Source organism: Pangasianodon hypophthalmus, chromosome 27 (assembly GCF_027358585.1).
Source record: "Pangasianodon hypophthalmus isolate fPanHyp1 chromosome 27, fPanHyp1.pri, whole genome shotgun sequence".
Classification (NCBI taxonomy): Eukaryota; Metazoa; Chordata; class Actinopteri; order Siluriformes; family Pangasiidae; genus Pangasianodon; species Pangasianodon hypophthalmus.
The window spans coordinates 10229959-10299810 of record NC_069736.1 but is presented as its reverse complement, the minus strand read 5'-3'; the positions used below and the strand labels follow the sequence as shown (position 1 = coordinate 10299810).

Sequence of the window (69852 nt, the reverse complement as noted above, 5' to 3'; positions counted from 1 at the left end):
CTGAAATTGTAAAAACAGTAGAACTTTATTTCTGAAAATATGTGCAGATGTAACTTTGTAAATTTTGCTTGTTTTTCGTTAACTCACATGGGAATGGATGGGATTGTATGGAGGAATTTCCTGTTATCTATATCAATATCATTTGTTAATCAGTATTATATCAATCAGTATCTATGCAACAGTATTGAAAAGTGACTTTAAATCACCTCCCGTATTAACTTTCAGAGCATCATTTATATACTACACTGTACCATTTCTGGTGCATTTGGAAGGGTGACTTTGGGCCTGTGATCCTGCAGGGATGTTTCTGTGAGAACGGACTGGTGTGACCTTGTAGGTGGTGTTTTTAAGGTGAAGGCTAATGTTGTTTTTGACACATAAACTGACTGAACTCTCGCCACGGTTAAAACTAAGATAAGGGAATAGTGAAATAATTGTGGCGAGAGACAGGTGTGTGATTAAAAGACAGAAGAGAAAACTCCATCCGATGAGATCATTGTTTTAGAACTGTATAAAAGCATGGGCCACGATTATGTAAATCAGACGCTCTGCAGACCATCTCGGCTTTGTTGTCTGATTCAATAAAGTCTATTGATTTCTGGCATCCAGAACCCCTTGTCTTTGTAACTCATTTCCTTATTCTGATTTGCAGAAGTATTTGCTCCGACAGTTACAAATTAAAATTGTACTGCAGCCAGCCACTAGAGGGCCTCAGTCACATTTTGGCTTCAGTTCTCAACCCCTGATATGATGTACACCCATTTATGAGAATTAGACCACACACACACAGTACATGTTATACTTTCTGTAGTAGATCTTTCCCGTGGCTGGAGCGTCCTGACTGAAGACTGTTGAGAGCAGCTAGAGATTCTGGGTAAATATTCAGTTGTGATTTGCAGGAATCCATAATATTGTTGAGTTAAATATTGTTAATCTTCCCTATTTATGACAAACTCATTTTCTGAAGATCTCTTTTCATTATACAGTTAAATCAATGTCAGGAAATGGGAAAAAACGATGGCATTAATTTTGTCCTAGAGGCAGAAAAAAGGACTTACTGGAAGTAGAGAGTACCTTGGACTTTTTGGCCAATTTTTTCCTGCCTCTGAGTACCCCAGCCATCCACAACCTCATAATTTGTGAGTTAATCTCTTCACTGACGCTTTGAAAATGTCTTGGTTTCCTTCCACCTTCCAGAAGAGTGCTAGTATGTGGATTGGCTATGAAATTAGAATTCAAATCTATAATAACAGCAAAAAGCAATACTGTCACTGCTGTCAAGGCCTGTGAAGGCACGTGGAAAAACAGTGTACTGAAATGTAAATGTGCAAGTTGTAATTGCCAATTTGATACCAAGTCACATGACATTTGAGTAACAGTAATTGCAAATAAAATAATTAGCAGTAAATTGACATTACTAATTGCAGCTGCAAGCCCAGCAGTGGAAGCAGAAAAAGTGGCAAGTAGTCTCCTTGCCTAAAATACTACTGTCTTCTTTGTCTGATTCCTTAACCTATGACAATGTGTTATGGTGATATTTTTACAGGTAACAGGAAAAAGAATGAAACAAACTGGTGGTGGGATCCACCCACCTGAAGAACTGACCCTGAGCAAAAATCAGGCCTGTACTTCAATAGAGGGCATAGCTGGGAGTACCTCTACTGACCCAGGTGGTTCCAGTATATCAGTCTTTTGTAGAAGGTGCTTACATGAGGACTGAAATGAAATGTTATTTAAATAGCTGAATATGCATTAAATTTTTTTCCCCTCATAAGATGACTATTGTGTACTGAGTCCAGTGTATTCAATATATTGAGGTCTTAAGTGTAAAAGTGAAACATGCTGTCACTAGTGTTTTAAAAAAAATCTGTATACTAAAAATTATTTTCCCTGCTTTATCCATAGGAATACAGTCACAGCCTTCCTTCCAACCTGGGACTTCCATCAGTAGGTGTACCTAGGTGACCACAGAGGTAAAATATTATTAATAAAATCTGAATTGGTGAACACTTTTTAACATCTCCCACTAGTGTCTAATTGTTATTTTTTAGATAACATACAGGCTCTAAACAAAAGAACCCTAGAACAGGACATATTATACAAACTCTTGCAAATAAAAAAAATTCAACTTTAAAATTGAACAGCTGGAGTAAGAAAAATTGTATTGCTGTGTTGAAATGAGCTTCAATGTACTTCTCACATAATCTTAATGTCTTAATGTAGCTTTTCTCTTCTCCTTTGCAGAAAAGACAAGGTCAGTGAAATAAAAATAATTGTACAAATGAAGATTGTGTTCACTGATTAATATGGTGTTTGAATATAACATAAATTAATTAGCAACGAAAGATTTTTTTCAGATACACTGGTGGGACTAATCATGCCTACTGTACAAGCCATGGTTATGTCACATGCCTTGGCTGGTTCTACTCTAGTCTTACACAGTTGAACTGTGACATGTGAATCCCAAAGTTAATTTCTACCCTGTTTTTGCTTGAGCCACATTAAATCAACTCTGAGGTCCAGGCAGTAGGTCTGGATATGGATTCATCAGGTACTGTCTCTGTCTCCAAGGAGCAGCACATTAAAATGACTTACAATGCAGAATATACAGGAACATTTTAAGGAGATCTTTTTAATGCAAGACCTTAAACAATAATCAAGGAACTACCTCAAGTTGACTCGATTTTGCAACTTGTAATTAACAACCTCCACCCAGTAAAAGCCAAAGAAAACGCCTCTCAGCTTGAAATTCCTACTCATCAACGTGGGGTCGTCTTCTCAACTATGAGTTCCTTCCCTGATTACAGAGTGCTGTCAAATCAACATGGCTGCTCATAGCATCAGAAATAAACAAAGTACACTTCTTACCTTAAAATAGAGTTATACTGTATGTACAAGTATTTGCTTTAGATCAATCAACACACAGACACATTAGCTTGTTAAATCTATAACACTGACAATACAGTTCACTGTTTGAGGAGGACAATATACATCACTCATTACAGTTAGCTGGCTAGCTTGTTGCTAACAAAAGACGAATGTGGAGGCTTCCATGTTTTTTTCCCACCTCGTCTGTCGAATGCGCCAAAGAAAAAAATTTACGTCATTTCGACCTGTGAATTGTCACTTATGAGGTAATTTGAATGCAGCAATATGCTTTATGCCAAACCTGCTCCGTGCCTGGTTAGTTTTGAAGTTAACTCGCTTCATGCAATACCACCCGCAGATACCAGAGCAATTATTTTCCCTCAAAAAATACCTTGTGTTGTGTGTAAATGTTGACTGCTGTTTACCAGTATGTTTTCACTTGGTACATTACATTAGCTACTTTTCCTTATATTGTTTTGATTAACCTGATGGATTAGCCAATGTCAGCTAGCTAGGAAATGGTAGCTCAGTCCGCCATTACAATATAACATCTTGTACCTTGAGGCATAGTGAGTCAAGTAGAGACATGCTAGAGGGTTGAAGAGTGCATGGTTCAGAGTAAGTGCCTTCAGGTAGTTAGGGGCCGGTCTGTTTTTGGCTTTGCAGGTAAGCATCAGTGTTTAAAATCTGATGCAGGCAGCAACAGGAAGCTAGAGGAGGGGATGCAGAAATGGGATGATACAAATCTTGCAATAGGCAATATTAAAAATAAATTAAATTTGCTTGATTGTGGGTTTAGTGTAGTAGGACTCGGTCAAATGTAGACTTCACTATATAAATGCAGACAAATAGCCAAATTTGATTAATTATTTAGTATGGTGACTTACAGTAATCAAAAAGTGACTTAAAGTTCATTAAGCAGTAGTTTTATATAGTTTTATAGCTAGATTTTTGACTTCTTTTCTGGTTCGGTTCTAGTTCAGTTTCTAAAAGTGTCCACATGATGGCAGCAAAACCTGCCTCTTCCTATACTCAAGGTCCTTCCCAGTATCCTAACATTCAGGATACAATAATAAGAACTGCCACTTGAAACTATTTCAATAGTAAAAAAAAAAAGGTTTAGAAGTGTGAGAAATTGTAATATTTATTGTTCTTATTGTTATACACAATTTAAAAAAAGGGTAGTTTATATAATCAAATCTCAGTGCATTAAGTGGCCTATGTCCTAAGAGAATATTCGTAGATGAAACTTATAATAATTATTCTATGAGAAATTAAGTGTTTTTTAAAAAATAATTTGATTAATTAATAGTAAAATTTGAGTAATTAAGTGTGCTTAATTATGTGTTTATTTTAAACAGAATGTTAGATGTCCATTGGGACAAATGCAAGTTCATAAAGATTTTAGAAGTGCACAGCTTGTTTATATTATGTAATCGCTGTGCATAATAAACAACCTGCTATTTTTAAGAAAATTAATCATTTAGTATGCACTCTTAAGGGAGCTGTGACTGTAACTACAACAGACCGTTTCCCTAAAGGTCCCAAGTAGAAGCATTTCGAAAGCTAAGAAACTTTTTAAATGGTTTTCGACTTTTCAGTACCTAATATACTGCCACAGTTTTACAGTAGTATCTTATGGTAAATGTGGCTGTTATGTTCTTGACTGTGACCTTTCTATAGTATTACTGTGGTTATGTTAATCTTATGACATTACCATAGCCTGTTATTTTTGGTTGAAAGACATGATTTGATATTGAGTTTATATTTAATATGGAAGAAGGAACCATAGATTAGTTTTGTAGAAGAAGAAGCCTTTATTTATCACATATACAAAAATTACTTTAAAGAAACTTTAAAGTATGTAAGGCCTTGTTTAATTATTATGCAGTGTTATTTTGTTATAGAATTCAAATAGTATACTCCTTTTCAGTTGTGTTTATTAGAGGGATGACCTAGTGATCATAGGAGGAGTATAAATATAACAGATATACTGTACTATACCATACATAATCATGGTTATTATCATTTGTGGGGGAAAAAGTGGCTAATTTTTATAAGGCAGCATATTGATATAACTGCCGTCTATCCTGAAGAACCTAACTCTGACCTGTAGTTGAACTAGCAGTGAAACTACAGGTCAAAAGCACGAAATTACAGCACGAAATACAAGTGACATTCTTTATTCAGGAAAAAAGGAACCCATCCCTTGGCAGCACAGTGTCATGCTTTCAAAACACTCCTACCTTCATTTGCTCTGCCTTGCTAAATCTGTAGAGGGTCACCAAGGGGCAATGGAGCAGCTGTTCCAGAAACATCAGTGTGTGAACATGGACATGAGCTTAAATTCAAGGCTGTGGTGTCTTGGGACACCACAAGACTCAAGTAATTTAAATTGAATTTTAGTAGTCATGCACAAAACTGCCTTGTTCTCTTTTTTACTAAAACCTGGCAGCACATTTTATTGTCTGAACAAAAATAGCATTTAAAATTTCCTCTGAATATACAGTCTTCTGTGCCATACTAATAAAGCTTATAATATTTAGAATATATATTCTATTATCTTGTAATGATGTTATCTGTTAACGTTTTAGCTTATTGTGGCTAAACTTTCTAATGTACAAACCAATATCAAATCTAACAACGATTTCTTACATACAAAGCCATCTACCTGCTTTATGTATTCTATATTAATTCAGTAATTGCTATTAGTATATGGTCAATCTGCTTTTAAAGCCAAAAGCAGAGAAGATTACAAGATGAATGTAGTACTGAGAGTGTGAATGTCATAGAGTATTGGATATTGGATACTCTATTGGTTGCAAAATATATCTATTTATTGAACCTGGTTTATCTATATATAGTATAATGTATGCTGTAATTTTTTGTCCTTTAAAGATCTTGTAAACAAGGAACAGCATTCAAGTGATTTGAGATACCATACTTGATATACTTGTCAAGAGCGAACAACTCAGCAGGGAAAAGCAGCATGCCATGCAGTTAACACGCTGAGTGATAAAATGCTGGCAGTAATAAATTGTGGCTGTGGGGAAGCCTTGATGAGCTGCTGATCCAAAAGCATTCACATATGTAAAGCTATTCCACACTAGCAATAAACACATGATGTGTAGTAGGTGTGAGGTTGCTGACCTCAGAGATAGCAATGTCTTGTAGTTCATAAGTGTGCCAAGCCAAGTCTGACAAATTAGAAGCTTATATGGTTGCTCAGTTGGACTGGGTTATGGTGTTCTTGTTTATGACTCAAGCAGATGAACACCACAGATGCTGATTTACTATTTATTAAACTCTTTTTTTTTTTTTTTGCATGCAGTCTCTTTACATGCAAACTCTCAATGTCATAATATTAAAGGGAAATTCTGGCATAAAACTAGAATTGAATATATTATTTGTCATGGTATGTAGTGTTCTTTTGCCTGTATCACTTACTGTCCGTGTTTTAGCAAAATTTATGATTTTATGTTGTTTTCCTGTTTTCACCTGAACACTATAATACCCAGAATGCAATATGTTAATGTTACATTTTTTGCAAAGGTTTCATACTCTTAGTATTCTTTCTAACTCTCTGTGCTGCTGTAATATGTGAATTTCCCCCAGAATGAATAAAGTGATCTATCTGTCTATCTATCTATTGATCTATCAGTCAGTCAGTCAATCAATCAATCACCAATATTTTGCAACCATTTGCTAGTCTAATCTTGTCTTTTTCTGAACAGGTTTGAAATCTTTTTGTTTACAAACACCAAAGTGGTCTCTATTCCGCCAAACACTTATGGATATTTACAGGTGTTCAGCCAGCACTTCAAACCAGAGAACTATGAAGGAGATTTGAAAGTGGAGTTATTGGTACTTCCATCAAAGAAGATGCTAAATGGCGATTCTGTCTGTATTTAGTACTAAATAGATTACAGAGAAGCTCCAGGCCTGGAAAAAAGGAGCTGAGCTGAGGTAGGAGAACTAGCTAATCTCCACTAGCAAATACTTATCTTCACCCAAGTAACTACAAGTAAGATGGTTCATAAATAATCATGTAACATTGCTAGCTAACACTATGGTAGTATATTTGTTGTTGCTAACTTCAGTTATTTGCCTCAGTGCAATTTTGAAAGACCTAATTGCTTTCTGCTCTGCTTCCTGTGCAGTTCTTCTGTATATTCTGACTCAAACATTTATGGCTGGATGTCACTGTGTACCAGTAACTCTCAATCTCTCAACAGTAACAGTAATTCTCAACCTAATCTATTTACAAAGCAAATTCATTTCTTATTAACAGTAGCCAGCTAGCTATCTTCCCAGAATATACTATTATCTAGTGATCACCGCCTCCCATTTACCCTTCTCCCCTGATTCCCCTCCCACCCAAATATCCAACATAACCATTGTAGTTTTTTTTTCTTTTTAATTTTGCATCCATCTCCAAGATACGTAATCAGGAGGGCACTTTTCTGTATTTTTGAACACCGCTTAGCACAAACATGTCCATCAGTTCCCTTCTGTGTTTGTCTCTAAAATAAGATGAAAGCATGAAAAACTCAAGCAAAGTTTTTGCTGCACTTAGGCAGCCTTTCTCATTGATTCAACCTGGGCTAAAGAAATCACTTCTGTGATTGGGACATTCATATATTCAGAAACACCACTAAGGCTACAGAGAACCATGTGACTCAGACATCGCAGCTAGCTAATAGCAGAATGGGTAAAGCCCTATGCTTCAGACACGCCCCCTTGTGAGTCACGCCAGTGAAAGCTGGCCATGTTTCATTCTGTGGATTTTATTTAATTTAATTAAGCTAATTTAACTAGTTTTGCATGTAAATCCACATTGTTTACAGGCTATAGTTTAAATAGACAAATTAACTAGATTAAAATTAAAATAGATTTTCTCCACAACACAAAACTTTACATTTTCAAAGGGTGATTATACAAACGTTTGTGGATAAACTATACTACTGTACACTATAGCTGTATCTTTTTACTATGTATTTTTGCACATCTGTTTAAAATAGAATTATATTAATAGCTACAACTTATTAGTTATTAAGTATTATTAAGAATTAAGATTTATTGAGAGTATTTTAGAATTAATTTAATATAAGAAGCATGTATGTTAGTATGATATGGGTATGGGGACAGATATGTAAATAGCGTGTCATGGACTTGGCTTGGCTTTTGCAGACTTGGACTCAAGTTGATGGATTGAATTGCAGCCCACAGTGAGGTTGCCATATAAGTCATGCCTCTGAATTTGGCGACATGTATTATATGACACGCATTATATGTACGTGACAGAAGTACCCCAGCTATTTCAAATATGCCAAGCAGGTTTTCAGCATATCATGTTACTTCTAGATTCTTTTATTGAAATAATCTAGCTGTAACATGGATTATTGAAATATAATTTTAAAAGAATTTCATCAAGGACTATAAAGGAAGTCACACTGTCTTTTGTATACTATTTTTTTTTAATTAATGTAGCAATACAAACTATCATTGTCACTTTGGATTTCTCACCTAAATGTAAAAACAAAATCAACAAAACAAAATCTTACATAAAAAAGTTCATGAACACATGTATTTACAAAAAAGTAGCAGTGTAACAATACACAAAATTAAAATTCGATACCATACAATACATTACAGTAGTGTCTCAATATGATACATTTTTAATACAGCAAAAATAAGTATTGCCTGAATATGTTCCTTAGGTTTCCATTTGATACATAATGATACAGTGATTGTGTGGTCCATTCAGACTCTTAGCACCATATATGAAACAAAAGCTGTGCATTATAATATAACATAATTAAACATTGCCAGCTTTCACTGTCATGATTTCCCTAATCTGCTATTAGCTAGCTGCCCTGCCAGAGTCATGCAGTTCTCTGTAGCCCTAGTAGTGTTTCTGAATCCTGTGTTCTCCACTACCGAATATGAACGTCCCAGTCACAGCAGTGATTTCTTTAGCCCAGATTGAATCAGCGAGGAAAGGCTGCTTCAATGCAGCAGAGAGTTCTTCATGTGTGTCTTTTTCATGCTTTCATCTCATTTTAGAGACAAACACAGAAGGGAAATGTTGGATATGTTTGTGGTATTCTTGTGTGTTGTACGCGAATTTGGCTGATACGGCACACTGCAACCTTTTGGTCCACCACTCAGTGGCCATCAGCATCGTAACTTGGACTGTAGAGTAAAGTGACCCTACATAGGCACTTAATCTTTAATGTCACAGCACTGTTTCCTACCTTTTGTAGCATACAACTTTTATTTAACATCACTTTTGTAATGAAAGATTTTACTTTGATGGACTAAATCCTCCCTTGATGGGCTAAATTGACATGTGGCATACATCACTGACATACATTGCACTGAGAATTTTGACAGGGTGCTGACTATATACAGATAATATATAAATATATCACGATTAAACTAATTATAATTATAGGTAAATATCATATTAATTATTGTAAATGGAGAAGCATTTCTCCAGTTCATGCCTCATGAGCTCATTTTATAATTCAAATCACGAAGAATCACTTAAAAAAACAAGTGACTTAAAGTCACTTAAAAATAGTAAATTGTTTGGCTGTGGAGACGTGTCTCTTAGCAGCATTCAAACTGCACTGTAGAAGGTGCATTCAGTGACCAATGCCATCCAAAGCTGTGTTTTTTTCTTATATGATGGCATCCTGGATGGTGATTTTTAAATTTTCCAGATGAAACCAGCCATGTGAATAACAAACTGAATGGTTTTCACTGTAATGCTAAATTTCTAAAACCCTTGAACGAACTGACTACAATCAACGGTCTCTCTATCTCTCACAGAACAACCTCCAAGATCCCAACCAGTCTGACTTTAAACCGACACGCCCCACAGAGACTGCCCTTTTGGCCATCACTGAGAAGCTACATGCTGCTAGATCAGCCAAACTGTCTTCAGTCTTCATCCTCCTTGACCTTTCAGCGGCGTTTGACACAGTGAACCACAAGGCTCTCTTGTCCACCCTCATGAGCCTAGGAATTCACAGTGCAGCATGGCAATGGTTTGCTTCCTACCTGGAAGTTCGGTCATATTAGGTGACATGGAGGGGATCCACATCTGCTCCCCGCAGACTCTCCACTGGTGTCCCACAAGGCTCAGTACTTGGTCCTCTCCTGTTCTCTCTCTATACTCGATCTCTTGGTGCAGTCATATCCTCACATGGGTTTTCATACCACTGCTATACGGATGACACTCAACTCATTCTCTTCTTCCCTCAGACACTCATGTTTCTGCTCGGATATCAGCATGTCTGGCAGACATCTCATCATGGATGGCAGCTCATCAGCTGAAACTTAATCCCCGCAAAACTGAACTGCTGTTCATCCCAGATGATTCATCCCCATTTCAGGATCTTGCAATCTCCCTGGACAACTCTCTGATCTCGCCTTTGGTTACTGCACGCAACCTTGGGGTAACCATGGACAATCAACTGTCCTTTTCCTCTCACATTGCTAATCTGACATACTCATGTCAATTTCTCCTTTATAACATCAGAAGAATTCATCCATTTCTTTCCACACAGGTCACACAGGTGCTTGTTCAGTCCCTTGTCATTTCAAGACTGGACTACTGCAACTCACCTCTGGCAGGTCTGCCTCCGAGCACCATTAGACCTCTGCAACTGATCCAAAATGCAGCTGCATGACTGGTTTTCAACCTTCCTAAGTTCTCCCATGCCACCCCATTGCTACCCTCCCTCCACTGGCTTCCTGTAGCTGCCCGCATCAGATTTAAAACACTGATGCTTGCCTACAAAGCCAAAAAGGGACCAGCACCCACTTATCTCAAAGCACTTATCACATCCCGCACGGCACCACGCTCCCTCCGATCCTCTAGCACTGCCCGACTGGTCCCACCATCTGTCAGGGTACAAGGAAGACGTGCATCGAGACTCTTCTCTGTTCTAGCTCCAAGGTGGTGGAATGAACTTCCCCTAGATGTCCGAACAGCTGAGTCACTGGCAGTCTTCAAACGACGTCTAAAGACTTCGTTTAGACCTCGTCCTAAAGTAGTTAAATTAGCAATCTAAAAAAAAAAGTACTGTCTGAGCACTTGTCTATTAGTTTTTGGACTATTAGTGTTTGGACAAAGTTTTTGGACTGGTAGTATTCCTAGTTTGTGACCTAGCAAGCCAGTATCAGAATATATTTTTTGATAGACTTCAAAGCACTTTTGTAAGTCACTCTGGATAAGAGTGTCTGCCAAATGCCGTAAATGTAAATGTATTTTTTTCCACTGTCTCTATTTTTCCATTCACACACCTAAATGAAGCATCACATGTTCTTCTCAAGTGAACTTTATTTTAAATTTGAATCTACAAAGATTTTTCATAGAATATGTTTGTATGGTATCGAGGCTTATGGAAAAGAGATACAAAAAAGTCACTCTGCTTGTTCACTGTAGTGTATGAGGAACACAAGTGGTGTGGATTTGACTTATAGCATCTTGTAAAGAAAAGCTGACTACTTTTCTACTACTAAAATGCTCATTATAGTGGCTAGCAAAAGAGAAGGATTGCACTGTTTTAGAACAAGGAGTTTCCAAACATCCAAAGGTAGTTTTTGATATGTTCCACTATCCAGTAGCTCTTGGAACAGGTAATGCCTAGTACAATTGAGGAGATAAAGTTTGAGGAGGTTGTATGGCTACAATGACCAGTATAAGGGTAGTCCACAATGATTATTATATAGATTAAAAAGAAAGCTGTTTTTATATAATAAAATATACATCCAGAAAAGAATAATGGTATCTCAGCAATAATAAAGTAACAGTGTGATTTTCTGGCATTACTAGATATTAGGGGTGTAACAGAATGTTATTATCTGTTTTTATATCTGTATCTGTTTAGTGCTCAAAATATTAATATCTGGATGGGTATTTTTTTTTTTTATCTTAACCCTACCATTATGCCCTAGAAATACTGGAAAACATGAAAAAACATGGCTGTTAACTTGTTCCCTGAAAAGAATGAGAAAAAGAAGGAAAAATATTTGTACCAGTTCTCATGTCCAAACATTTTGGGCTAGTTTCAAGTCTTTTTAAAGTGTAGTTGGGGAGGGAATTTTGCTAAAAACCTGGCAACCCTCCCCACAAGCTTTAGGAAGCTGTTCTTTAAAGCTTAACATTAAAGTATAAACCTTTTTTTTATGTCGGTCGGTCCCTGTCCCTGAAGCTTTCTAACAAAAGCTTATTCCACTATTATCTGTTCAATCTGTTCAATCCCTATTCATGTTCAGTTACACCTGTACTAGCTGCCTAGCTTGTTCAGAAAAAAGAAGCTAAGGAAGGCAGCTGGCCCTGATTGTGTCTCTGCAGCAACACTAAGGGACTGTGCTGATCACTTTTGCTGATCACTTCATTCAGTTGCTGGCCCAGTACACTGTGTCTGCTTGCATTAAAATATCCATCATAAAGCCATATCTCAAGATGCAGAGAGTCTCCTGCCTGAAGGATTACAAACTGGTTGCCTTAACATCTGTCATCATGAAATAGAGAGAGACCACAACAGATGCACTCAAGGACCACCTGAAATTGCATACAGGGCTAACAGGTCTGTAAATTATGCCATTAATATGGATGTGCACCATATCATGCAGCATCTTGACAGCTCAATGGATTCACAATTTCCTTACCAATAGGAAACAGTATATCAAAGTGGGTGATCACATGTTAGATCCCCTCTTTCACAGCACCAGTGCTACAAAGGACTGTGTGCACTCTCCAATGCTCAATTAATTCTACAGCAATGACTGTACTTTTAGCAATCAGTCAAGCCTCTCAAGTTTTCTGATGACACCACCTTGGTTCATCTTATCTCAAATGGTGATGAGCCTACATACTACAAGGGTGTTAGCCAAGTAGTGTCATGATGTGAACCTGGAGATGTGGAGATGGAAATTGATAGGTTAAAGCACCCCCCATCCCGAAATACATCGCTTTGCAGTAGCAATGTAGAATTCCTAGGAACGGTCTTCCAACAGGACCTGAAGTAGGATAACAACATTACCACAATTATAAGGAAAGCCCAGCACATATACATTCTGTAACAGCTCAAGAAATTTCGACTGTCTCAAGCACTGCTGGGTCGGTTCTACTCAGTCATCATAAAATCAGTCATCTTCCCTCTGTGTTTGGTACAGCTTCACATCTGCTCACTCCAAGCAGAAATTATCATGCATTGTGAGATCTGCAGAGAAATTTCACTGGTTGCACTCCCCCAGAATCCTCCTCCTATTCAGGAGATGAAATGTTGCTATTTCTTCTGTAAATTGGCAGACAGAATGTTCTGCAGACTTCTGAACTCCTTCTCCTGCTACCATCATGAGTTACATCATCAATAAAGATTAGTGACCCCGTTTCAGAAGAAGCCTTGCAAGCCCAAGCCGTGACATTACCTCCACTGTGTTTGACCAATGAACTTGTATGTTTTAGATCACAAGTAGATCCTTTCTTCTTTCCTTCACTTTGGTAGAGGTTAATCTTGGTTCCAGAACTTTTCTGGATCATCTTTGTATTTCTTTGTCAATTCATATCAGACCTTCTGATTCTTACTGCAGACGAGTGGTTTGCATCTTGTGGTATGGCCTCTATATTCCTGCTCTCGAAGTCTTCTTCAAACGGTGGATTGTAATACTTTCATCCCTGCCCTGTGGATGTTGCTGGTGATGCCACTGACTGTGGTTTTTGGGTTTTTCTTCACAGCTCTCACAAAGATTCTGTCATCAGCTGCTGTTGTTTTCCTTGGCCAGCCTGTTTGATGTCTGGATGTTGGTACACCAGAGGTTTCTTTCTTTTTCATAGTATTCCAAATTATTGTATTGGCTATGCCCATTGCTTGTGGAATGGCTCTGATAGATTTTCTCTCTTTTCTCATCTTCAAAATGCCTTGCTTTCCTCCCATAGACAGCTCTCTGGTCTTCATGTTGGTTTATCTTTTTTAACAACAAATGCAGTCGTCACAGGTGAAACTCAGGGCTATTAATTATTCAGAGCTATTAATTGTTTAAACAATCACTCTAACAGGGCACACTTGGGTAAAAAGAAATGCCTGTCAGGCACATGTTCCAATATTTTTGATCACTTGAACAAATTGGTGGGTTCAAATAAAAGGTGCCATGTTCTAAGTTGTTTAAGACATCTAGATATAAATATCAGGAAATGAAAGCTGAAATTCTGATCTATCATCTCATATGTTTTGATCTCAAACCCAAATGTCTTCAGTATAGTAAAAACAAAAATTTGGTATTGCTGTTCGAATACCTTTGGAGGGAACTGTATAATCACTGATGTTCAGTGTAAATTATTGTATGTTTACTATAAATTACTGTCTATTATATAAATTATTGTATATTGGATATATTATGTATTAAGTTTTATTCATTGAGTATTGTATAGTGTGTGAATTGTGGTATATTGTGTGAATCTATTGCTGACTCCAGCACCAATACAAATTCTTTGTAGACTTTTATTTGACAATTAAAATATTCTGATTCTGATTCTATCCATAAGGAACAGAATTCAGAGCATGAGAAGCATAAGAAATCACTAGCTTGCTGAATAACTAGATAACTAAATAACTAGCTAGACATGTTCTCGTATGTTAGTTCAGATTTTATACTGGTATGATTGCTACTATCAAAGAATTTCACATTAATGGTACTCCATCCCACCAATTAAGGCCTAAGATATGGTAGCCAAGTCAACAATAATAGCTAAGCTATTATAAATAGCTATTATACTGCTAGTATAAATTGTATTCCAACTATTTAGATATGTATTCAGTACTAGTTTTTATGGGTTGACTCATAAGATATACATGTTTACATGGACAAATATGTAACAAAGATATAAAATGGAAGTTATTAATTTTATCTTTCACCCACTTTCATAGTTTCAGTTACCATTATTTACTAAGTGGGTGCTTTTAAGGAAATTATCAGTTGAAACCTGTGGCACATACTGTGCCTACAAAATGAGTTTACAATGCTATACCAAAATTTTATCTCAGAAAACAAAATCTGGTAATTAATTGTATTGGACGTAAATAAATAAAATGATTTGATTATTATGACTGCTGGCTAATAAATGCCTAATAAATGTCTGTATACCGGATCTGGAAATGGGTTTAAGATTTACTTATTTAGTGTAATCTCAGATAAAATGATAAAATATTTATTATTGGCATGAATAGCAAGAACAATTGATTGATTGTATACATTTTTATTTAACATTGAATGGAAAAATTTGCTCTGCTACACAGTCATATTTTATAACCACAGCAAAATCATGCTTCAGAGTTTTACTCTTCTTTGGCCTGTGGAGCAATAGAAGAAATAAAGCATTTGTTAATTCTTATATATTACTTAAAATATTGAGCACAAGTGAACTTGATAAATTTTTATTTTATGAAAAAAGTAAAAATTTACTTTTGCTTTCGTGAATAAGGAAATTCTTTACTGACCTTTCCACTATCACGACTCTTGGCCCTGAGCTTATTGACCTGAGACTCAGCGATGTCAGCACGCTCTTCAGCCTCCTCCAAATCATGCTGCACCTTCCTGAGCTTGGACAGGTGGGAATTGGCCTGTTCCTCCTGAATACAAACAGTTGTAGAAAGTTTGTGATATTGTTCAGACACTTATTCTTAAAAATGTCCAGCAAATTCATTAATATGCTTGGGCAGATTTGTCTCACCGCTTCCTCAGACTGTCTCTTATAGGCCTTGACCTTCAGCTGCAGCTTATCAACCAGATCTTGCAGCCTGGCAATGTTCTTCTTGTCCTCCTCAGTCTATAAATTTCACAATTATTTTATTAGTTTACATTTTAATGTGAATAGTGGTCTTATTATTTGACACGCTTTATACATACTTGGTAGGTGAGCTCCTTCACTCTCCTCTCATATTTGCGGACACCCTTAACAGCGTCAACTCCACGTCTCTGTTCAGCTTCAACTTCAGACTCCAGCTCACGTACCTGGAAGAGTTCATCCATAAAATATTGAGACATACCTTGCAAAACAAATCCTGCTCTGTATCAAAAACGGGGCACTGGGACATGAAAAGCTTGGAAAGCTTTTTAGTTAAAAAAAATAGCCTTCAAGACTTACCCTGGACTCCAGTTTCTGAAGTTGTTTCTTTCCTCCCTTCATGGCCAGATTCTCAGCCTCATCCAGGCGGTGCTGGAGGTCCTTGACTGTGACCTCCAGGTTTTTCTTCATCCTCTCCAGATGAGCACTAGTGTCCTGCTCCTTCTTCAACTCTTCAGCCATCATTGCAGCCTAAGGTAAAATTTCAAAATTATTTTTTTCTTGAACCTTTAGAACTGATTAGCTATGTGTAATCTAAATTGTACCAATACGCACATCAGTGATAGCTTTCTTGGCCTTCTCCTCTGCATTTCTTGCTTCCTGCACAGTGTCCTCAACCTCACTCTGGATTTGAGCAAGGTCACCCTCAAGCTTCTTCTTGGTGTTCAGCAGGCTTGTGTTCTGCAGAGAAAGTACAAATGATATTAATATCTTTCCTAAGCAGTCATACACATTTTTAAAAACAAGTTAGTTTTTAATACCTGAGAGTGCAGCAAACCAACACGCTCACTAGCATCAATCAGCTCCTGTTCAGCCACTTTGCGGCCTCTCTCTGTCTGCTCAAGGGCAGCTCTGAGCTCATCAATTTCAGCCAACATCAGAGTGTTTCTGCGCTCCACCATGGCCACTTGCTCCTTCATATCCTCTTGTCCTCTCAAAGCATCATCAAGGTGCAGTTGAGCATCCTGAAAGCAAAGATAAATAGATGTCATTTTTCCTATATGTTTCATTTATAGATGATTGGACACCTGTGGAGTCTTTATAAAGCACTGAATTGTACTAATCTGATGTCACCTTGAGTTGTCCCTGGACGTTCCTCAGCTGTTTCTGTGCCTCAGCAGCTTGGCGATTGGCATGGCTGAGCTGAATTTCCATCTCATTGAGATCTCCCTCCATCTTCTTCTTAATTCTCAGAGCATCATTCCTGCTCCTGACCTCAGAATCCAGAGTACTCTGCATAGACTCAATCACCCTCTGGCTGTTCCTCTTGATTTGTTCCATCTCCTCATCCTTCTCAGCAAGCTTCCTGTCAATCTCACTCTTAACCTGGTTAAGTTCAAGCTGGACACGAAGAATCTTTGACTCTTCATGCTCCAGTGTGCCCTGTGAATGAAATGAAACAGAATTTATTTGAAGTAAGATATAAGAGATTTGTTTCATTGTGACCATCAAAATCAAGTTGTTGACAAAAAAAATCTTTAAGTAGTATCAATTGTCCTCATATGTGCTATTTTCTGTATACCTCTGCCTCCTCCAGAGCAGTCTGGATCTCAGCCTTCTCAGTCTCTACTGCCTTCTTGGCCTTCTCAAGCTCATGAATGCTCTTTCCAGTATCACCAATTTGTTCAGTCAGGTCTGAGATCTCCTCTGTTGAAAGACAAAATTATGAAGCACAAAATTGTATACACAGGTGCTATTTGAGGGTGTGGGCATGACTAAGATAAAAGTCATGACAGGGATCAGATTGTTTTGACATACGCTGCAGATTCTTGTTCTCCCTCTTGAGTGTTTCCAGTTGATCAAGAGCTTCCTCATAGGAGTTCTTCATCTTGAACAGCTCAGTGCTCAGACCACGAGCCTCCTTCTGGGCTCCCTCCAGCTCAGCCTGACCCTCCTCATACTTCTGCTTCCATTCTGCCAGGACCTTTAATACAGATGCACCAGTTATTTTGTAAAAGCTTGTTTGAAGACATCCAATGGAAATGTGAAACCTCTCAATTACTTCTCAATAAATAAATTACACAGTTTACCTTATCAAAGTTCCTCTGCTTCTTGTCAAGGTTAGCAGCCAAGGCATTGGCTCTTTCCACATCAATCATGAGGTCCTCCACCTCACCCTGCAGTCTCTGCTTGGTCTTTTCCAGAGAGGCACACTTGGAGTTCACAGCCTCAATTTGTTCCTCAGCCTCCTGCAGACGCTGTGCCAACTTCTTCCTGTTAAGTGTTACATTTTGTTTTAGGTGGGATTTGGTGTGATAGTTCTAGCTGTTTTTTCAGTATTATGAATGTTTTGTGTTGAACATACTTGGCTTCCTCAAGTTCCTCAGTGCGCTGGATAGCATCAGTTTCATATTTATTTCTCCACTGAGCCACTTCGCTGTTGGCCTTGGACGTTGCACGTTGTAATTCAGCCTTTGCCTCCTGCTCCTCCTCAAACTGCTCCCTGAGGAGATCACAGTCATGACGGGCAGACTGCAAACCATGGGCCAGGGCATTCTTTGCCTGTGGAGAAAAAAATATATAATTTTTTCATTATTTCTTAATAGATACATATCACATGTGAGGTATGTAATATGGTAGAATTTCATTACATGTTTACCTTAACCTCCTCCTCCATCTGTCTCTTGAGCTCCTCAATTTGCTGAGTGAAAGCCTGCTTGCCTCTGGTCAGCTGAGAAATCAAAGCTTCCTTCTCTTCCAGTTGACGTGAAAACTCACCTGTTTGATTGTAGATCAAACTTTAAACTTTTTTTTTAGGTTCATGTTAATTAAATGTAATGAAAGGTTATTGTTCTGTGTAATGAATATTTATAATACACGTTTGAGAGTGGTTGGTTGATTCCCATGAATGTACTTTGACATTGGACTAAAGTAATATCTTGCCAACATATAAAAGAATATTACCATTTTCAGTTTGTAGTCTGGCTTTTTGAACACTGATGTCATTGACCTGGCGTGCATTCTCATCATTCTTGGTCTTCAGCTCGCTCAGTTGGTCCTCAAGGGTACGGCACATCTTTTCAAGATTTGCCTATAGAAAAAGATAGTTATAGTTTTCTGGATATTCCAATCTGTAACCTTGGTATTGCACATATTGAATAAAAGTATCAACCTTAGCTTTAGCAACAGCTTCCATATTGCTGGAGAGATCATCGATCTCCATTTTGTATTCACTCTTCTCCTTCTCAAGTTTCTGCTTGACTCGCTGCAGGTTGTCGATTTGTTCTCCCAGCTCTGCCACACTGTCAGCCTGCTTTTTGCGGAGGGCAGCAGCAGTTGCTTCATGCTGCAATGTGGCTTCTTCAAGATCACGACGCAGCTTCTGGAACTCAGCCTCTCGCTTCTTGTTCATCTCAATCTGAGCTGCAGTTGCTCCACCAGCCTCCTCAAGCCTCTCGCTGATCTCCTCAAGTTCCCTGGAGAGATCAGATCTTTGCTTCTCAACCTTGGCACGAGCGGCACGCTCAGCCTCAATCTCTTCCTCCAGCTCCTCAATACGGGCCTATTATTGACAGAAAACCACCCATTTGTAAAGAACCATATAATTAAGTAGAGGTAATTGAGGTGCCTCTTGCCAGCACACTTATTTCATTTGCTTCTGTATCAACTACATTTAGATACCTGAAGCTCCTTGATCTTCTTCTGATGCTGAGCACCAAGAGATTGCTCATCCTCAATCTTGCTAAGAAGCTGGCTTATTTCAAATTCTTTCCTGAGAGAAATAAACAATAACTTTGTTTCAGCATACAAAGCAGTATATACTATATATTTATATAGTATAGTATTTATATATAGCTGATGGAGCTATTTCTGTGTGTTTCTAATTTGCTATATAATTACTTTTTCAGCTTCTCTTCAGACTGCTGCTTGTCGTTCTCCAGGTCCATGATGGATTCCTGAGCCAGTTTCAAGTCACCCTCAAGCTTTCTCTTGGCTCTCTCTAGATCCATACGGAGTTTCTTCTCTTGCTCAAGAGAACCTTCCAGCTGTAAAAACACAAAATATCAATTTAAGTACTGTGTGCAGAATCAGCCTGCGAGTAACCAATTTTGCAATTCTGTATCACGTAACTCACATCATCCACTTGCTGTTCAAGCTTAGTCTTGGATTTTGTCAGAGTGTTGACTTTGTCCTCCTCTGCCTGAAGATCATCAAGGGTCTGCTGATGTGCCTCTTGGAGGGCTTTCTTCTCTTTTGTGAGTTTGGCAATGCTCTCATCTTGAGCTGTCATCTCCTCTGTGAGGTTCTTAACCTGCATTTTTGAGAACACAGTTACTGTATTTGCAGGAACTCATTTAATTAGAAAAACAGGGAAAGTGGGAATAGTTTATTGCTGTCTGTACAAACATAGTACAAACCTTATTTTCAGTGGCATGTTTCTCCTTTTCCACTTTAGCCAAGGTGAGCTCCAAGTCATCAATGTCCTTCTTTAGCTCAGAGCACTCATCTTCCAGTTTCCTCTTCTTGGCAGTCAGCTCAGCATTGATCTCCTCCTCATCTTCCAGTCTCTCAGTTGTCTCTTTGAGTTTAGCTTCAAGCTGGATTTTGCTTTTGATCAGACCCTCACATCTCTCCTCAGCATCTGAGAGATTCTCAGCTTCCTATTTATTGTGCAAAAAATCCTATTAGATACACCAATTTGGAAGTAAAATGGACCTAGACTTACATCACTTATTGTAAACTAAATTTGCAACATAATCAAAATTCTTACAGATGCAACTTGAAGCTGCAGGTCATTCTTCTCTTGGAGCAGTGCCACCATCTTTTCTTCCAGCTCCTTCTTTTTGGCCTCAGCCTTGGCGAGATCTTCCTTGCATTTTGCAAAGTCCTCTTTCATGGTGGCCAGCTCCTTCTCAGTTTCAGCACTCTTCAGCAGGGGCTTGATCTTGTAGTACACCTTCATCCATGGCCAATGTTTGACATTCATAAATGAGCGGATGTTGTACTGGATGGTGTCAATGGCCTCCCTGGAGAATAGAAATGGTTCTTTTCTACTTTTTTTCTGAATTTATATCTGATTTAAATAATTTAAGTCATGGGAATAAAAAAAGTGTCTGAGAAATAACTACATGGTTCATTCACAAACGTTCATGTGTGAACCTTTTTTACTTTCATAGTGTACAACAGTTTCTGGGGACAGTAATAGTACAATAAATAGTTATTGTTCAAAGTTATGGATAACATTATGAAATACCTCCTCTCCATCATCTTCACAAACTCTCGTCTCATGAGGAAACCACGGCAAACAGCCTGAGTCATTGTGACCAGAGCAGCCAGTTTCTCATCTCGCATCTCTTCAAGAGTACCCAGCAGACCAGCTTTGAAGAACACCTGAATTAAATGGCAAAATATTACATCATTTGGCCCTCAATTTGTTATTTTATATTTATGCAGAAAGAAAAAATGAAGAACTCTCTTTTTGAGCACTTAAGGATATTCACCTTAGTGTGTCCAAATCTATACTGGTCATGGTCAATGTCAATGGATCCCAGAAGCTTCTCACAGGCCTTCTTGTTGTCAATAAACTGGCCCTCAGGAATAACACTGGCATTCAGCACTTTGTATCTGTAAAAATATATCATCCAAACATTGTAAGACAAGAAAAAAAAACAACAGCTAGACACTAATAATATGGAGTTTTTTGTACCTTTGCTTGAAGTCACCATAGAGGATTCTGCTGGGGAATCCCTTTCTGCAGATTCTGATACCCTCCAGCACACCGTTACATCTCAGCTGGTGGATAACAAGGTGGTTCTCCATAAGACCTGACAAAGAGAATATGATTAACCACTCATCAAGGTAATCGTCAAGTCAACAGTGTTTGTTGTTTGCACAGCTCACGCTGGGTCCACTGACATTGAAATTCTTTGGAGTAGTTCTGTTGACTTTTAGTAACATAATGTAAACAATAAATATTTTTATATGCTTGTCAGGCCAGTTTTAGCTTTTAGACTTAAAAGCTTTAAACTTTACCTGGAGTCTTAGACTCATTGGGAATCAGGCAACGCACAAAGTGAGGATGAGTGCTCCTCAAGTTGGTCATCAGCTTGCCCAAGTTCTCCTGTGTAGTAAACAGTTTATTGGTACTCATATTTAAAATGGAATTGCCTTGATCTTAATTAACTATAAATGTAACAAACCCTGAACTGTGAGGACACGGTCTGCATGGAACCACCCTTCTTCTTGCCTCCCTTCTTGCCACCGGTCTCTGTGCACATTAAATTATAAGCACAGTTACATTTTTAAGCATACAACTAAGCAAGTAGCATAAGCATGTCTTTAAAATAAATGAATTTACCCTCAACAACAGGTGGGTAGAGGGTAGAAAGCAGTTTGACGGAAGACTTCTGGTAGAGCTGCACAACAGACTCATTCAGTGGGTCCTTGTTCTTGTCCAGCCAGCCAGAGATGTTGTAGTCCACAGTACCAGCATAGTGAACCAGGGAGAAGTGGGCCTCAGCTTTGCCTTTGGCAGGTCTGGGTTTCTGGAAAGCGTTGCACTTGCCAAGATGCTGTTCATACAGCTTGTTCTTGAAGCTGGTGTCTGTAGCTTTGGGGAACATGCACTCTTCTTCAAGGATGGAGAAGATACCCATGGGCTGTTACAGTACAGGAAAAGCAGTGGTGAGGAGACATTGTAGATATTGCAAATGTAGTACATAACATAATGACCTGCATAGAAACCACACCTTCTCAATAAGTTCAATGCAAGCAGCCAAGTCCATGCCGAAGTCAATGAACTCCCAAACAATGCCCTCCTTCTTGTACTCCTCTTGCTCCAGGACAAACATGTGGTGGTTGAAGAACTGTTGCAGTTTCTCATTGGTGAAGTTGATGCACAGCTGCTCCATGCTGTTGAACTGGAGAGATGGAAGAGTACACTCTGTAAGTATTGCACATTATTCAAACTAATTTTTAAGTGAACATTTAAAAAACGTTCACGTATCACGTACATCAAAGATTTCAAATCCAGCAATGTCCAGCACACCGATGAAGAACTGTCTGGCTTGTTTGGTGTCCAACATCTGGTTGATACGTATGACCATCCACAAGAACATCCTTTCATAGATGGATTTGGCCAATGCGCTGACTGCGTTATATACCTAAAAGTACAAGTTGTTCTTCAGTTTGGGTTTGCTTTCTTCTACTGTGCCATTTGCATGCTTTACGAAAGGCTTTTTAATACTTTTGATTGCATACCTGTGGCACAGTCTGACCCTTTGTCACAAATTCGTTTCCAACCTTTACTCTGGGGTAGCACAAGGCCTTCAGCATATCCGCTGAGTTCAAACCCAGAAGGTAGGCCACTTTGTCAGCCTCTGTTAACAGTAGCAAAATTATACACATTATACATACACTTTTGTGAGTTTTGAATCACAGGACCAGAGCTTTCATGCATGAGACAGTAATAAATGGAACTCTTGAAAAAAGGTCAGGCTCACCCTCTGTGCCATCAGGCTCAGCCTGCTCCTCACGCTGCTTCTGCTTGAACTTCATATTACCGTGATGAAGAACAGCTCCAGTAAATTTGTAGATGCTCATTTTCTCCTCAGCACTGAAGCCCAGGATGTCGATAGCAGTCTATAAAATAATGACAGCAGTTAGAGCCATAAGGCTCCATAAAGTATTTCAGCATAAGACCTATTAGCAAAAATCCCTTACATCTGTGGCAATCAGTTCCTCCTTATCATTAATGCTTGGCACTGTGATCTGACCCTGACTGCACATGGGGAAGTCGTAGGGGTTGGTGGAGATGAGCGTCATTTCTGTGGAACAAGGACAGTGGTTAAAACAAATTTTTGGCTAGTGTAGGCTGAGGAAAGAGAATATTTATATTTCCTTACCAATCAGCTCAGGCTTTTCATTGGTCATCATCTGGTAAAAGATGTGGTATCCTCTCTCGTCTGAAAGCTGGAAAGATACTCTAGACTTCTCCAGCAGATCTGTTAGGAAAATGTGCCCATGTTATCTCCAAAAGCTAGACTAGTAGAACTACCATCACTGATGTATTAATTAGTCAACTTACATGTCTCAATGTCAGCACTAGCCAGTTTGCCGCTTGTGCCAAAATGAATTCTGATAAATTTACCCTGGTTTAGCAAAACAAATGGTTTCGTGTCAGTTTCACCAGAAATCAGAGAATCAGCATGAGCATGTTGTAAACTGTATATAAACATCGCAGTTTATATAATAGTGTAATTGAAATGTATTGTGTTGAATAGAATCAAACTTACAAAACGAGACGAGTTGTCATTTCTCACAGTCTTAGCATTACCATAGGCCTCAAGGAGAGGATTGGCTGCAATGATCTGGTCTTCAAGAGATCCCTGCAACACATTTTGATTGTATTAAATGTGTTTTTAGTTTGTGACATTCCATTCCATGTAGAGGGAGAAAGAAGATAGAAACCCAAAAAACCCTGACCCTAAAAAGAGTGCCCAGTAGACCAAATGGAGTTCAGTTTATACCTGCATTTTGCTGGAAGCTTGCTCCTTCTTCTTGTCACTCTGCATAGCAACTGTGGCAAAGTACTGGATGACACGTTTGGTGTTCACAGTCTTTCCAGCACCAGATTCTCCACTGGTTTAGATTAAATAAAACAATTAATGATACTAAAAAAGAGAATTGTAATTATTTGTATGTACTCACAGGTACTTACGTAATCAGGACAGACTGGTTCTCCCTATCTGTGAGATGAAAATAAAATTTCATATAATTTAAATAAAAACATAGGTAGTAGTTTAATCTAATATCTTACATCTGTCTTATATCTAATATCTTAATAATTACATCTGTCTTACCAGTGAGCATAAACTGATAGGCATTGTCAGACACAGAGAAGATGTGAGGTGGGGCTTCCATGCGCTTTTTGCCTCTGTAGGCAGCCACCACTTCTGCATCGTACACTGGGAGCCACTTGTAGGGGTTCACAGTAGCACAGAAAAGTCCAGAGTAGGTCTGAAGTAGATAGAGACAGGGATGATTACATACAAGATTTTCAAAAAAAAAAAAAAAGTGTTGCAATTCTATCAAGTAAGCAGCTCTTTGGGATAAATTCATAGGAAGAAATAATGTCTTTTGCTGCTAGCTTGGTAGTGTAGTACTCTTGCTTAACTTACGTAGATCATCCATGCTGCGTAACGCTCTTTGAGGTTATACAGCACAGAAGCTTCATTGAGGTGGGTCATCATAGCCATGTCCTCAATCTTATCGAACTTAGGAGGGTTCATGGGGCAGACATCATCCTCCTTAACTGTTCTTGTCTATAAGAGAATCACATAATGCACAGTCAGTGTGACTGACCTATATATAATGTTATGAAGTTGCGATGTGCATTTCATCATTGATTCTCACCTCCTTGCTCTCAAGCAATTCGACAGTGACTTTGCCACCATCTCTGCTCTTGATTGTAGCCTTAAGGTACAGCTCTTTGTCATCAGCTACATAGCAGGCCGCCTTTGCATCAAAGGGCTTGTTTTGAGCCTCAATTCTCTCCTTCTCAGGCTTACGGAGGTAAACGGCAGCTTTGCCATAAACGGCCATCTCCGCGTCTGTGCTCATGGTGGCAGCTTTCTGTAATCATGATATATTAAGTTAATCAAATTTATTTATTGCAACAATAACATGTTGTATACGGTTTTTATTTTTAAAATATTTTTGCAAACCAATCACAATGCTTTATGTATAGCATTCAAGTAATATGCAGTAGAGATTGATGTTCTTTGTTTTACTGCTTTATCTAAAATAATAATCTGATGTTGCTTTAATTACACTATGGTAAAAGTTCTTTTTGTACTAAGTAGCATATGACACTCCCTAATCCCTTCTTTTTAAAAACAAATTCTACAGCTTTATATGCAGTAGAGATTGATGTTCTTTGTTTTACAGCTTTATCTAAAATAATAATCTGATGTTGCTTTAATTACACTATGGTAAAAGTTCTTTTTGTACCAAGTAGCATATGACACTCCCTAATCCCTTCTTTTTAAAAACAAATTCTACAGCTTTATATGCAGTAGAGATTGATGTTCTTTGTTTTACTGCTTTATCTAAAATAATAATCTGATGTTGCTTTAATTACACTATGGTAAAAGTTCTTTTTGTACCAAGTAGCATATGACACTCCCTAATCCCTTCTTTTTAAAAACAAATTCTACAGCTTTATATAGTGATGTGCATGTCATTTTGAATTACCTTCCTGTGCTCTCACAGGTGTCAGTTCACAATCCTGTAAAACAAACAATTATTTGTTTATGTATTTAAATATATGGAAATAGATTAAACACATTAATAAGCATAATATCTGTGTCTAACAAGTGTTCTCTATAGGGTTCCACAGGGTATTTCAAAGATCAAAGTTCAGATTCATTTATTGAATGAATTTTTAATATGTCCAGCTCAACCAACTCAAACTCTACCAAATATACAAAATGCATTCAGTTACTTTTGTCAGTTTGATTTTCTTTAAATCTTAGAAATTAAAGTTGCAAGGGTTATGTCATTGTTCTGTCAACTCTCCTACAGAATAATAAGATTGCATCTTACCACACACAGGAATTTCCCTGGACTCTTCTGCAGTCTCCTTGTCATGTCTCACAGTTACTTATATTGGTTGTGTTCTGCTAGCCAAGCAGAAGTTATATATGTCCAGTCTAATAAGGCTTGGATGCTAGTCAAAAAATCGATCTCAAAGAACACTTGGTGCTGGCAATCACATTGTGATGTTCTTTTAAATAGAATTGACCAGCAGGATGACAGTATGATTTCTTTTTGTTTTAAATACGTCAAAAATAAAGACATACGTCTTAAATAAATATGTCTTAAATAAAGACATCCTCATGAAACTGACTACCACTGCTGATGAATTTCCACAGCTTATATGTTTGGTTTATGTATATAGGGGTAAACACCAATAACCAAAACATCAGTAACTTAATGGTGAATATATGTTTAAACCACTGTTTTTAATTTATCCCATGTGGAATTTCGCATGTCAACATATGTATGTCGCATTGCAAAACCTGAAACCAGTGTGAGTGTTTGTAATCCATTTAAGGAAATGGGGCCATCAGTTTCATGTCATATGTTTGGTTCATATTTCATCCATCTGCATTTCCATAGCCTCTTGTGCCACACTCACCATTTGTTAAATTAGTATGTTACTAAATGCAGATGTGTGAAAAATACCATGCTAATAACCTTGCCAGCTTTGGAACTTTGATCTCCCCTGTGATATGAATGTGTAACATTAAACAGTGTCTAATGTATAGGTTATGTGTACATGCCATATGTTCCTAAAATAATTAAGCTGTCACCTTAAGAACACATGTCATATTTTTTTTTTATTGCTATGTTAAGTTTTCATTCCTGCTATAAATAATCCAAAGAATCACACCAAATACCTTTTCCTTGCTCAAGTCACCTAATAAAGTGCTGCAGTCATTTAAACAATGACTGTATGAATCCGTGTGAATGTAATCTAACTTTTTGTTTATATCATATGAGGAATTTTGCATAAAACAGCCAGAATCAGAACTAGTACCTGTAGTTAGTGTATTTACTAACAAAGTGTCTGTCAAACAGGATTAGTTATTCAGACAGGCTTGCATCCATCTACGCACTACTGCTGCATGTTAACAATGGTACAAAACTTCTGTAAATTACCAAATCAGGTCTAGTATAGAAGAACAATATATTGAAGCCTGCTCATACAAATACATAATTCAGTGCATGCTAAAAGTTGTCTACTAACATATCTTGTTGAACAATAAATAATACATCGACCATTGATTTATTTGCTTGTTACTGTGAGTAACAACGATGTAGGTCTGTATAAAAGTATGTGCTTAACATGTGAGTAACAACGATGTAAGTCTGTATATTACATTATGTGCTTTTCTCTCACCACAATGTCAATCATACCATTATTTTGCCCAGTCCTACCTTCTGGTATTGTTTAGTATGAAAGGACAGTTTACACTTTATTAGAGTGAATTAGAGTGAATTTAGAGATAAACTCACACAGCTTAATATTTGCTGTTTGACTCACACCTTCCTCTGAAAAACTAGGATTGATCAGAGCACTACTTTACTGGTCTGAAAATGTGCTGACCGACATGGAGTCCAAAGACAAGGAGTGAAATCATCAGAGAAAATGGGTTAAACTGGAACAACAATTTCTGAGTGATGAGGACTGTTTTCCATTATGAGACTACTTAAAGCTGCAGTGCATAACATTTTTTTGTTAGTACCTATATTCAAATACTGAGTCAGGGTAATATAGAGTAAGATACTAAAAAACAGTAAAAGTAATTCACAGTCAGGGCTGTATAATCAGTTTGTTTAAGGTGTCATGTGTGATCTGAGATGCATTATAGATCATCACACAAAATGGGGTGTCTTTACACAGAGCCAAAGCTAGCTAGCTAGGTAAAACACAGAAATCACAAAAGGTACTGTTTACAAAATACACAGTGAACACATACTGTATTGGGTAATAAAAATATTGTGACAAGGCATGCGCGTTTTTTCTTCACATTGTCTATTAGATGACTACAGTATAGGAGCAAGGTAGCTTGTTACCACTGGCCTTGGAGATCCATCCTGCATCACAGGGAGTGAAAAAACGTCTCTAGGTTACGCATGTCACCATGGTTCCCCGAGGGAACGAGACGCTGCGTCGAAACGCTATGGGAACGCCCCCAGCGTGACCACGCTCTGAATCACATGTGCAATCAGTCCAATGGATGGGCGAGACGTCACGGGCGGGGTGACGTAGCGACCCGGAAGCTTAAAAGCACGTACGGTGGATACAGCGGCAGCTTCTGAGAAATGAAGCAGGCACTCACAGGGATGCCGGAAGTATGGCCCTGAGACGCGGCGTCTCGTTCCCTCAGGGAACCATGGTTACATGCGTACCCTAGAGACATTCCCCTTCAGGAACTCGAGCTGCGTCGAAACGCTATGGGAACGAGTATGCCCACGCTGCCAGACTTACGAATCCCTGCCTAGAGTGAAAGAGCACAGCTAGGGCAGGAGAACAGAAGAGCCTGGAGCGGCTCGCATATCGAGCCCAGAGAACCTGGCGAACGTCAGGGGCGTGGGCCAACCCGCAGCATTGTAGATGTCCTGCATAGACACACCTGCCAAAAAGGCCTTGGAGGCCGCCACACTTCTGGTAGAGTGAGCCTTGACCCGCAAGGGAGAGGGGAGATCAGAGGACTCATAGGCTAGACAGATGGCATCCACGATCCACCGACTGAGGGTCTGCTTAGTAGCAGGAAGACCCCTATTAGGGGGACCATAACACACAAACAATTGATCTGCCCTTCTCCACAGGGCAGCTCTGTGGACGTATGTGTCCAGTGCTCGGACTGGACACATACAGTTAAGCCTCTGATGGTCGGGCTCCCTAAAGGGAGGAGGGCAGAAGGCCTGGAGTACGACCGGGCGTGGTGTAGAGGAGGGAATTTTAGGTACATAACCCGCTCGAGGGTAGAGAAACGCTTTGGCCATACCAGGCACAAAGTCTAAATAAGAGGGGGCCACAGAGAGGGCCTGTAGATCCCCAATTCTCTTAAGAGAGGAAATCGCCAGAAGAAAGGCAGTCTTTATAGTGAGAAGACGATCAGAAATCCCCTCTATAGGCTCGAAAGGGGGTTTACAGAGAGCCTCTAACACCACAGCCAGGTCCCTTGGAGGGACACGAGATCGCACCGGAGGCCTCGGAGGAAACGTGTCACTAAGGGGTGTCTGCCCACAGACTGACCACCGAGAGGGGCATGGTAGGCCGCAATGGCTGCCATGTAGACCTTCAAGGTGGAGTGGGTCAACCCTATGGAGAAACGGGCCTGCAGGAACTCCAGCACTGTACCAACTGGGCAGTGAACTGGGTCGAACCGGCAATCTCCCCACCAAGAAGTGAAAAGTTTCCACCTCAAGGCAGTACAGTTTCCTCATCGAGAGAGCTCTGGATTGGAGAATGGTCTCAACAACCTCGGCTGAGAGACCAGAAGCTACAAGTTATGCCCCCTCAGAGGCCACACCCACAGCTTCCACAAATCCGGGCGGGGGTGAAAGATGGTGCCCCCTGCCTGTGAGAGGAGGTCCCTCCTGACGGGAATCTCCCACGGAGAGCCGTCGAGAAGGGAAATCAGGTCCGAGAACCATACTCGGCCCGGCCAGAACAGGGCTACTAGCAACAGATGGACCCCGTCCTGGCGCACTCTCTCCAGAACCGAGAGCAGAGCGACCGGGGGAAAGGCATACAGACGCAGCCTCTACCAAGTCTGTACGATGGCATCCAGTCCGAGAGGAGCTGGATGAGTCAGAGAGAACCAGAGGGGACAGTGCGATGTCTCCTGAGTCGCAAACAGATCCACCTGAGCCTGGCAAAACACTCTCCATATCTGCTTCACCACGTCGGGGTGGAGCCTCCATTCCCCGGGCCTTGGCCCCTGCCTCGACAGGGCGTCTGCTCCCATATTGAGATGTCCAGGGATGTAAACTCCTCTCAGCGAGAGGAGTTTCCCGTGGGACCACACAAGGATCTGGTGCACTAGCCTGTAAAGGAGGCACGAACGCAGACCTCCTTGGTGGTTGATGTAAGAGACCACCGCTGTGTTGTCGGTGCGCACCAACACATGGCGATCTCTTAGGTCCAGAAGAAAGTGTTTCAATGCTAGAAACACGGCCAGCATCTCCAGGCAGTTGGACCCTGGGACAAGAACCAAGGTTTCCTCCACATGTCTAAGTTACGTAGGCACCGCCACGTGACCCAGCAGTTTCTGGAACTGCTTTACGGTGAGTGACCAGCCTTCTCTTACTCTCGTGACTGCTGTGAAGATCGACTTGATCCAAGCAGGAGACAGACGTGCCTGCATCGTGGTCGAATCCCACACCACGCCCAGATAAGTGGTTCTCTGTACTGGAGAAAGCACACTTTTCTCAGCGTTTAGTCTCAACCCCAGCTCTTTCACGTGGGCGAGAACGACATCTCAATGCCGAACCGCCGCCTGCTCCGATTGAGCTAATATCAACCAATCGTTGATATAATTCAGTATGCGGATGCCCTGTAGTCGCAGAGGAGCCAGAGCAGCATCCACACACTTCGTGAAAGTGCGGGGTGAGAGTGCCAGGCCGAACAGAAGAACCCGATATTGGTAAGCGTCGCCCCTGAAAGCAAACCTCATGGAGACATGGAAATATGCGTCTTTTAGATCGATTGTGACAATCCAGTCCTCGGACCTGATCTGAGACACGACCTGTTTGATCGTGAGCATCTTGAACTTCAGTCGCATGACTGAGCGGTTCAAATGATGCAGATCTAAAATGAGACGCAACCCTCCACCCTTCTTTGGAATGATGAAGTACCGGCTGTAGAACCCGGACTCTCTGTCATGAGGAGGGACCACCTCGATGGCCTCCTTCCTCAGGAGAGTGTGTACATCCTGTTCCATTACCAGAGCCTGCTCGGGGCCCACCAGTGTGGGAAGAACCCCGCAAGGTGGTGGAGAATGGAATTGGATTCGGTAGCCTCTCTCTACAGTATGCAGGACCCATTGAGACACATTTGGCAGAAGTTTCCACGCCGCAAAATAGTCTACTAAGGGAATCAGTCTCTCGAGACTGACCTCTGGTGTAATGAGAGCAGCTAACTCAGTGCCCTGAAGCGACAGACCCGCAGGGGACAGCCGTACTAGCTGCTCTGGAGAGCTCCAAAGAGGTAGCGAGCCTCCCAGTACCTGGGCGGAAACTGAGAGAAGCGCTTGCCGGAGACCGCTGCGCCCTGAAGCACCATGGGTGGCAGGTTGATCTCCCGAGGGCACTGAAGAGAGACGGGCACCGTATGATGAGGTGTACACCGTCAGAAGTCCTGGGCCACAAGCATCAGGACTTCTTGGCCGAGGTCCTCTTAGACAGAAGAACGGTCCGCAGATCCGGCTTCGCCTTAGAAGACCCCGGCCCAGAGTGTCTCTGGGGCTCCCGGTCCCGACGCGGGGGAGCACGGGAGGCGACGCTCTGTTTTTGTGCCTCCCGATATGAGGAGCTGGCACACGGAGGGGGCTGCTCCCGACCCGGCAGCCCCAAGATCTAGAGAGTGGCGAGGGAGGAACCGCTGGAATGCCGCCGCCTGTGCACGAGCCTCCTGGTACCTGTCGACGATGGAACTGACGGCGTCGCCGAACAGGCGAAAAGGCACAGGCAGGGCGTCCATGAAGGAAGACCCTGTCCTTCTCTTTCATATCGGACAGGGTCAACCACAGATGTCTCTCCGCTGCCACCAGTGCTGCCATGGACCTGCCAATAGCGCAGGGGGTCTCTTTGGTGGCATGGAGAGACAGATCGGTGGCTCGTCTGAGCTCGGTGACATGCTTGGACGTAATCTCCACGCCCTTGTCTAGCTCTTTTAGCAGATCGGCCTGGTAAGCCTGCAAAACCGCCATGGTGTGCAAGCAAGCACCAGCCTGACCTGCTGCCGTGTACCCTTTGCTCACCAGCGCTGAGGTGGTCAGCAGCAGCTTGGAGGGCAGTGCCGGAGCCTTCAGGGACGATGCTGCACCGGGGTACAGATAGCTCGCAAGCGTCTGTTCAACCTTGGGCATCGCCCTGTAACCGTGATCATCCAGCCCCGCCATATTGGCGTAATAACTAGAGGCGGGACTGAATATACGGGCCGAAAAAGGACTCCCCCACGACCTCGACACCTCGGTTGGGGAAGAAAGGCAGGCTCCGGAATGGAGGAGGTGGCTTACTCCGCAGAAAGCGTTCATCAAGCTTGCTTTTCTGCAGTTCAGCCCATTTCTCGGTGGGCCAGTCAATGTTTAGCTTGATTTAGGGAGATTGAGGGGGCGAATCCTCATCGGCACCCTCCACATCAACCTCCTCGGAGGAAGACAGGCGGAGTGCCAAGCCCGCTCCCCGGGGGGAAGAAACCGCAGAGCGGGCTTCCGATCCCAGAGAGTGGGCAGTGGATCTGGCGGGTGAGGAAGAAGAACGGGACTCGCCCGTCTCCATTCCCTCCACCAAATCCATTTGTGAACCCCACGAGTGTAACCGCCACTCTGCCTCAGCAGAAGCAGGGCCAGCACCGCGAGGAATGCTGGCGAAGGCTCCCTCCTCAAAGAGAGCCTTCCGGGAGCAAAGCGCACGCAGCGGCAAACGCTCACAATGTGGGCAGCCGGGTCCCTCGAGAGCAGACTTTGCATGCTCTGCTCCCAAGCAGACAACGCACAGGCTGTATATATAGCACGGGCAGGAAGGAACACACAGCGTAAAATGCTGCCCGCTCTCGCCCTCATGTTTTGTCTTTTTAATCGCTTTTGACATAATGCTTTGAAAGACAGACAATACAAAATCAGACTGACACACACAGAGCGCTTGCTAAATGACAGAAAGCTGCCGCTGTATCCACCGTACGTGCTTTTTAAGCTTCCGGGTGTGTGGTCACGCTGGGGGCGTTCCCATAGCGTTTCGACCCAGCGTCTCGTTCCCTCGGGGAACTCACTCTGTAGCGTTGTGCAAACAGACAAAAACCTTTTCTTCTTGAAAAATAGCTTGTGCTTTAGCTATTTACATAACACTTGCTGGCTAACTCACCACCTGAGTGAACTGAGTGCTGAGTGTGTGCTGAGTGAACACATCTACGCAAGCCCTCTTCAAGAGAGATTGTGTTTTTACTTGTTAAGTGCATACTACCATATTAAATAACAGACAGCATGTCAGTACTCGAATGGTGTCCTCATTAATTATTATTAACAGTGGGGGCATGGTGGCTTAGTGGCTTAGTGGTTAGCGCGCTTGCCTTGCACCTCCGGGGTTGGGAGTTTGAATGCTCTGTATGCGTGGAGCTTGCTTGTTCTCCCCGAGCTTTGGGGGTTTCTTCTGGATAATCCAGTTTCCTTCCCCAGTCCAAAGACATGCGTTGTAGTCCGATTGATGTTTCCAAATTGTCCGTGGGGGGTGTGTGTGCGTGATTGTGCCCTGCCCTGTCCAGGGTGTCCCCCGCCCTGTGCCCCGAGTAACCTGGGATAGGCTTCAGGCTACCCCCGACCCTGTGTAGGATAAGTGGTATGGAAAATGGATGGATGGATCTTAAAGGCACTTCATATGTGAAGACAAGCTGAGCCCTGCAACACCAACTACTTACTGTCCTGACATGTTTACATCTCTCATTTCAAGTCAGCTCACACTTAACATTCAACAAGGTCTGGGTGACTGAAAACTGTTATAGTTAATTCTTGTATCTTTGTGTGACCTTTTTCAATATTTCAAAAATCTGGATGCAGGTATGTATGTATCTTTGGAGTAAGGCAAAAGATGCCTTCAACCCATAATGTCTGCTGCCAACTCTTAAGTCTGCTGGGTGACCCATAATGGTGTGAACAGCCATGTCATGGAAATCATGATTGCTTTGTATGGTCATATAACAGCCAACAAATATCAGCCAATTTTATAGCACCAGGTGCACACTATGTTGTAAACCCTCCTGGTGATGTCCTTCATCCCTCATTCATCTCTCAAGGAAAGATTTTCTTCATAAAGAATGGTGTAACATCCCACCACATACAATTCAGGATTGTACAACAGCGTTCCAAGAAAGATTAAAGCTGTTCTAGAGGCATAGGGTTGCCCATCTCCTTAGTAGGTTCTTAACATTTTTAATGGATATTTTTATATATTATATGGATTTCCATTTTTCTACCCCCTGTAGCTTTCCTTCATAATATTGTCGTGGCCATCTTCTCTAAGCTGCAGGGGACACCAGAGGTAAAACTGTACAGTTTATCACAACGTAATTACTATAAATTGTCTATAACTGTAATTCTGGCAAACAGTCTACAAAAAAGAATATTAATTGCCATATTTACAATATACACTCACTGAGCACTTTATTAGGAGCACTATACTAAAACTGGGGCGGGCTTCCCTTTGCTCTCAAAACAGCCTCATATTTTATGGCATGGATTCCACAAGATGTTTCAAATATTCCTTTGAGATTCTGGTCCATGTTGACATGGTTGAATCACGCAATTACTGCAAATATTTCAGGTGCACTTTCATGCTGCAAATCTTCTGTTCTACCACATCCCAAAGGTGTTCTACTGGATTCAAATCTGGTGACTGGGAAGGCCACTGAAGAACATTGAACTCATTGTCATGTTCATGAAACCAGTTTGAGACAACTTTTGCTTTGTGACATGGTGCATTATCATGCTGGAAGTAGCCATTAGAATCTGACCATTCTCCACTGACCTCTCTCATCAACAAGGCATTTCCATCCACAGAAGTGACGCTCACTGGATTTTTTCTTTATTGCACCATTCTGTGTAAACTCTAGAGACTTTCGTGTGTGAAAATTCCTGGAGATCAACAGTTATAAACTACTCAAACTACACTGTCTGGCACCAACAATCATGCCATGGTCAAAATCACTGAAGTGACATTTTTTCCCCATTCTGATGGTTTATGTGAACATTACCCGAAGCTGCTGGCCAGTATCTGCATGATTGTATGCATTGCATTGCTACCACACAATTGGCTGTTTAGATAATTGCATGAATGTGCAGGTGTACACGTGTTCCTAATAAAGTGGATGGTGAGTGTATTTGCAAATATAATTGCAAAATAACAATAAACAAATAAAAGCTTATAAGTGACAATTACAGTCAACTCCAGGACATCTCCAGGGCATCAGATGAGGAGGCATCATAGGTATTTATAATGATGCCCAGAACTGTTTCTGAACCTTTGGGGCCCTAAACGACATCTTATTTGTCCCCTACCCCAATCAGACCTATCAACTTGCAGAGCACAAGCTAAAATAATTTAGAGATTGCTAAAACAATTTAGAGAATAGACATGGATTTGTCAAAAGAACATACATCAAGAGTGAAAAGAAATATTGATCAGCTTGCTCTTGCCCAATTTAAATTTGAATGCAAAATACACAAACTTTTAACCCTACTCAAATACTTGTTAGTCTATGGAGTTGACATAGGAATATACAGTCAGCTCCGTACGTATTTGGACAGTGACACAATATTCTTAATTTTGCCTCTGTACACCACCCCAGTGGATTTGAAATGAAGCGATCAAGATGGGATTGAAGTGTAGACTTTCAGCTTTAATGCAAGGGGTTTAACAAAAATATTGGATGAACCGTTTAGGAATTACAGCCATTTTTACACAGTTCCTCCATTTTCACAGGCTCAAAACTAATTGGACAATTGAATGATAAGCAGTTTCATGGCCAGGTGTGGCCTGTTTCCTCGTTATTTCATGAATCACAAATTGCTAAATTAATGTTAATGCTTGTACATAGCAGATGAGTACTCGGTTAGTTTATCCTTCAAACTGTAGCCACATTTTCTTTACAGAAGCCATATTGTTTACTGGTTGCACATTTGCACTATTTGTCCATATAGTACACTGTTATAGAAGGGATTTATTTATAATCGCACTATCCATTGCACCCAGATGAGGATGGGTTCCCTTTTGAGTCTGGTTCCTCTCGAGGTTTCTTCCTCATATTGTCTCAGGGAGTTTTTCCTTGCCACTGTTGCCTCTGGCTTGCTCATTAGGGATAAATTCAATTATTTACAATATATTTTTTGAATCCATTTATATTTTTTTGAATCCATTATATGTCCATTGTTAAAAGCGCTATACAAATTAGCTGAATTGAATTGCTGAATTGCAGTGATTGCTAGGCTATTTCCTTCAATGTGCATTTTCTCAGGTTTAAAGGGAAATGCCTGTGTCTAAAAAAAACATTTGGAAAAAAAAAACATTTTAGACACCTCTACTCAAGAAAATATAGCAAACTCCGAGGCGTGAGCTACATGCAGGTGATATTGAATAATCTGAATTGGGCACACAGAAATTTGGAGCAGGTGAATAGATGAAGCCCGGATATGTGCAAATGTGCCTGTGTAAATATTGATGTAACTTTTGGACAGTCACCATCTCTGAATATGGCCCCAGATATATAAACACAACGTTTAACAACTGCCTTGAATAATGGAAAACATATTTGAAATAAAACTAATTTTAAATAGAACCATTTCTCTACAAAGCAGTGTGAAACTCTACACTACCAGGTGCCTATAATTTGTTTACTTTAACTTGAAATAGGCTAGGGATTGTCTCACAAAGGGTGGCTTATTGGGGATAATTCGCTTAGCATGGGTGATCCTCAAGAATGAGCTTAAGCCCCAGATGCAATTGTATCTGTCTTCAGATTTGAACTCTGCTGACAACATGTATTGTATTGAAGAGGAAAGTCCACATGTACATCGGAGCTTGTACTGTTCTGTGACCAAGAGTACTCTGCAACCAGACATTACAGGAAGAGACTCTGTTATTTTATTCAGCGAAGGCATGTTTTATTCAAGGGTGCCAATAATTTTGGAATGAGGGTTTTGCAGCAAATTGCACTATTTAGGGATGTTTGAAAACATTAATGAAAATATCTTGTGTTTAATATTGAGTTAAATTAAAACTATACGGTGTCTCCGTAGGTTTTAGGCTCAAAGTGTCATTCATTGCATGTTTTATTCAGTTTGTGTTTTGATCATTGTCTTTAGTACAGATTGAAGGTAGGTATATAGCAATCATATTTCACTTTCAGATTTTACAGCAACATTTATTATTTATTGCCATTGCCTTAGTTTTCATGTAGACATACAACTTTTGCTACTATGTACCAGAGTACTCTAATCATAGAGATACCTGAAGCTTTTTTGGTTAACTTCAAACAGCTTTCTGACATCTGTTTTGCTAATCATATGCTTTAACTAAATAATTAGTAAATTTTCCAATAAAACTCTCTTGTCAAATTTAAAGTATCATGGCTGAGCACAACAAAAACTAATAAATTTGCCCCCTGAGTGCTTGCCAGCTTTAATCCAATTTAATCCAGCTAGGCATGGATTATGATTTTATTGCTTTTTTTTTTTTTTTTTTTTTTTTTACTGAAGTCCTAAGACATATGATCTGAGATAAGAGGCTTTTTTTTGCAGATATTGAAATGTAAAACTTGTGTAATTATACTGAACATTATAACCTATTACTTAAATGTCCCAGGTGTGACTTTCCACTGTTATCTGTTGTTTAGTATACCACTGTCTGGCTTTGAGATGTTTGCCACACTTTGTCACAACACAGTGTTAATGCATGATTATAACTGCAGGTATTTTATAAATAAAAAAGAAACAAGCTTAGTGTCTTGAAGAAAGCCTTTATTTAAAATTTGTTTCCACAAATAAAAAATTACTAAGTTGATGATTACTCTGCTGATTCTTTGCCCTAAAAAAAAAAGAGTGAGAGTGATTAACATTGTAATATTTAGTAAAATTATTGGGTCTAATTACCTGTTAAACTAAATATAAAAAAATTAATAAATATTTTTTTAAAAATAATGTTTACCTTTCCAGCATCACGACTCTTGGTCCTGAGCTTATTGACCTGAGACTCAGCGATGTCAGCACGCTCTTCAGCCTCCTCCAAATCATGCTGCACCTTCCTGAGCTTGGACAGGTGGGAATTGGCCTGTTCCTCCTGAATACAAACAGTTGTAGAAAGTTTGTAATATTGTTCAGACACTTATTCTTAAAAATGTCCAGCAAATTCATTAGGCTGCATTAATATGCTTGGGCAGATTTGTCTCACCGCTTCCTCAGACTGTCTCTTATAGGCCTTGACCTTCAGCTGCAGCTTATCAACCAGATCTTGCAGCCTGGCAATGTTCTTCTTGTCCTCCTCAGTCTATAAATTTCACAATTATTTTATTAGTTTACATTTTAATGTGAATAGTGGTCTCATTATTTGACACGCTTTATACATACTTGGTAGGTGAGCTCCTTCACTCTCCTCTCATATTTGCGGACACCCTTAACAGCGTCAACTCCACGTCTCTGTTCAGCTTCAACTTCAGACTCCAGCTCACGTACCTGGAAGAGTTCATCCATAAAATATTGAGACATACCTTGCAATACAAATGCTGCTCTGTATCAGAAACGGGGCACTGGGACATGAAAAGCTTGGAAAGCTTTTTAGTTAAAAAAAATAGCCTTCAAGACTTACCCTGGACTCCAGTTTCTGAAGTTGTTTCTTTCCTCCCTTCATGGCCAGATTCTCAGCCTCATCCAGGCGGTGCTGGAGGTCCTTGACTGTGACCTCCAGGTTTTTCTTCATCCTCTCCAGATGAGCACTAGTGTCCTGCTCCTTCTTCAACTCTTCAGCCATCATTGCAGCCTAAGGTAAAATTTCAAAATTATTTTTTTCTCGAACCTTTAGAACTGATTACCTATATGTAATCTAAATTGTACCAATACGCACATCAGTGATAGCTTTCTTGGCCTTCTCCTCTGCATTCCTTGCTTCCTGCACAGTGTCCTCAACCTCACTCTGGATTTGAACAAGGTCACCCTCAAGCTTCTTCTTGGTGTTCAGCAGACTTGTGTTCTACAGAAAAAGTGCAAATTATATTTTATTATCTTTCTATAGAAAAAGTACAATTATTATATATATTATATTATATATACAAAGTATTATCTTTCCTAAGCAGTCATACACATTTTTAAAAACAAGTTAGTTTTTAATACCTGAGAGTGCAGCAAACCAACACGCTCACTAGCATCAATCAGCTCCTGTTCAGCCACTTTGCGGCCTCTCTCTGTCTGCTCAAGGGCAGCTCTGAGCTCCTCAATTTCAGCCAACATCAGAGTGTTTCTGCGCTCCACCATGGCCACTTGCTCCTTCATATCCTCTTGTCCTCTCAAAGCATCATCAAGGTGCAGTTGAGCATCCTGAAAGCAAAGATAAATAGATGTCATTTTTCCTATATGTTTCATTTATGGATGATTGGACACCTGCGGAGTCTTTATAAAGCACTGAATTGTACTAATCTGATGTCACCTTGAGTTGTCCCTGGACGTTCCTCAGCTGTTTCTGTGCCTCAGCAGCTTGGCGATTGGCATGGCTGAGCTGAATTTCCATCTCATTGAGATCTCCCTCCATCTTCTTCTTAATTCTCAGAGCATCATTCCTGCTCCTGACCTCAGAATCCAGAGTACTCTGCATGGACTCAGTCACCCTCTGGCTGTTCCTCTTGATTTGCTCCATCTCCTCATCCTTCTCAGCAAGCTTCCTGTCAATCTCACTCTTAACCTGGTTAAGTTCAAGCTGGACACGAAGAATCTTTGACTCTTCATGCTCCAGTGTGCCCTGTGAATGAAATGAAACAGAATTTATTTGAAGTAAGATATAAGAGATTTGTTTCATTGTGACCATCAAAATCAAGTTGTTGACAAAAAAAATCTTTAAGTAGTATCAATTGTCCTCATATGTGCTATTTTCTGTATACCTCTGCCTCCTCCAGAGCAGTCTGGATCTCAGCCTTCTCAGTCTCTACTGCCTTCTTGGCCTTCTCAAGCTCATGAATGCTCTTTCCAGTATCACCAATTTGTTCAGTCAGATCTGAGATCTCCTCTGTTGAAAGACAAAATAATGAAGCACAAAATTGTATACACAGGTGCTATTTGAGGGTGTGGGCATGACTAAGATAAAAGTCATGACAGGGATCAGATTGTTTTGACATACGCTGCAGATTCTTGTTCTCCCTCTTGAGTGTTTCCAGTTGATCAAGAGCTTCCTCATAGGAGTTCTTCATCTTGAACAGCTCAGTGCTCAGACCACGAGCCTCCTTCTGGGCTCCCTCCAGCTCAGCCTGACCCTCCTCATACTTCTGCTTCCATTCTGCCAGGACCTTTAATACAGATGCACCAGTTATTTTGTAAAAGCTTGTATGAAGACATCTAATGGAAATGTGAAACTTCTCAATTACTTCTCAATAAATAAATTACACAGTTTACCTTATCAAAGTTCCTCTGCTTCTTGTCAAGGTTAGCAGCCAAGGCATTGGCTCTTTCCACATCAATCATGAGGTCCTCCACCTCACCCTGCAGTCTCTGCTTGGTCTTTTCCAGAGAGGCACACTTGGAGTTCACAGCCTCAATTTGTTCCTCAGCCTCCTGCAGACGCTGTGCCAACTTCTTCCTGTTAAGTGTTACATTTTGTTTTAGGTGGGATTTGGTGTGATAGTTCTAGCTGTTTTTTCAGTATTATGAATGTTTTGTGTTGAACATACTTGGCTTCCTCAAGTTCCTCAGTGCGCTGGATAGCATCAGTTTCATATTTATTTCTCCACTGAGCCACTTCGCTGTTGGCCTTGGACATTGCACGTTGTAATTCAGCCTTTGCCTCCTGCTCCTCCTCAAACTGCTCCCTGAGGAGATCACAGTCATGACGGGCAGACTGCAAACCATGGGCCAGGGCATTCTTTGCCTGTGGAGAAAAAAATATATAATTTTTTCATTATTTCTTAATAGATACATATCACATGTGAGGTATGTAATATGGTAGAATTTCATTACATGTTTACCTTAACCTCCTCCTCCATCTGTCTCTTGAGCTCCTCAATTTGCTGAGTGAAAGCCTGCTTGCCTCTGGACAGCTGAGAAATCAAAGCTTCCTTCTCTTCCAGTTGACGTGAAAACTCACCTGTTTGATTGTAGATTAGATGTTAAACTGCAGCAAGTGTAGGGTAATGGTGGTTAAAGTCTTCATAGGTCAATATAATGAAAGGCCAATTTGGATGCATATAATGAAAGGTTATTTTACTGTAATATACAATGTATGACAGAGAGTTTAAAAATTGAGGAAGAATAATATCGTGCCAAGTCATGAAGGCCTACTACCATTTTCAGTTTGTAGTCTGGCTTTTTGAACACTGATGTCATTGACCTGGCGTGTATTCTCATCATTCTTAGTCTTCAGCTCGCTCAGTTGGTCCTCAAGGGTACGGCACATCTTTTCAAGATTTGCCTATAGAAAAAGTAAGTATAGTAAGTTTTAGTTTTCTTAACATTCCAATCAGTAAACTTGGTAATGATTTCATATTGAATGAACATTAAATATAGATTTCAACCTTAGCTTTAGCAACAGCTTCCATATTGCTGGAGAGATCATCGATCTCCATTTTGTATTCACTCTTCTCCTTCTCAAGTTTCTGCTTGACTCGCTGCAGGTTGTCGATTTGTTCTCCCAGCTCTGCCACACTGTCAGCCTGCTTTTTGCGGAGGGCAGCAGCAGTTGCTTCATGCTGCAATGTGGCTTCTTCAAGATCACGACGCAGCTTCTGGAACTCAGCCTCTCGCTTCTTGTTCATCTCAATCTGAGCTGCAGTTGCTCCACCAGCCTCCTCAAGCCTCTCGCTGATCTCCTCAAGTTCCCTGGAGAGATCAGATCTTTGCTTCTCAACCTTGGCACGAGCGGCACGCTCAGCCTCAATCTCTTCCTCCAGCTCCTCAATACGGGCCTATTATTGACAGAAAACCACCCATTTGTAAAGAACCATATAATTAAGTAGAGGTAATTGAGGTGCCTCTTGCCAGCACACTTATTTCATTTGCTTCTGTATCAACTACATTTAGATACCTGAAGCTCCTTGATCTTCTTCTGATGCTGAGCACCAAGAGATTGCTCATCCTCAATCTTGCTAAGAAGCTGGCTTATTTCAAATTCTTTCCTGAGAGAAATAAACAATAACTTTGTTTCAGCATACAAAGCAGTATATACTATATATTTATATAGTATAGTATTTATATATAGCTGATGGAGCTATTTCTGTGTGTTTCTAATTTGCTATATAATTACTTTTTCAGCTTCTCTTCAGACTGCTGCTTGTCGTTCTCCAGGTCCATGATGGATTCCTGAGCCAGTTTCAAGTCACCCTCAAGCTTTCTCTTGGCTCTCTCTAGATCCATACGGAGTTTCTTCTCTTGCTCAAGAGAACCTTCCAGCTGTAAAAACACAAAATATCTATTTAAGTACTGTGTGCAGAATCAGCCTGCGAGTAACCAATTTTGCAATTCTGTATCACGTAACTCACATCATCCACTTGCTGTTCAAGCTTAGTCTTGGATTTTGTCAGAGTGTTGACTTTGTCCTCTTCTGCCTGAAGATCATCAAGGGTCTGCTGATGTGCCTCTTGGAGGGCTTTCTTCTCTTTTGTGAGTTTGGCAATGCTCTCATCTTGAGCTGTCATCTCCTCTGTGAGGTTCTTAACCTGCATTTTTGAGAACACAGTTACTGTATTTGCAGGAACTCATTTAATTAGAAAAACAGGGAAAGTGGGAATAGTTTATTGCTGTCTGTACAAACATAGTACAAACCTTATTTTCAGTGGCATGTTTCTCCTTTTCCACTTTAGCCAAGGTGAGCTCCAAGTCATCAATGTCCTTCTTTAGCTCAGAGCACTCATCTTCCAGTTTCCTCTTCTTGGCAGTCAGCTCAGCATTGATCTCCTCCTCATCTTCCAGTCTCTCAGTTGTCTCTTTGAGTTTAGCTTCAAGCTGGATTTTGCTTTTGATCAGACCCTCACATCTCTCCTCAGCATCTGAGAGATTCTCAGCTTCCTATTTATTGTGCAAAAAATCCTATTAGATACACCAATTTGGAAGTAAAATGGACCTAGATTTACATCACTTATTGTAAACTAAATTTGCAAAATAATCAAAATTCTTACAGATGCAACTTGAAGCTGCAGGTCATTCTTCTCTTGGAGCAGTGCCACCATCTTTTCTTCCAGCTCCTTCTTTTTGGCCTCAGCCTTGGCGAGATCTTCCTTGCATTTTGCAAAGTCCTCTTTCATGGTGGCCAGCTCCTTCTCAGTTTCAGCACTCTTCAGCAGGGGCTTGATCTTGTAGTACACCTTCATCCATGGCCAATGTTTGACATTCATAAATGAGCGGATGTTGTACTGGATGGTGTCAATGGCCTCCCTGGAGAATAGAAATGGTTCTTTTCTACTTTTTTTCTGAATTTATATCTGATTTAAATAATTTAAGTCATGGGAATAAAAAAAGTGTCTGAGAAATAACTACATGGTTCATTCACAAAAGTTCGTGTGTGAACCTTTTTTACTTTCATAGTGTACAACAGTTTCTGGGGACAGTAATAGTACAATAAATAGTTATTGTTCAAAGTTATGGATAACATTATGAAATACCTCCTCTCCATCATCTTCACAAACTCTCGTCTCATGAGGAAACCACGGCAAACAGCCTGAGTCATTGTGACCAGAGCAGCCAGTTTCTCATCTCGCATCTCTTCAAGAGTACCCAGCAGACCAGCTTTGAAGAACACCTGAATTAAATGGCAAAATATTACATCATTTGGCCCTCAATTTGTTATTTTATATTTATGCAGAAAGAAAAAATGAAGAACTCTCTTTTTGAGCACTTAAGGATATTCACCTTAGTGTGTCCAAATCTATACTGGTCATGGTCAATGTCAATGGATCCCAGAAGCTTCTCACAGGCCTTCTTGTTGTCAATAAACTGGCCCTCAGGAATAACACTGGCATTCAGCACTTTGTATCTGTAAAAATATATCATCCAAACATTGTAAGACAAGAAAAAAAAACAACAGCTAGACACTAATAATATGGAGTTTTTTGTACCTTTGCTTGAAGTCACCATAGAGGATTCTGCTGGGGAATCCCTTTCTGCAGATTCTGATACCCTCCAGCACACCGTTACATCTCAGCTGGTGGATAACAAGGTGGTTCTCCATAAGACCTGACAAAGAGAATATGATTAACCACTCATCAAGGTAATCGTCAAGTCAACAGTGTTTGTTGTTTGCACAGCTCACGCTGGGTCCACTGACATTGAAATTCTTTGGAGTAGTTCTGTTGACTTTTAGTAACATAATGTAAACAATAAATATTTTTATATGCTTGTCAGGCCAGTTTTAGCTTTTAGACTTAAAAGCTTTAAACTTTACCTGGAGTCTTAGACTCATTGGGAATCAGGCAACGCACAAAGTGAGGATGAGTGCTCCTCAAGTTGGTCATCAGCTTGCCCAAGTTCTCCTGTGTAGTAAACAGTTTATTGGTACTCATATTTAAAATGGAATTGCCTTGATCTTAATTAACTATAAATGTAACAAACCCTGAACTGTGAGGACACGGTCTGCATGGAACCACCCTTCTTCTTGCCTCCCTTCTTGCCACCGGTCTCTGTGCACATTAAATTATAAGCACAGTTACATTTTTAAGCATACAACTAAGCAAGTAGCATAAGCATGTCTTTAAAATAAATGAATTTACCCTCAACAACAGGTGGGTAGAGGGTAGAAAGCAGTTTGACGGAAGACTTCTGGTAGAGCTGCACAACAGACTCATTCAGTGGGTCCTTGTTCTTGTCCAGCCAGCCAGAGATGTTGTAGTCCACAGTACCAGCATAGTGAACCAGGGAGAAGTGGGCCTCAGCTTTGCCTTTGGCAGGTCTGGGTTTCTGGAAAGCGTTGCACTTGCCAAGATGCTGTTCATACAGCTTGTTCTTGAAGCTGGTGTCTGTAGCTTTGGGGAACATGCACTCTTCTTCAAGGATGGAGAAGATACCCATGGGCTGTTACAGTACAGGAAAAGCAGTGGTGAGGAGACATTGTAGATATTGCAAATGTAGTACATAACATAATGACCTGCATAGAAACCACACCTTCTCAATAAGTTCAATGCAAGCAGCCAAGTCCATGCCGAAGTCAATGAACTCCCAAACAATGCCCTCCTTCTTGTACTCCTCTTGCTCCAGGACAAACATGTGGTGATTGAAGAACTGTTGCAGTTTCTCATTGGTGAAGTTGATGCACAGCTGCTCCATGCTGTTGAACTGGAGAGATGGAAGAGTACACTCTGTAAGTATTGCACATTATTCAAACTAATTTTTAAGTGAACATTTAAAAAACGTTCACGTATCACGTACATCAAAGATTTCAAATCCAGCAATGTCCAGCACACCGATGAAGAACTGTCTGGCTTGTTTGGTGTCCAACATCTGGTTGATACGTATGACCATCCACAAGAACATCCTTTCATAGATGGATTTGGCCAATGCGCTGACTGCGTTATATACCTAAAAGTACAAGTTGTTCTTCAGTTTGGGTTTGCTTTCTTCTACTGTGCCATTTGCATGCTTTACGAAAGGCTTTTTAATACTTTTGATTGCATACCTGTGGCACAGTCTGACCCTTTGTCACAAATTCGTTTCCAACCTTTACTCTGGGGTAGCACAAGGCCTTCAGCATATCCGCTGAGTTCAAACCCAGAAGGTAGGCCACTTTGTCAGCCTCTGTTAACAGTAGCAAAATTATACACATTATACATACACTTTTGTGAGTTTTGAATCACAGGACCAGAGCTTTCATGCATGAGACAGTAATAAATGGAACTCTTGAAAAAAGGTCAGGCTCACCCTCTGTGCCATCAGGCTCAGCCTGCTCCTCACGCTGCTTCTGCTTGAACTTCATATTACCGTGATGAAGAACAGCTCCAGTAAATTTGTAGATGCCCATTTTCTCCTCAGCACTGAAGCCCAGGATGTCGATAGCAGTCTATAAAATAATGACAGCAGTTAGAGCCATAAGGCTCCATAAAGTATTTCAGCATAGGACCTATTAGCAAAAATCCCTTACATCTGTGGCAATCAGTTCCTCCTTATCATTAATGCTTGGCACTGTGATCTGACCCTGACTGCACATGGGGAAGTCGTAGGGGTTGGTGGAGATGAGCGTCATTTCTGTGGAACAAGGACAGTGGTTAAAACAAATTTTTGGCTAGTGTAGGCTGAGGAAAGAGAATATTTATATTTCCTTACCAATCAGCTCAGGCTTTTCATTGGTCATCATCTGGTAAAAGATGTGGTATCCTCTCTCGTCGGAAAGCTGGAAAGATACTCTAGACTTCTCCAGCAGATCTGTTAGGAAAATGTGCCCATGTTATCTCCAAAAGCTAGACTAGTAGAACTACCATCACTGATGTATTAATTAGTCAACTTACATGTCTCAATGTCAGCACTAGCCAGTTTGCCGCTTGTGCCAAAATGAATTCTGATAAATTTACCCTGGTTTAGCAAAACAAATGGTTTCGTGTCAGTTTCACCAGAAATCAGAGAATCAGCATGAGCATGTTGTAAACTGTATATAAACATCGCAGTTTATATAATAGTGTAATTGAAAGGTATTGTGTTGAATAGAATCAAACTTACAAAACGAGACGAGTTGTCATTTCTCACAGTCTTAGCATTACCATAGGCCTCAAGGAGAGGATTGGCTGCAATGATCTGGTCTTCAAGAGATCCCTGCAACACATTTTGATTGTATTAAATGTGTTTTTAGTTTGTGACATTCCATTCCATGTAGAGGGAGAAAGAAGATAGAAACCCAAAAAACCCTGACCCTAAAAAGAGTGCCCAGTAGACCAAATGGAGTTCAGTTTATACCTGCATTTTGCTGGAAGCTTGCTCCTTCTTCTTGTCACTCTGCATAGCAACTGTGGCAAAGTACTGGATGACACGTTTGGTGTTCACAGTCTTTCCAGCACCAGATTCTCCACTGGTTTAGATTAAATAAAACAATTAATGATACTAAAAAAGAGAATTGTAATTATTTGTATGTACTCACAGGTACTTACGTAATCAGGACAGACTGGTTCTCCCTATCTGTGAGATGAAAATAAAATTTCATATAATTTAAATAAAAACATAGGTAGTAGTTTAATCTAATATCTTACATCTGTCTTATATCTAATATCTTAATAATTACATCTGTCTTACCAGTGAGCATAAACTGATAGGCATTGTCAGACACAGAGAAGATGTGAGGTGGGGCTTCCATGCGCTTTTTGCCTCTGTAGGCAGCCACCACTTCTGCATCGTACACTGGGAGCCACTTGTAGGGGTTCACAGTAGCACAGAAAAGTCCAGAGTAGGTCTGAAGTAGATAGAGACAGGGATGATTACATACAAGATTTTCAAAAAAAAAAAAAAAGTGTTGCAATTCTATCAAGTAAGCAGCTCTTTGGGATAAATTCATAGGAAGAAATAATGTCTTTTGCTGCTAGCTTGGTAGTGTAGTACTCTTGCTTAACTTACGTAGATCATCCATGCTGCGTAACGCTCTTTGAGGTTATACAGCACAGAAGCTTCATTGAGGTGGGTCATCATAGCCATGTCCTCAATCTTATCGAACTTAGGAGGGTTCATGGGGCAGACATCATCCTCCTTAACTGTTCTTGTCTATAAGAGAATCACATAATGCACAGTCAGTGTGACTGACCTATATATAATGTTATGAAGTTGCGATGTGCATTTCATCATTGATTCTCACCTCCTTGCTCTCAAGCAATTCGACAGTGACTTTGCCACCATCTCTGCTCTTGATTGTAGCCTTAAGGTACAGCTCTTTGTCATCAGCTACATAGCAGGCCGCCTTTGCATCAAAGGGCTTGTTTTGAGCCTCAATTCTCTCCTTCTCAGGCTTACGGAGGTAAACGGCAGCTTTGCCATAAACGGCCATCTCCGCGTCTGTGCTCATGGTGGCAGCTCACTGCAAGGAAGACAATATATCAGAATACCCCCCCAAAAACATTTAACATAATACAAAATGCGCTACTTTGATCAAAAGCATTAGTTTAATATATCACCAAACTCTTCACATCCTAGAAATAACAAGAAAATATGTCATGTCTATAAAGATAGAATTTTAAGTTTTAGCATACATTTTACTACAAAATTAATTATAGCTATCCATGGCAAGTTATCTGTGTTTCATTCTGTTATCAGTAAGACAAAAACTCATTGAGAACGTCTTAGTTCTTAGTTTTAAATTACCTGTCTCCGCTCCCAAAGGTGAAGAATTTTCTAACAAACCTGTAAGATAAAAAGATTTAATATAATAACCATAATAATCTCTGTCAAATGCTATATTGCATGAAAAGTTTTGAATAATTCAAAACAGAATTACAAACAATCATGCTACATGTGAATTATATAATATAATAAAATATATATAATATATATGATGGGGTCCAAAAGTCTGAGACCACATAAATAATCTGTGATTTTAGAATTTTGAACATTTAAAAACAAAGAAAGGAAATGTTCACTGCCTTAAATATTTCATATTCTGCACTATTTCTAGGTGTCTACAGTATTTAAATTTAAGCAAATTTGTGACATTGACCATTTTCACTTCTTTGTGCAAAATTGTCACATTTTCCTTCAGACTTGTCCCTTCCATTGAAGCATATGTTCAGATAACACTCGATATATTTGATCTAACATGGCTCATTGGGTTTTACACAAACTTGTGGAGTCCATGCCAGCTCGAATGCACACTGTCATTAAAGCACTACATATTAAGAAATTCAGAAATTCATGTAAATATTTCTTAGACACTACTTTTCACTCAAGCTGTTGCTGATAATATAATTTGTAATGAAAATTTTGTATTATTTTAAAAAATAATGCAAAACTATTAAGAAACATTTTCACTAGTGGTCTCAGGCTACTATATAGTACATATAGCACAATTTAAAAGTTTATATTACTTTTTTCTTTAATTTAATGCTAAAGGGTAATGTTATAATATAGAATAAATGAAAGTGCATCTCACCACACTCAAGGACTTGACTGGTCTTCACTGCAGTCTCCCTGTGAGACTTACAGCTGCTTATATTGGAATGGTTTTGCCAGCCAAGCAAAAGTTATATATGGCCAAGTCACATTCATATGGCTTATGGAACATTAGATGCTGATATGTTTAGCTCTTTTCTGTGTTTATATTTAGATTATTTTTATTCTTCTTCTCCAAAGGTTTTTTCCCCCAAAAGTACACGTTATTCTTCAATTTGCTGATCTTATTTAACACACTATCTATCTAATATTTAACACACTATCTCATGTATGCATTTTGACACTTAGAAAAACAAAGTAGGAATACATTTAAGCAGTGGTGCTGTATATTTGATATATGTATTTACCACCATCAAGCTTCCACAGAGCAATTAAAAAATTTAAAAGCTATATGTAAAGAATATTATTAAACAATAATTTGAGTTATTTTGGATACTCAGAATATTGGATTTAAAATTAAATTACTATGAACTTTAGGTGAAGGCTATAAACCATAATTAATGGATATTCAAATTATTAATGAGTTTATCATGTGAGAATTACAGCTCTTTTTGTGGTTACATATTCCTCTCATTTTAGACGCCTAAAAATACTAACGAAAACTGTGTGTCTGTCTGAAGTCTGCACCCCATAGTCTAAATGCAATGCTTTGAGAGCTTTTAGTATTCAAATTAATTATATGCTAAGTGGAATATAGGTCAAGTGATTTATTAATTTGGCTGTTCATTCAGTACATTCTTTGTGATAATATTTCTAACTACTTCATTTCCTAGGAGTGATCCCCATTTCCGAGGACATAAATGGTTAATGTGGGATTGCTGACAGACTATAGCTTCAGATTTGATGGGTGCTGTAAATCTTTTGATCATGTCTCTTGCTCATTCCATACTTGGTGAGAGTGAGACGCCCTGCAGCTGAAAGCGTTCTTAGTATTTCACATCCGTCTCTTTCCACAACTGGCCTTGTCATGTAACTGAAGAGGTTCCTGGCTGTATTTTTGGCAGTTGCATATATCCATATACTTTTATTTATTTATTTGCTCACATAAGGTTTTCATAAATATAATTGTATTCAATATGCATGAGGAGATAATCATTTTCCAATCATGTCATATAATCAGGATACAGTAACTACTACCCAGCCACAGACCTGCTCCTCACATATGGACATGGATATATTTAGATGCCACTGATTGTGGAAGTTGGAATTTATTAACTGGTATATTAATTGAAAGGCATATTAGGCATGCTAGTTTAGAAATAAGAAACATATATCAGATCTAGAATATCTACAATAGATTTTTTTTTTTATTATGAATAGATCTAATGTAAAAGATCTTTAATGATGCTAATGAAGTGGAATTTCGGTGTTATTTTGAAAAATATTTAATAGCGTTCTTACATTACTTCATGGAAATTATCTGCTGTCTAAAAACCTGATTTATTCTCCAGATTCGATTGTGTTTGTTGATACATAGTGTGCTCAGCTCCTCAGGGCAGGAGTGAAAAGACATTTCAAATATTTACCAAAATAGCTGTTGATAATGATTAAGTATGTGTGTAAGGTAAAACCTGGAGCCCACATGTCTGATCATAACAGGTAATATGTAACTTTGTATGGCCTATAGATAGCTTGCCTTTGCATGAATTATTATATGAAATTTGTTTTCATATAAAACAAACATCATATTCATTCACTATTTTATTATGTAAACCAAAGTAACAAACGGGCCACTAACCTGGTGTATATAATAATGTACTGTAGGTCTGATCTGAAATATCATTTAAACTAGTTGCAGTCCATAGTAACATTCTTATCCTTGGAGATACTCAAGACGTCTTCAGGATTGTTAATTTCAGATGGATGTATAATAGATATTATCTTTTAATATTCATATTGTTCTGACTTTGTGCTCAGTCCATTGAATTTTAAATTAAATGACGCTAAGGTTATGATGAAGCTTTTATTTAAGGGTACTGCTGTGCATAAAAGGTAAATTGTGTAGGAATTACAGTCCTTTATAGAGGCACATGAATCTATTACCTTATAGTAGCCCTGTAATTTTCTATTTCTTTTTTTCTATTGCTGTGCATAAAAGGTAAATTGAGTAGGAATTAGTCTTTTAATATAGGTGCATGAATCTATTACCAGTTATTCTGTTGTTTTTTTGTTTTTTTTTTTTTGCTCACTAGATTCTTTGCTGACTGTGCTCAAATAAGCACATGTCCAAATGATCGTCATAGAATGTCTTGGCAGTGCCAAGTGACGTATATAAAATTTAACTACGCTTTTTGATTTATGGAGTTATTTGTGGATCCAGCTTTAAGCTTGGTAGGATCCTGACCCCTGCTGGTCAATGCAATCATGTTTTGCCATGTGCCTGATTGCCATGTGCCTGATTAGCTGCAAAGCTGCTAATCAGATAGGATCAGTATCAGTATAGGGTGCCTTTTGGGATTTTATAACACAGGGTTGACTTTCAGTTGAAGTTAGCAAAGCACTGAATTGTTCAAGATGATCTCATACAGTTTCACAAACATATTTTAATATTCTAAAACTGTATCATGGAACTGAATATTTTACCATATTTTATTTAGTTGACATGTTAAGTTTGACCACATCCAGCTACAAATACAATATGATGAAAATTAGGAAACATAAGTGTAGATACTTAACTGTGTATGCAGCAGTTGTTATCACTCCATCAAAGTAAAAATATGGTGGTTGTGATATTACTGATGTCAAAGAGCAGGAGCTTAAAGAGGCACTACACGGTAATCAGCATGCATGTAACTGATAATGTGAAAATAAAACTGCAAATCACATTTGGAATCGATTTTTATTTAAAATGAAAAATAGATAGATAGCATTAATAATTACTGATACAAAAAGGCACAGTGATAACATTAATAATTAGTCATTTTGTAAGTAGTCCTGTACAAGCAAGAGTGAAAAGAAGTTAACTGTAACTTTATAAGTGCATTGAAATATAAATAATTCTGAACTGCACAATAGCTATTGGAGTGTTTCTTGTGTTAAATCCAAACACCTAATTCAACAACTTCGGATAAAGTTTACTTATGAAAGAAACTGTCTGTTAGCAGTGAATAAAGTAGCATAAAAATAGAATTCACACAATGAAACTTCCAATATTTAAGCAGTAAAAGCCTTACATACATGAAAAAACCTAATGTTTTTCCTTCGTCTGTATCGGGATAACAGTCTCTGTGGGACATCTGTTGGAAGAGGCGCCAATAGGTACTTCAACTAAGAGAACCCCTTCTGGAGAAAGCGAAGAGCTCATCTTTTGCAGATCAACTTCTGCAGGCAGCCTGGCACATGAAAAACAAGATAATCAAGCTATGATCCTGACAGACAAAATAATGTGAGCTCTATGAAAATGCTAATACCACATATATAATGCTACATATTTTATTTTTATAAATCTGTATATTTTTGTGTTTCCTTTCCTCAGTGCAAATAGAATTGTTAGAATCAGGCACTGTCAAGTAACCATTAACCATTCAGCTGCTTCGATAGGAAATGAAATATAAGTATATATTTAGTCTTACTTGTACTTCCTTGAAAAACTCCTGGAAATGGTCCCATGGTCATTATGTCTTTCCTCATGTTTACCTTTGAATAAAAATATGAATATAAATCCTGAACTATCCTGAACTATTCTAAGCATTGAAGTCAATTTATTGAATAACAGTCCATGTGCATGCATATTCATTAAAAACTCCAGAAAGCCTTCAGGATTTCTTGAAAAGGTGAAGAGTACATGACATACCTGCTATTTCTAAGTAGCCCTCGTTGATTTTGACACCAATTTCCTCTGGACAAAAATGGCTGACATCTAAAGAGATGCTCCAGGTCTTACTGTCACATTTGACATGAAATTTTTGTTGTCCATCTCTGGCTGAAGGTGAGACTTCTGGACAAACAGGAGTTACCAAGGGAAATGACAGAAATCCGGGCCAGGAAGAGGTTTCCAGTGTTTTCCTGGCTGTGTTTAACCAGCTATCGTCATCTGGATCGAAGAAAAATGGTGCTCCTGTGCACTGCTCTAAAATACTTGACTTCGGCCAGTCCTGGAGAGGATCCCAGCTACCGTTCCGATTGAATAGAAGACGAGGCATTTTAAAATCAGCCGGACAAATCTGTTGTTTTAATCAGATTTTACAATATATCTAGCTCTGTAGCACAAAGTTAATATAATGCTTTTCATAGGGTTAAGACCCTGTATAAACTTTTTTCCATAACATGCTCTTTTTATACTGTGGCTGCCTGTTTTGCTCTGTCAAACACTTCTAAGTCCCAAGCGTCAACAAAAGGGTGAGGTAAAGCTTTCACTATGATGCTACAGTCTGACATACCCACAGCGACGCAATCCTCCCCATATTAATAGCTCTGAAGGGATAATGGCAAATTCTTGGCAGATGACAGTGGGTACACTGGTGATGGTGTTCTCTCAATGGCCTCTGTAATCTAGTCACATCTCAGTGCTCTTTACCTCACTGTAGTAACTGCAAGCTTCCCTAGCTGGCTGGGAATAGTATGTGCCCTTCATCATTGAGAGAGAATTCAGTTCCCTTGTAAACAACATTAAGAGCCAAAACACAGGCTGCATAGAAAATACTAAGATTAAACATTTAACACAAGCATCAATTAATGTTGCTAAGGACCTTATTTTGATTCAAAGATTAATACCTTTGGAGCAATATAGTACACTTTTATATGTACACTAAAAAAAGGGTGCTTTCAAATATGATGAGAAATCAATTCGGATTGGTGAGATGGTGCTGATTAAATTTCTATAACAGCTCTGACAACAGTGCCAGCTGCAAAGAACAGCACAGGATTATATTCATGCACTCATTCTAATATGATATTTTGATAGCTTATTCATATACTTGGATAATAATCTAAGATAAATTAATAAAAATATTTTTTTTTTTTAAATGCTGTTATTTGACAAAACAATTGTTGACATGGTGGGATGTTTAGCATGTGGAAGGATTCACAGTGTCCCCAAAAAAATTTTTAAAAAAAACCACTTACTATAATAGTAAGTTTTCCATCATGGGAAAGTCTTCATTACATGACTTGATATGTGCATTGCAGTTTCTCTGTAACATGACAAACTATTCTGACCCTTTAACTTCAAGAAAGAAAAAGAAAGAGACTGGTGAGGGAATGAGTGTTTAAGGCTACTTTAACAGAAGTGATAACAGGAACCTGTTTTCCAAATGTTCCATAATATTTAATGTAACAAGCTGATAAAAATGTTTAGTCATTTAAGATTTAAAAAAAAAAAAAAAAAAAAAAAGCTATTCACTGGCAAAAAAAACTATTCATTGGCAAATTGCTGTCATAGAAGAAGAACACTACTTCAAGGGCATGCTGTTATTAGAAAATTGATTATTTTGCTACAAAGCATGCCCTAATACATTTTATTCTTTACTTCTTATTTATGCATCATCAAGCAGACCTAGTGCCACAATGCATTTATTTCTCTAAAAGTATTAAAGTCAATGTTCTTTTGAAAAGCAGCAGATGTGCTGAAACAAAGTCATTGTGTAACTATTTTAATAAACTAACAGTAAAAGTAAAATGTTCAATAAAATTGCATTTGAATGTTCAAAAAAAAAAGGAAACAGAAGACAGGCATCATTTCATGCTTTCTTTAATTCCAGACAAATATCACACCTCGCATTGTCCAGAAAATATTTGAAAACCCTCAACACAGTAGACCTATGCCATTTTACCTCACTCCTTCTCTCATCACCCCAAAGTAATACTCAGAGCCCACATTCAATTTGTATTTTCTTCAAGTGATTGTAACACTGGGAAATGGAGCCAGTCAATTTAGTAAGGGATAAACCAACCTGAGATCAGATACAAAAAACAAACAGGAGAAACATGCAAGACAGTGTGGACAGTGGAGTGCAGACTAAAGGAAGGAGTTTACACTGTGCAACACTCCAGATGGTTTCCCCACTTTCTGTATAAAAGAAGAAACTGAAATAGAGAAAAAAAAAACAGGGTAATTAACACAGGTGAAGCACACTAATAATAAACTATAATCTTCAGTGACATTGTAAACCTCAAAAAGAACACTCCTAACATCTACACTATATGGCCAAAAGCTTTTCGAACATCACACTCCAGATTTAGTCCCTTTTTGCCCTTATAATAACCTCCACTCTTCAGGGAAGGGTTTTCCCTAGATTTTGGAGTGTGGCTGTAGGGATTTACCCAATCAGCTACAAGAGCATTAGTGAGGTCAGTCACTGATGTCAGCTGAGGGGCCTTGGGGTGCAGTCAGCGTTCCAGTTCATCCTGAAGGTGTTCAGTGGGGTTGAGGTCAGGGCTCTGCGCAGAACACCCAAGCTCTTTCACTCCGACCTTGGCAAACCATGTCTTCCTGGACCTGGCACCCTGGGAAACCGTAATGCTACAGCATACAAAGATATACTATACAATTGTGTGCTTCCAAACTGTTAACAGTTTAGGGAAGGGTGTAATGGTCAGGTGTTCCCAAACTTTTGGCCATACAGTATATTTACAGAAATTTACAGAAATTCAAACAATAATTAAAAAAGGTTTGTCCATCATTGAACCAACATAAATTATTATTGCCACCCCAAGATCAACTACAGCAATTAACTGACTGTAGAAGTTAGCATGTTGAAAATTGTCCATACAAGGCTGAGGATTTGTGATAAGAAATAAATTTATTAAGCTGTCTAAGGTAAGCCTATTAAAGAATATCCACCACACAGGTCTTTTGAATTAGCTGATCTGTAGAGTGGATTTGACAGGTTCATTTCCACTTGTCTGTTAGCATCTATAACATGCAGTCTTCATTAACACCTCCTGAGCTGCTCAAAATGCCAGACAACTTTTGGCTTATTGGTCTGCTGTCCCAACTCTTAATATGAGAGTTACATACCTCAACAATGCAGGATTTGAAAAAGCTTAGGCAAAAGGATTTCCTCCAAAAGGGTCTACAAAAGTATCAGCATTGGTCTGTGTAGCTGGACCACTCTGCAAAAGAAAGATTACAATAATACATAACTACTTGAGTAACTGTCTTGTTACACAAAGTCAACAGTCCATTCAACAAACTTAATGATCTTTAAAACATTACCTTTAAATATTCAACAATTTATCTCTGATTTAACTACATCTGTTGCTTATAATCACTTAAGTGAGATATTTGCTTATTTGACATAGTACTGTATCCATTTACTGTAGTTGCAGGTGGTGCTAAAAAGCTGCTTCCAAAAGTGTCATCAAAAAGACTGGCAGCTGGTAAAGGATCTGGGCCTGATGGGATTGAAGCTGGATTAGGAGTGAAAGCAGCATCTAGGAGCTCTCCTGCTGAGGAAGGGGTCAAGCTTGGAGCCAGAGCTGGGGCAGTAATTGTAGAGGCCTGCTGAACTGCAGGTTTAGGAAGCTCTGAAAATAACAACACACATTTAGTGTAGTTCTATCATATTTTATAAGCATGTCAAATTATGTCCAGGTTATTACCAATGGGTTTCGCAGAGAGCTGGCTGATGTCAAAGTCATCATGGTCAGCTGCTTCCTGGGCTACACCAACTTTGTTGGAAAAGTACTGTTCAAAAGTGCCATTGGTGTTTTGGCCTGACGGGGGGGCACTTCCAGGTTTTGCCATCTGGAAATTTTTGAACATATCCTTCCCGGTTTTTTGTTCCTTCCCACCGAGGGGGTCCAAAGCCGTAAAAGCATTTTTAACAACAGGTACCTCTTCTTTTGCAGGGGGCGGCCGACGAGGCAGAGGAGGGGCACCTGAAGATGGCTGCCCTGTTATTCTTCCAGGAGGAGCCATCATGGGAGGAAATGCACTAGGCTGAAAGGGGTTGGACACAGTGCCAGATTGGGGCCAGGCAGTCATGGCTGCTGTGGTTGCTGGTTGGCCCCAAGCTTGAGGGGCAGCTGGAGTGCCAAAAGAAGAGGGCATCTGTTGTCCCCACTGAGGTACTGGTGTTCCCCCAAACGCACAGGGCTGGTTAAGAGAATTTAGTGGTGCACCTTGGACCGGTACTTGGGGGCCAGAGACTTGGGGAGGAAACAGTGACAGGGCTGGTTGGCCCCATGGACCTGCTGTAGGAGCTTGAGGAACAGATGGTGGTCCCAATGACATTGATGCTAAAATGCAGTAAGGGAACAATGTTTAAAATAACATATGGTCCCAAATAAGTATGAAATTTTTTATATACTGCAATATCACCACTACCACCACAATGATAATATTTATGCAGATGATGACAGTGAAAACAGTGGCTTTTTTTTGTGGAGGACATTTTGCTGGCATGGTTTAGGTCCACTTGTCCCCTTAGAGGAAAGGTCACTGCGAATCAGTACAAAGCTATTCTGACAGATCACCTTTATCCTATCACGAAACATTTCTATCTGGAGAGGAGTGGCCTCTTCCAGGGTGAAAATGTCCCCATGCACAGGGCAAAAGGGCACACTGAATGATTTAATGAGTATGAAAATGGTGTAAATCACATGCTATGGCCTTCACAGTCACCAGAAGTATTTAGAGATTTTGATCCAATGTGTTAGAAAGCACTCTCCACTACCAACATCTAAACACCAGTTGAGTAAATATCTTTTGGAAGAATGGTGTTCATTCCTTCAGTACAATTCCAAACACTCTGTTCCAAGGCATACTGAAGCTGTTCTGGAAGTTTGTAGTGATCAAACACCTTACTAAGTCACTTAATGTTGGTTTTTCATTTGTCACCCAACTGTATGTACCAAGATGTATACACCAAGCATCAGTTCAGTCAACTTAAAGCTTCAGTGCAGACTGTAAATAAAGTGGGTTCTTTAACTCCACTGCAATTATTTCTACTGGCTGGAATTCCATAATGATCTCAGACCCAGAAATTTCACTTCAGTACTGAGTGGCATGGTAATACATGAATATTACAAATGTGAGCAACTTACAGTTGAGTGGAAAAGTTGCAAAACATTCCTTAAAATTATGCATCCAACAAGACCTTCAATTTTTTTGTGTTAATAAAGTATTAATCAAGTATTTTTCTAGTCTAGTGGTTGTTCTGGATTTATGCATACTTCTATAGCACTTTTTTATTCCAGTACTAATGAATTTATATCTTATGTTGGTTTAATTTATAAATTATGGTTTTGCTGTTGGTAATAATTATTCTCATTGAGAGCATTAAGACCAATTTCAAGTCCACCTTGGTGTCATTACTCTAGTAAAGTGCCACTTGCATTCAGAAAATGAAAAACAGTATATCTTGTTAGACTGACTGCTAAAAAACTAGAAGTGGTCACTAACCAAGAGCAGCTGTGGAGTTGGTGGTTGTAGGGTTGAACAAATCTGCTGGAATAGAGGAGCTGGACTGAGCAGTGTATGGACCCTCACCCTGAGCTGGCGATGCAAATATATTGGCCCCAAACATTTCATTTCCAGGAGACTACAGAAGGAGCAAATTATCACTCACATACATAGACTCCCCACATGTTTCAAGTAAAAAAAATATTTGAAATAAAAATAAATAAATAAATAAATAGATAGATAGATGTATTGGCATAGCTTCCATACAAATTTTTTTGTAGAAAGAACCTTTTAAAAGCAAATTAGATTTATATGTATACAGACAGCACATTGAAATTATACATATTAATACACTCAACCGTGGTCATCAAAAAGCTCTTTAACCAGCAAGAATTTCAATGTTTCAACCCTCTTATGAAGAAGTCTATCAAATACTGCTTTCTCCTGGCCAGGGTCACGAGGGATCCCAATTACACTGGGCACTACATGCACACACATTCACACACTCATTTACACCTAGGGACAATTTAACATAGCCAATCCACCTACTAGCCTGTTTTTGGGAGGTAGGAGGAAACAAAGACCCAGGAGGAAACGCATGCGGACATGGGGGAAATATGCAAAACTCTGTACAGATACTACTTCAAGCTCAGGATCGAACCATGATACAGCAATGCTACCCACTGCTACAACTGTTCTTTACTGGACTACGTATATTTTCTTTAAATTAAAAACAAGCAGGAATATTAGGAAAAGGAGCCTCTAGCTCCAATAAAAAGCTTATTAATGACCACAGATTAGCATGCAAAAATATTCCCACCATCATGGGTTTTGAAATCAACTGCAACCGCTACAAAGGACCTGTGAAACACCACCCATCACCAAAAACTTTTGCCAGCTAATTTATAGTGTGCGAAAAAAGAAAAGCTTTAAACGTTCACCTTCTGTCTCCTCTGTACACGGCCACACTTAGAGCTTGGTGGTGGGGGACAAAGGGCTATCACCCCTCCATTTTGCACAATAGGTGGCACAGTTTCACTTTTACATAGGGGTGGAGATTGAAACATAGGAAGCAAAGAGTTGCTGAGACCATTACTCAGTGAAGAAGGGGTTTGGGGCGGATGAAGGCTTGTTTGATTAAGTATGTCGGAAAAAGGAGGGGTCTGATTTGTTCCACCATTCAGCTCCCTTAAAGGAAACTCAAGTGGTTGATTGATGCCTTTCTGTGGGTACTGGCTATCAAACAGTCCATTAAAAAAGTGACTGCTGGATGCAGAGTCACCACTCAGGCTGTTTTGCCCAACTGGTCCTTTCAAGAGGCAGTCAGCAAGAACTGATACACAATTGGATGACAACGGTGAATCAGTAGAAATGGAGTCAAACTGGCCACTAAGTGGAGCAAAGGGATCATTATTGAATGGGACTGGACTAGGATTGAAGAATATATCTAACGAGGAAGCAACAGGGGCATCACTGGGTGTGTTGCAAGGAACTGTTGGATAGGAGATGAAAGGATTGCCTTTAAGGTGGTTCTGATTGGCGTCAATCACAGAAGCAAGCTCCAGCAAAAAAACATTGTCCAGCTAATTTTGAAGGAGGAAAGAAGAATTGGAAAATAGAAGATAAGCCAAGAGTATGAAAAGAAAACAAAAGTGCAAAAGAAAAGAGAAAATCATTGGTTAGTCATCCATGTTTTAGTAATTGGTTAGGTAAAAATCAAATGGGTTGTGTAGTGATGCACAGTATCACAGCTAAAGCAATAAATATGGAACTTCAAATATACTTTGTGAAATGGTCCAGAACTGCAAAGTGGCTAATCTTTTAATATTTCCTTTTTGAGACGTTCCATTCAAGTATACAGTATATTCATAACCTAACCTTGTTAAGTTGTAAATCTGGCATATATCAGAACTTTTAAAACTCTTAATGACAGGAGGGTAAAATGGCCAACATGCCATAAATGTAGATCAAACCTACATCTGAAGCACAATATTAAATAATAAAAGTGTTTTCACATGCTTCATTTTAGTACTAGCCTTTACAGTCTGCCACATCACTATAAATGCTTATGATTTGCATGGAAAGATAAAAAGGAATAATAGAACTTCTTGAAAGATAAGAGGTAAAAGATAAAAGAGCATAAAGCTTTAATACGCAGCTTTGCATTACATCTGCTGATTATACACTAATCAAGAAATGATTTACCCCTGTGTGATTTGTCCAAGCATCCTGATTATAAAAAAATGTGGAGAAAGGAAAATGTCAGTACAAGCTCATAAACCTTGTACACAGACATCAACAGGTCTAAGAGCACAGTGTGGATCCTTCAGTGAGTACTAATGAGGAATAACCATGTATTACCGTGGGAGAGTTGATATCTGGGGGTGTGGACATGTCTCCAAAAAGGTCCATCTGTTCCACAGTCTGTATGCAGAGAGCCACAATGAATTCCTCATCCTTTTAAATAGACATTGTGGTGTATTCATTTATTCTGAATAAAGTTCACTGTTGAATAATTTTAGAAATCTTACTTTTACTGTCTTCACCTGACCATCCAGACTGAGCAAAGCATCACTTCCATTCTTTAAACAGAGAGAAATTACAGCCTGTCAAATACCAACGCATTGGAATTCTAACCACTTAAAAGAAATGTACAATACCTACCTCAACAACAGTACTGGTCTCATCCTAAAACAAAGAATGAAAGAAAAAGTATTGTGAGCAAGATTTTCAGAAGGGAAAAGGATGCAAAAAGACATGCATTTTAATTAAAAGCACATTATTTTTGCAAATAACCTCTAGAGTGCAATATAACCACATTTTTAACATGTTTTAAATCTTTAAGCCAACGTTATTTTACTGTTCAGTACTGGCTACATTGATAGCGGACGTCATTCAAAGAAAGAAAAATTACATGCAAACTTTCACTCTAAAAACAAGGCCAGCAAGTTCTACCACACGTAACAATGTTGCCATGGGGTCATGTTTATCTGCTGAACAGTGAAATTAAAAAATTCTCACCCGTCACCACCATGAGACCGGTGGCTTTGCCATAGGTTATGCTAGACTATTAAAGTCTCTGGATTGTGTGAACATATAAGCTGGCCATTAGGTTAACATGGCAACAAGCCATGAAGTAGAGGTTCTAAAGCTCTAAAGATTAAACAGAGTTGTTTGTATTGTTGTATTCATCAAAAGGATCAAACTGTATGTGTTGATTTATTTATTTATTTTTCACTGCAGAGACATTTTGAAATCTCACCCCAGGACAAAGCTAAATCAAATGGGTAATCTGAATGTAAAAGGAAAAAGAGCCAGGGCTATTTAGTAATGTTTGTTACACTATAGCAGACAAGTCCTTCACCTTTTTAAGAGAGTTATAAATATGCAGACAGGGGAGAGGGGGGAAAAAAGAAAAAAAAAACAGCTGACAAGTCCTGCGCTACAAAAAGGGTAGAAAAATATAATATACATAGAATATACTCTAGGAATTTATCCTGAAAAAAAAATAAATAAATAAGTTGTGCAGCTGCTATACACATTTCCTGCCAGTTTCGAGAAGCTGTTACCTTCTGTGTAGCTTCAGCTTCTTTCTTCCTTGTGTTGAAGATCACCTGGAATAGATCTTTCAGATCCATGACCAGTGGTTGTGCCTGAAGGGTTGAAGAAAAGAAGCAAGAGATACATCTTAATGGGTGTTTTAATAAAAATATAAAAAGGTATAGCTTGGGAATTATAAAAAAATTGTTTATTCCTTAACTAGATTGTAGGTGATCAGCCGCAGATCATTTTTGCTTCTTTAATTTTCCCACTAGAATAAAGTTGCTAATAAGTAAGGGACGTTTATAGTTACAAGCTTAGCATCACCTCAAAAGGCATTATTTGTATACAAGTAGCAGATTTTTTTTTTTAATTAACAATCAAATTGGAACAATACAGCGTTGTAACTTCGAGTCACACCTCCTACTGGAGTTTAATGCTTGCATTGGGGAAAATGTGATTTCTGCTCCAAGCCAAGAATGTGTCATACAAGATAAAAACCACATAAGCACATCTATTAGAGATTTTAAAAGTCAATGCGGTTTGATCCAAGTGTGAAGATATCCTTTAGTTTTAATATTAACCTTATAGTTCTGGTGCAACACTAAAACCCAAACCGAATACCTCTGAGGAAATTGGGACTAATGTGTATATTTAAATTTTGCCCAAACTTTTATTTAAAGCCCACATTCCACTATAGAGATTGAACAAATATCCTTAAAAGAAAATCAGGAAATTGCTTATGGGCCATGAAACAGCAGAAACCTGCTGAATTGTCTTGATGGCAAAGAACTGATGTTGGCCCTCTGCCCCACACACATATCCAAACGCCCGATTATCTGTGATGTCACGTGCAATGAAGGAGATCTTATTCACTGCATGCTCATGTTCAATCACCTGCAGGAGGAGGGAAAAAAAAAAAAAAAAAAAAAAAAAAAAAAAAAAAAAAAAGCAACAGGAGACATCACATTAAAGTACAAGTGTGGATATCAGGATATTGGAAACAAATGAGTGATTAAGAAAATCACGATTGTGTTTCTTACACCAGTCTTTTCATCAATTATCTTAATTCCCTCTAGAGAGATGTTCACCAAGATTCTTTGCTTGTGTTTGCCTTGGGAACGAGCAGCTACAGCCATGCCCTACACAAACACACACACACACACACGACTCAGAAACCGCAACACCACAGAAGTGCTACATATACCAATTACACCAACGTTCACTTTATTAAGTGAAGGGTTAAAAAGGTCCATGTGAACAATACTGATCTGGAAAGCAGAGTTGTTGGCTTTTGGATGCCATGTCTCAATTCTGAATCTGTAAATTATAGGGCAAGAATTTTTGAGGTCAGCCATTTTGGATCTGTACCTTCAGTTTCATCATGGAGTCCTGACTCATTTTGTCCCCTCTGGCTTCAGGCACATCATCAATGCCAATCAGTTTGGCCTTATATCTAACACCATCACCTTGAAACCTGGCCAGCAGGTACTCATCTGTCTTCTCTGGAGCTGAGGAGGGAAAGATCAAAGGAAAGACAATAATGCAGATGGAGTGAAAAAAACAAATATTTATGGTGAGAATTCAGTCACCCAGATGAGTGCCTCCGTTCCACAGAGAGCTTTATAAAACTTATATAAAGCTGAAGAGACTCCTGGCTGAGATATCAAAAGAAGTGTACCTCTCTTCTTCTCTCTTGAGAAAAATTTGCTTGTGGTTGGTGTTGAAGCTGCAGTTGTGGCTGTAGGGTTTTCAGCTACCACTGTGCTGGTCTCACTGGCAACAGCAGGCAGTGTGGGCTCAGCAGTGGGTCCTGCAGGGGCTACAGGCGCAAACTGTACTTCTGTTGACATGGTAGGGGCACCTCAGGGCAAGGAAGAAGAAAGCCTCCTCAAAACAAGGGAACACGTGTAGTTAGGCTGTTCAGCAACCACACATCCTCAGCACTGGGCCTAGAGGAGCAGAAAAAAATTATTATAGTAGTAGTAGTTAATTATAGTAGTGTATGTAGTAGTGTGAAAAGAACAAAGCTAAATGCATGACAAATGTGAGATCTTTCCCTTTTTTGTGCACTTTCACATCAATATGAACAGTGTTGAGTAATCTAACACTTTTTTAAAAAAAAAAAAAAAAAAAAAAAAAAAAAAAAAACCTCTTTGCAGCACTTGTTGCACTTAGCAATGGGTCAGTGTGAGCATGAACTTGGGCGGTTCATGCTCTTATTTCTAGAGTCAGCAAGAAAAGGTTTCCTGCTTTGCAAAGGAAGAAAAAACACAAATGTGATTTCAGAGTCAAAGAATAGATGTATGGAAAAGCTGACAGAGTCTCTTCCTTTTTAACCCTTTATAAACAGCACAACCGCAAAGGCCTTCCACAGAAGTTCAACAAAACATCAACACACGGAGACCCTTTTAATACCTTTCAATACCAATTTGACCTTTACCGACCTAAAAACACATTTAGACAGGAGCCAGGTGAGTATGAAATCATGAATATCGTTAAACACTTTTTCTATTGATTTTTAAAAAGAAATAACACAATTTCCAGCTACAATGGAGCAAATCATAAGAAATGAAACTCTACTCAGTTAAGCCTCAACAAACCATGTAAGGACTAGTAATCTATAATATATTCTAGTAATATATACATATAATCAAACACCCATCTAACTTAGTAACTGTGTTAGAAGGGGAAAAAAGCCTTAGAGACCTACCTTTAGATGATGTGCTTGGCTGTTGACTGTGTACTGAGAAGTGCTAAGAATTTCATGGTCAAAGGTTGGCCATGATCAAAGGTTGCCCAATTAAATCCAGTTAATCTTATTCCAACTGCTTGTCTTATGATTCTCAGCCTCATCAAAAGCAGTCTATTGACAGTCACTAGCTGATGACAGTTAATTTGCATTTACATTCACCTTCCTCCTGGCATATCTTCCTGCCAGACTTCTACACTGGGCTATGAATTGGTCTGGGATAATGACTTTGTATACAATTTTGTACACATTGCATGTGAAGTATGTACTTCAACTGATCATTACAGGCAACATAAGGAGCAAGCAATAACGGGCAAACTCATATACACAGGTCCATATCTATAATTACCTGAACATGTCTAAATCTTGTGACGTTCATTTGCTGTGGTTTTAACATTAACCCAGGCTTCTGCTCCATCACATGAGTATCATCACTCTTCAGGGTCATGCTAACTAGGGAATTTATGTTAACATTAACTTTAGGAGGAAATAGCCGGACACTTCACATCAGCTCTATACAATCAGAGCTTGTTGTTATTTATATCCCTAATAACTGTATACCAAATATTACTACAAAACATGTTCACAGACAGAGTTATTCCAGCCTGACCAGAATGAGAAACATCCTTTACTTGTGATAAGCAAGACATTTCACTTAGAATTTCACTATTTCTCTCTGTCTTCTTCAAAACTGTGAACACAGCAAGTTGTTATCAGAAGAGGAAAACAGTAGCAAGATTACAAACAGTAGCAGGATTACCTTTAGCTGTTAACACATAGCAGTGCTGAACCGACAATACAAGCGCATACGACAATTTCTTTCACAGTCAGGCACAAAAACATACTTAAAACTGTATTTTTTGTTAGACATTAAAGCAGCAATTGATTAAGTAGAGCAAAAAATATTTTATCATGCCAAAAATATATTGTTCTTGCAGTGCTGCAAGTTACACTGAAAAGCCTAAAAATATTTATTTCAAAGTAACAAGCATCAGGTTACAGCTTTAGGTGCTACTTCAGTGCTCCTGTAATGTGGATTTGACCTGCATTTGCACTCCACTTGCAACCAGATTAATCCACAATTGATGTTAGCAACCATACCTCAACATTACATATTTTTCTGGGTGGACTGAGTATCAGAGAGATCTTTAAATTCCCAAAATAAAATATGAAATGTATTGAATTATATTAATGAAAATTATATTATGAAAATATTTTTGAAATAAATATAAAGTGGGTCACCAGCCAATTGTGTGTGAAATACAAACCACTCTAAATCACAGTAGGTGTGCATTTCCAATAGGCATAAATAAAATCCTCAAGAACATTTTTTTTTTTTTTTTTTTTTTTTTTAAACAATGTACCCATTAGAATGCACAACATTTGCTTATCCACACGTCTGTGTCTTATATTAGTATTTCAGCATTATGCTATGAGCTCCTGCTGTTTGTAGATTTATATACTACATATACTTGCTCTGTATTTAGTGTGCTACACTGTTTTCACCAGAACTGTAGTTTCTACACTTGCTTTTCTGTTTGTACTTTAGTCATGAATGATATGCTCAACATTTTATCCCACTATAATCATGTACAGTATATTGATGGGACAATAATAATCTATTTTTCTAACCAGTTGGCAGCACAGAAAAGATCTGCGTGTATTTGGCTTGGCTCATCATTCTGGCTGTTCAGTAACAGAGATGAATGATGTGTATCAGTTGAGTTCCATTAAATTGCAGCAGTCAGCAAAAGTTTAAGGTGCTCATAAAACCACCCCACAGTTCTGCATCAGCAGGCTAAAAAGAAATGTTTACCTGAGAAGGTTACATGTTAACTGATTTATCAATGCTGAAATTGCTGCTGCCATCATTTCTACCAATGGTGAGTATGTAAGACGTGTTTTAGAAGTATAGATAAAGTAGCAGGGAAGACAGAGTAAAGCTTCCAAATGGGATTGTACTTTAATCATTTTTTTACTTTATAGAAATGAGTGCTATCCAAGACCACAGCATATTTTTGGAGCCAGTAAGACAGAAAAGCCACGTTGAGAAGAACCCAGAAAGCTACTTGTTACATCGCTACTGCAAGAAGTTAAAACACTGAGCACATAAACTGGAGAGAAATGCAATCAGTGAAATGTACTTAATTATCTTGATGCTACTGTAAGAGGTAAATTGAACTAAACAGCATCAGTAGATAATTGAATAAGAATGAATAAGAACATGAAGTCATATTTCCACATTTAATTTATAAGCTTTTGCACAGAAGTCGATTTTATTATCTCAAAACTCAAATGAAAACTAGTCAAATATAATATCCCTGGACAAGTGGAACAAAAATCTACATTGCATAATATACAGAACAAAGGGGGAAACAACACACTGCCACTAAAACAGTTTCTGAGGACAAATTAGACTCAGTATCAGATGTGGAGAGGCGGCTCATGTAAAGCAGGCTGCTGATGACAGGATATCCTGCAAATCACAATCCCCAAGCAGCAGCACAATCAAAACTTTTAGAGGTTTGAAAATCTTTCATTCATTTTTTTTATAAAATGGGAGATAAAACTATATATCATGACTATCTTCCTAAAGTCAAATGATCAACAGGCTATTTGAGTGAGCCAGTAGCTCAGATTAATTAACTTCATTTAGAGGCAAGTTTCCACGTGACCATAAGACACACTCCTGTGCACGAGACTGTAATATTCTCCACTGAGCAGTAGTTCCTCTAGTCTTACTCCACATTTAAGTGCACATTTTATCTTCATCGAGTAGCTTCAGGGATATTAATGAGCTGCTGAGTGGAGTCAGGTGAGCTCCAACAGGAAGACACGACATGTCACGGAAAAAGCGCAGGACAGAGATACACCGAGCTAAAGCTTACTGAGCTCGCGCGAGTAAACAAACAAACAAACAAGGAAGGAAGGTTGAAATGTGGCTCATTTAAAGCACTCGGAACCCCTTTAAATCACTCATGGTGAACTGTGTGGCACTGCAAAAGTTTTGTTTAGCAAACTTCAGTATAATAATGTTAATAAAATATAATACACGGTTACAGAGATGTGAGTGAGATACTGCAGCACCGTTTACCTGTGGAGTTTTAGGCGTCGCTTCCATATAAAACTGATGATAGTGGATGGCTGCTACACAGACCCAGATGGAATAAGTGCTGGTGTGAGGCTCAAACCCGCAGAATGGCCAGCTTCCACAGAGCAGGAGTCTTTACCCAACTGGCCCCAGCTGCAGCTCGGCGGCTGGGAAGCGGCCCCGCCCCCTCCAGGTGTCGCGCTTATAGAGCTGCAGGAGGGCTGGCTGGAGGGTTGCCAGATTTGGACTAAATGTATCAGATTGGATTGAAAGTTTTTCTGAAGAAAAAAAAAAAAGCTTTCTATGATCAATTTTAAACCGTTAGAAATTCTATACATAACTAGTAGTCTAAATTATAGGCTATCAGCGAGCTCAATTACACAGTCGTTTTACGTGAGTACAAGATATGCTACAGTCATACCAGGTCCTTATTAAATCCCACAATGCACTGCAACATTGTGTCCAAAAATTGTGATAATGTCCAAATGATGTACTCCACAGAATACCCAATACAATTTGTAAATAAATTAATTAATTAATTAATTAATTTAAAAAATAAAATAGTAATAATAATAATAATAATAATAATAATGCACTATTGCATACACAATACACTTTGGAAGGCCAGTACTGTGCTTCTAACAAGTATTTATAGTAATATGTCAAGAAAGAAAGGAATCACATGGATGAGAAAGCTAACATGATATGAGTAGTATGAACCTCCACTGTGCCCACTGTCTATTTTCTATGTGCTCACAAACTAACATGTACATAGCTGTAATACTGTGTACCTGTATTTTCATAAGTATGTTTATTATCAAGGATCAAAAACAATCTGCATCTTTGTACAGGTTAACCTAAGCAAGATTTAATAAGCTTAATAAGATGAGATTTGTTTTCAGCTTATTAATGATTATTGTTAGTCTATAAAATATAAAAATGTAATGCACACAAAGAAGACATTCACAGTCATTTTGTTCATGGTGAGTGAAAAAAAAATGTTCTCTTTCTCTATCTGTGTTCTGTTCATCCTTCCTATCCTTCCTGTCCAGTTTCTGCTGATATGCTGACCATGCGTCCTAGCTGTCAGGGGAGGGGTCAGGAAATGCCAGGAATGGTAAAAAGAAAATTAAAGAGGAAAATTATAGTATTATATAGGATTTAGTGAAATTCATAATTATTATGGGAGTTGGTCCAGTTGTACTCATTTAACATTTTATCTCTATTAAAATTTAACTATGGGGATTTTAACTATACGATAAAAGGAAATAGCAGTGGCAGTGCCTTTTACATTATTGTTATTTATCGAGAAATTGCGTTTTGACTGAATTGGGAAACTGTTAAGTTTTGTTATGGATTTCATTTTATTTTACTGTGATATGCAGTGATCAGAAACATTGTTTCTCTATATTCATTGGAAAAAACAGAATTTTATGTTACAAATAGCTGCAGATTAACAAAACATGCTAAAAAAAAAAAAAGGTGTCCTCTCATAATGCATTTAAAACAAATGGCCATGTGTGGATGAGAACAGAGCAGAGCCTAAAGAGCATTCCTAAAAATTAGAAAAACAGGAAACTTCTCTTTGGAGTACAACTGGTCCAGGGCAGCTTGTTTCCCTTCACATTTCCTGAGGGGAAGTGGCTCACATCAAAAAGTGGTGTCCTCAGCATATGGTAGATGTGTAAATGACAGGATCTCTGTCCATAGGCTTTAGCTAGAGCAGACCGATCCTCTTCTTTGACCCCAATCTTCAACTGTGTCAGAGTCATTTTGTTTGGCTGGGTTTCAGTTGAAATGCCTCAGAGTGCTGACCTTGCAAAAATTAGGTGGCGGTGAGGGCAGCAGTTTTAA

The 69852-nt window shown here is 39.2% G+C and overlaps 4 protein-coding genes and 1 long non-coding RNA gene across 10 annotated transcripts; 1 reads left to right on the top strand and 4 right to left on the bottom strand.

Annotated features, from left to right (window-relative positions):
• Window positions 1-695: 695 nt before the first annotated feature.
• On the top strand, window positions 696-3686 carry LOC117596265 (uncharacterized). Of its 2 annotated transcripts, none has more exons than XR_008301128.1 (5): window positions 696-874; window positions 1039-1139; window positions 1547-1670; window positions 1906-1973; window positions 2245-3686. It is a non-coding gene; the product is annotated as an uncharacterized LOC117596265 (long non-coding RNA). The 2 variants fall into 2 exon arrangements; XR_004577444.2 differs by having other exon boundaries at window positions 987-1139.
• An 11440-nt stretch (window positions 3687-15126) lies between these two features.
• On the bottom strand, window positions 15127-26396 carry LOC113531012 (myosin heavy chain, fast skeletal muscle). Its single transcript, XM_026921463.3, has 41 exons — window positions 26276-26396; window positions 25925-25958; window positions 25085-25303; window positions 24850-24993; window positions 24532-24688; window positions 24390-24417; window positions 24199-24310; window positions 23965-24057; window positions 23757-23820; window positions 23575-23673; window positions 23393-23496; window positions 23173-23311; window positions 22931-23049; window positions 22684-22833; window positions 22420-22590; window positions 22029-22329; window positions 21871-21938; window positions 21704-21791; window positions 21378-21495; window positions 21172-21295; window positions 20925-21061; window positions 20442-20697; window positions 20089-20331; window positions 19806-19982; window positions 19571-19716; window positions 19352-19442; window positions 18843-19232; window positions 18635-18761; window positions 18330-18448; window positions 18036-18232; window positions 17761-17944; window positions 17489-17654; window positions 17253-17377; window positions 16805-17113; window positions 16492-16695; window positions 16286-16411; window positions 16031-16201; window positions 15793-15897; window positions 15617-15712; window positions 15384-15515; window positions 15127-15236 (listed from the first exon to the last, which is right to left on the bottom strand). The coding sequence occupies exons 3-41, from the start codon at window positions 25289-25291 to the stop codon at window positions 15222-15224; spliced, it is 5802 nt and encodes a 1933-aa protein (XP_026777264.2). The 5' UTR covers window positions 25292-25303; window positions 25925-25958; window positions 26276-26396; the 3' UTR covers window positions 15127-15221.
• An 11554-nt stretch (window positions 26397-37950) lies between these two features.
• LOC113531157 (myosin heavy chain, fast skeletal muscle-like) lies at window positions 37951-49369 on the bottom strand. Its single transcript, XM_053230652.1, has 41 exons — window positions 49250-49369; window positions 48466-48504; window positions 47963-48181; window positions 47728-47871; window positions 47410-47566; window positions 47268-47295; window positions 47077-47188; window positions 46843-46935; window positions 46635-46698; window positions 46453-46551; window positions 46271-46374; window positions 46051-46189; window positions 45809-45927; window positions 45562-45711; window positions 45298-45468; window positions 44907-45207; window positions 44749-44816; window positions 44582-44669; window positions 44256-44373; window positions 44050-44173; window positions 43803-43939; window positions 43320-43575; window positions 42967-43209; window positions 42684-42860; window positions 42449-42594; window positions 42230-42320; window positions 41721-42110; window positions 41491-41617; window positions 41175-41293; window positions 40881-41077; window positions 40606-40789; window positions 40334-40499; window positions 40098-40222; window positions 39650-39958; window positions 39337-39540; window positions 39071-39196; window positions 38816-38986; window positions 38578-38682; window positions 38402-38497; window positions 38159-38290; window positions 37951-38038 (listed from the first exon to the last, which is right to left on the bottom strand). Exons 3-41 carry the CDS (start codon window positions 48167-48169, stop codon window positions 38018-38020), a joined length of 5808 nt encoding a protein of 1935 aa, XP_053086627.1. The 5' UTR covers window positions 48170-48181; window positions 48466-48504; window positions 49250-49369; the 3' UTR covers window positions 37951-38017.
• Window positions 49370-52094: 2725 nt separating this feature from the next.
• On the bottom strand, window positions 52095-54795 carry hspb15 (heat shock protein, alpha-crystallin-related, b15). Its single transcript, XM_026922386.3, has 3 exons — window positions 53063-54795; window positions 52842-52905; window positions 52095-52601 (listed from the first exon to the last, which is right to left on the bottom strand). The coding sequence occupies exons 1-3, from the start codon at window positions 53409-53411 to the stop codon at window positions 52457-52459; spliced, it is 558 nt and encodes a 185-aa protein (XP_026778187.1). The 5' UTR covers window positions 53412-54795; the 3' UTR covers window positions 52095-52456.
• Window positions 54796-54942: 147 nt separating this feature from the next.
• Window positions 54943-68172, bottom strand: dab2 (DAB adaptor protein 2). 5 transcript variants are annotated; one of them, XM_034300646.2, is made up of 16 exons: window positions 68002-68172; window positions 63837-64107; window positions 63527-63666; window positions 63199-63297; window positions 62921-63052; window positions 62185-62268; window positions 61280-61303; window positions 61147-61197; window positions 60977-61039; window positions 60821-60844; window positions 59557-60198; window positions 58616-58754; window positions 56812-57450; window positions 56528-56736; window positions 56228-56322; window positions 54943-55293 (listed from the first exon to the last, which is right to left on the bottom strand). In XM_034300646.2, exons 2-15 carry the CDS (start codon window positions 64006-64008, stop codon window positions 56254-56256), a joined length of 2487 nt encoding a protein of 828 aa, XP_034156537.2. In that variant the 5' UTR covers window positions 64009-64107; window positions 68002-68172; the 3' UTR covers window positions 54943-55293; window positions 56228-56253. The 5 variants fall into 5 exon arrangements, with proteins under 5 accessions (XP_034156537.2, XP_034156538.2, XP_034156539.2 ...); XM_034300647.2 differs by lacking the exon at window positions 68002-68172 and adding an exon at window positions 64869-64998; XM_034300648.2 differs by lacking the exon at window positions 60821-60844 and having other exon boundaries at window positions 68002-68171.
• Window positions 68173-69852: the final 1680 nt, after the last annotated feature.

Excerpts from the sequence above, each read along its gene's own strand:
- LOC113531012 (XM_026921463.3), bottom strand. The coding sequence starts at position 25,291 with ATGAGCACAGACGCGGAGATGGCCGTTTATGGCAAAGCTGCCGTTTAC. Across the intron at positions 21,792-21,870 it reads CCGTGTCCTCACAGTTCAGG|GAGAACTTGGGCAAGCTGAT; the intron begins GTTTGTTACATT and ends TTTACTACACAG. Across the intron at positions 19,983-20,088 it reads AACATGCCACTGAAAATAAG|GTTAAGAACCTCACAGAGGA; the intron begins GTTTGTACTATG and ends TCAAAAATGCAG.
- LOC113531157 (XM_053230652.1), bottom strand. The coding sequence starts at position 48,169 with ATGAGCACAGACGCGGAGATGGCCGTTTATGGCAAAGCTGCCGTTTAC. Across the intron at positions 45,928-46,050 it reads TGAGCCTGATGGCACAGAGG|AGGCTGACAAAGTGGCCTAC; the intron begins GTGAGCCTGACC and ends TACTGTTAACAG. Across the intron at positions 38,291-38,401 it reads AGAGACAGTCTGAGGAAGCG|GAGGAACAGGCCAATTCCCA; the intron begins GTGAGACAAATC and ends GTTTGTATTCAG.
- hspb15 (XM_026922386.3), bottom strand. The coding sequence starts at position 53,411 with ATGCCTCGTCTTCTATTCAATCGGAACGGTAGCTGGGATCCTCTCCAG. Across the intron at positions 52,906-53,062 it reads GGGCTACTTAGAAATAGCAG|GTAAACATGAGGAAAGACAT; the intron begins GTATGTCATGTA and ends TTTTATTCAAAG. Across the intron at positions 52,602-52,841 it reads AGTTTTTCAAGGAAGTACAA|GCTGCCTGCAGAAGTTGATC; the intron begins GTAAGACTAAAT and ends TTCATGTGCCAG.
- dab2 (XM_034300646.2), bottom strand. The coding sequence starts at position 64,008 with ATGTCAACAGAAGTACAGTTTGCGCCTGTAGCCCCTGCAGGACCCACT. Across the intron at positions 63,053-63,198 it reads TAATTGATGAAAAGACTGGT|GTGATTGAACATGAGCATGC; the intron begins GTAAGAAACACA and ends CTCCTCCTGCAG. Across the intron at positions 62,269-62,920 it reads CCATCAAGACAATTCAGCAG|GCACAACCACTGGTCATGGA; the intron begins GTTTCTGCTGTT and ends TCAACCCTTCAG.